This window comes from Solanum dulcamara, chromosome 9, assembly GCF_947179165.1.
Source record: "Solanum dulcamara chromosome 9, daSolDulc1.2, whole genome shotgun sequence".
NCBI classification, from domain to species: domain Eukaryota; kingdom Viridiplantae; phylum Streptophyta; class Magnoliopsida; order Solanales; family Solanaceae; genus Solanum; species Solanum dulcamara.
The window spans coordinates 8,313,931-8,375,518 of NC_077245.1; the positions used below are offsets into that span (position 1 = coordinate 8,313,931).

General features: G+C 32.9%; 5 protein-coding genes across 6 annotated transcripts; 3 read left to right on the forward strand and 2 right to left on the reverse strand.

Annotated features, from left to right (window-relative positions):
• Nucleotides 1–6,759: 6,759 nt before the first annotated feature.
• LOC129903492 (secreted RxLR effector protein 161-like) lies at nucleotides 6,760–7,392 on the reverse strand. Its single transcript, XM_055979060.1, has one exon. It carries the CDS (start codon nucleotides 7,390–7,392, stop codon nucleotides 6,760–6,762), a length of 633 nt encoding a protein of 210 aa, XP_055835035.1.
• An 11,101-nt stretch (nucleotides 7,393–18,493) lies between these two features.
• Nucleotides 18,494–23,898, forward strand: LOC129902109 (uncharacterized). Of its 2 annotated transcripts, none has more exons than XM_055977152.1 (6): nucleotides 18,494–18,594; nucleotides 21,647–21,693; nucleotides 21,968–22,057; nucleotides 22,178–22,317; nucleotides 22,401–22,586; nucleotides 23,014–23,898. In XM_055977152.1, the coding sequence occupies exons 2-6, from the start codon at nucleotides 21,657–21,659 to the stop codon at nucleotides 23,386–23,388; spliced, it is 828 nt and encodes a 275-aa protein (XP_055833127.1). In that variant the 5' UTR covers nucleotides 18,494–18,594; nucleotides 21,647–21,656; the 3' UTR covers nucleotides 23,389–23,898. The 2 variants fall into 2 exon arrangements, with proteins under 2 accessions (XP_055833127.1, XP_055833128.1); XM_055977153.1 differs by having other exon boundaries at nucleotides 18,514–18,594; nucleotides 21,647–21,713.
• Nucleotides 23,899–24,161: 263 nt separating this feature from the next.
• Nucleotides 24,162–26,881, reverse strand: LOC129902108 (E3 ubiquitin-protein ligase RING1-like). The gene has a single exon (XM_055977151.1). It carries the CDS (start codon nucleotides 25,458–25,460, stop codon nucleotides 24,429–24,431), a length of 1,032 nt encoding a protein of 343 aa, XP_055833126.1. The 5' UTR covers nucleotides 25,461–26,881; the 3' UTR covers nucleotides 24,162–24,428.
• Nucleotides 26,882–33,249: 6,368 nt separating this feature from the next.
• On the forward strand, nucleotides 33,250–36,945 carry LOC129902110 (uncharacterized). Its single transcript, XM_055977154.1, has 6 exons — nucleotides 33,250–33,547; nucleotides 33,774–33,830; nucleotides 33,986–34,068; nucleotides 34,384–34,583; nucleotides 35,955–36,077; nucleotides 36,743–36,945. Exons 1-6 carry the CDS (start codon nucleotides 33,363–33,365, stop codon nucleotides 36,827–36,829), a joined length of 735 nt encoding a protein of 244 aa, XP_055833129.1. The 5' UTR covers nucleotides 33,250–33,362; the 3' UTR covers nucleotides 36,830–36,945.
• Nucleotides 36,946–39,070: 2,125 nt separating this feature from the next.
• On the forward strand, nucleotides 39,071–41,119 carry LOC129902749 (uncharacterized). Its single transcript, XM_055978132.1, has 5 exons — nucleotides 39,071–39,388; nucleotides 39,868–39,951; nucleotides 40,029–40,096; nucleotides 40,206–40,405; nucleotides 40,840–41,119. Exons 1-5 carry the CDS (start codon nucleotides 39,183–39,185, stop codon nucleotides 40,933–40,935), a joined length of 654 nt encoding a protein of 217 aa, XP_055834107.1. The 5' UTR covers nucleotides 39,071–39,182; the 3' UTR covers nucleotides 40,936–41,119.
• Nucleotides 41,120–61,588: the final 20,469 nt, after the last annotated feature.

Consider the following 61,588-nt stretch of genomic DNA (forward strand, 5'->3'; position numbering starts at 1 on the left):
CCCTGGATGAATTCTCCAAACCCTTCAAGTATAAGCATATGTCATTGATGTAACTCAATCTAAAAAGTTAATTTTAATGGTGAGAATTATTGGATTCATATTAAAGGGCCGATATGAGACTCTTCAAATCCATTCACGTCCAAGGCTGCTCTAATATCATATAAATAAATATATCTTGACGCTAACTCAAAAATAAAGGATAATAATTACTAAAATCATATTAAGAATCCATAGAATCCATCCGTTATCTCCGACGTGAGATTATATTCATGACCACCCCATACATGCTTAGAAACGATCTGATATTAAATACGTAAACAATCTATTTGGGGTCCCAATTAACATTGGAATTATGACTTTGATACCGGACCTAACTCCCTCGCACACAAACAAAATTTTATTTGTCTATATTCTGCATTTCTGCTTCTATGTTTTATTCAATTATTTTATACTTAGCGTAACAAATTGACTTTCATGAGGATTTGATGTGAGAAAAGCTGCAATTTTAGTAGTAAGTTTTTTCTTTTTCCAAGAAGCAAAAGGCAAATTTAGATTTGAAACCTCAATGGTAGATTTGTTTTGTTGTTTCAGTTAAATTTCAAGTTCAAAGAATCCAAAGACCGAGTCTTTAATTTATATTCACACCTCTTCATTTTCTTTACATTTCATTAATTTACCTTCAATCCCTCCCCCCTTTTTCCATCTTAAAAATCATTATAAAATGGTTTAAATTAAATTTTAAGGTAAAATAAATAAGAGAAAAATTGCACGTCAGGAGGAGAAGACCATGCAGCCTATCAAAACAATTATAGGTAATTGATTGAACACTGCACAATGAGAGAAAGAGTAAGTGGGACCAGCTAGCTACAAGATTCTTTTCTCGTGTTTCCCACAAACACATACTTCTATAAACAATGCAAAAAAATGTCATTACCTTAAGGTCCATGAGTTCATGCAATTACTATATTCAAGAATTTGTTTTTTAAAAAAAGAAGTAATTCTCCTCAAGAAAATAATAGTCATCCTTATATTTCATTTTATACGATTTAGTTTGACTGAATACAAAAATTTAAGAAAGGAAATTATTTTCAAATCTTATAGTTTTAGATTAATTAAAGATGCATGTGTATAATTTGTCATATGACTTATTAGTTCTTTGAATCTTCGTTTCTTAAATATGTCATGTGAGATATTGAAATTAATGAATCAACAAGAAAAGGAAGAAGAAAATATCAGTATAATCCACAAGTAGGATCTAAGGAAGATAGGATGTACGAAGAACTCACCTCTACCTTTGCGGCGTAAAGAAGTAATTTCTGATAGACTTTTGACTCAAAAGAAATAAGTATAATAAACGAACATAGATTAATTAAAAAAAAATCTAAATTATAAAAGTGACATTTTAAAAAATAGAGTGAAAAGAGAAGTAATATAAATATATTGAAAGTAAAGGAATATGAGTTATTTAATTAAGATTATGAATTTGAAAATCTAATTGTTAAAATCAATAACCAGTAAAGGTTGCTTATAATTATGATAATAAGAAGGGTGGGTGGTTTGCATAGTTCCAAAAGACGTCATTTCCAGTTCCTGTGTTTTACGTTATGATATGCTAATGAAAAAGAAACACGGTAGGTCTGTTCTTTTATTAATTATTAGATTAGAAGGAAACAGAAAGAAATTATAAAGAGGGACATGAGAGTAAGCAATGATGTGACTTAAAGTTGTGATAATACCTAAAAGGCACTAAAAAGAGTTCATTTGATACGCAAAATAAGATGAAATGTCTCAAAATTATGTTAATGAAAATTTATATTATATTTGATTGACGATATAAATTTATTCTTCTACAATTATTTCTATCCTATCCAACTTGGGTTATTTGAAGAATATTACCAATTAACAAATTTCTAATTCCAATTAGAGTCAAAGATTCGTGACTATGGTGTGTGTTCAATTAATTTGAAACAACTTTATATAAACTTCTGGAGTACAAATAAGCTTATTGGCAATGGTTTGGGGGATAGTACTGAGTATCAAACAAGAAAATGAAATTGAAGGAATAATTAAGGATCGTAACCATTCGTTTATCTAATCCATAAAATATATACAAAATATATAAATAAGGAGTATGTATTTTATATACTAAATATACATATCTTATACAAATCTATAAATAACATATATACAATTTCTTTTTACATATATATATTCATATCGGTAAATTAGTTGTCCCAATGATATATATCTGTAACTTTCCTAACAATTAATTCATGCATTAGCATGGAATTCATTATCAATATATACCCAACCGACAGGAGAGATTCTCATACAAATGTGTCCATTAACTAATTGACAAAGATAAATATATCTTTATATAATCTTTGGATGAGATGAGAGTTAGGTTCATAATTATTCTCTGAAGTTTTTTAATTAATTCTTGATTTGAGTTATTTAAAAGGGAAACAACAAAAGTGTCATGTTGTGTACAACTTGCCAGATTCAGAATTAAGATCTCTTATTCTTTAATCTAATTTTAAATCCATATATTTCTTGATGTGTTTGTTTTTCCCCTTTTTAAGATTTCTGTTTGTATTTCTTGAGATTTTTGTGATGTTAACAAAGGCCATCACCTGCCAATTTCATGTATTTTGCACTTTATTTATCTATTACTTGGTCATTGCTTACAATTTTGACTTAAATTTCTAGCTTGTTTTGTCTGATGTTTACCTACACTAGTTAAAAATTAAATATTTTTTTAAAAAAAAACAACAAATTATTAGTCTATTTGTAGTTTGTGATATTAGCTCATTTGATCTTAGATAAAAAGATGTGGAAGATGCGAATTATGATAGAAGGTTAGTAGGTAAGAATGCTTCTATTCTAGTAGGTGGGGGTGCATTGTCTTAGTGCTTTTACTAGTAGTCATAGTGCTATGATTGTAGTTTTTTGTTCTTCGGTTTTATTGATATCTGTTTTTCTATGTAGTTCGATTATAATCTTGTTTGGTTGTAGGATTGCTCTGCTAATATCTATTGTTTGGTTACTATCTATTATTTCTTGTACTTTCATTACGTCTTTTTCTAATCTATCTTTGTCTTAAGTCGAGAGTCTATTGAAAACAGTCTCTCAACCTCACATCTGAGTTAGAGGTAAGATTTGTATACACTCTATCCTCTTCAGACCTCATGTTGTGAGAATACGTCGGGTATCATGTATGTTGTTATTTTTATTTATAAGAAATTAATGTTTCAATATTATTCCAATCCCATAAACTCTATCCTCTTCAGACCTCATGTTGTGAGAATACTTCCGATATCATGTATGTTGTTATTTTTATTTATAAGAAATTAATGTTTCAATATTATTCCAATCCCATAAACAATAGTACATTTATTCACTTTGTTGTGGGTATGAATTCACCACACAACAATACCAAGTGGACATGGCAAAAACAGAAGATCAAAGGGGTCAATACATAGGTTGCATTTATATTGTGGTCTAGCATGCTATTCAAGGAAACAGTATAGTGAAACTTATCGCGATTTACATTATTCGGGATTTAAAGTTAGACTTGATAATTCAAATTTCAGTTTCACAATAATTGTCGCGCCAAATTTCTGACAAAAATGTCTAGAATTTGGTTGTGCAAAGAATATGCTAAATTATCTAGACTTTTTTTTTTGGGGGGGGGGGGGGGTAAATTATGCGGTATGACAAACGTTACTACTATATTACGCATTTATGGTATATTTTAAAAATAATTATGGCTCGCGGCAAACATAGCTATCTATTTAAGTGGTATGACAAATCTCGCTTGCCCAGATATACAAATATATATATGTATATCAGTTATCATTATAAAATTTTTCTGACAAATATACATATACAATTAGACTAATATACATATACAATTCGTCTCTCTCCTCTCTCCTCCCTCTATCGATCTCGCTCGCCTCTCTCCTCCTCTCTCTCAATCTCACTTGCCAGATATACAAATACATATGTATACCTGTTACATATATACAATTTTTTGACAAAAACACATATACAATTCGACAGTTATACGTATACAATTCACCTCTCGCTCGCCTTTCTCCTCCCTCTCTCGATCTCGCTCTCCTCTCTCCTTCTCTTTCTCAATCTCGCTTGCCAGATATACAAATACATATGTATACCAGTGTTTGCATATTTCGACATACAAATAATTCGTCGGTATAGCGTTTGTATAATTTGCTATAGTGTTTGTATAATGGCAAATTTATGTTTGTCATTATAAGTAATTAGGGAAACTATACCCATATGGAGTAATTATGCTTAAAAGGTTAGCCATATCTGAAAATTTTCCTTTCTTTTTAGTTTTGACAAGCCCAACTATAATCCCGTATATCTAAAGTTAAACCTAGTTGAATCCCCGGGCCCTAAAAGGTTAGCCAAATCTGAAAATTTTCCTTTCTTTTTAGTTTTGACAAGTCCAACTATAATCCCGTATATCTAAAATTAAACCTAGTTGAATCCCCCGGGCCCTAATTACGTGGGCTTTGAATGTTATATTTCATTAAAAAAGACGGTTTAAAATTGATTTTAACTTTTAAAAAAAATAATTTAAAAAGAATCACCACTTAATTTTTAAGAAAATTTAAAAAACCTTAATTTTAAAAACTTTAACAGTTTTGAATCTCAAAAATTAGAGAGAAAAAATAGTAAGGGTTCAAATTTCCACTTTGAGAAGGTGTTAGTACTCAAAGTAGCCGCTAACGCATGGTTATCCAACGATTTAAATCATTTAGCTAACTTAGAAAATATTTTAAAGTAAAGGAAAAATATTTTGAATCAATTGAAAAAAATAAAAATAATTGAAGTATTTTCAAAATTTTCAAGACTACATAAAATGTGATTAAGCAAAGAAAAACATTTGAAGTGTTTTTAAAAGATATAACTTGAACAATTGAAATAATTTAAACATGAGTTAAATTTAAGGAAATAATTAATTAAGAGAAAAAGAGTTTGAGGTAAACCAACATAACTAAACATTAGTGTCAAATAAACAAGGACAATTTACATAAATGTACTGCATTAAGAAAATATTTACTATTTATAGTAATAATATTTTTTTTCACTGAATACTTATAATACAATTTTAATACATATTAGCGAGAATAATTTATAAAAATCATATAATACAAGTTTTATTTATGGATAATTTATTTATCACATACTTTAATACACTTATAATACATTGTGTCAATTTCTTACCAAACAAGTATAATATATTTTAAAACACTATAAATGATAATAAATAAAAAATATCGCTAAAATCAGTAATTATTTATTAAAAAATATTTTTCCTAGTAATTTTTCCAATAAACAACTAGGAGTTAGATGAGTTATTAAATATAATAAAAGGAAATAAATATTGGGCCCAAGTCTGGTTCTGTTCACCTGGGCCAGCAGCTCGGGCCAAATTGCTGCATTTGGGCTTTTCCAGCCCATTTTTGGTGTGTATCACTGATGTATATACTCTGTATATCAGTGTATAGAATCCTGTTTTCTTGTATATCAGACCGTATATCAAGTGTATACGGTCCATTTTCAGCCTCTGCTTCCTTTTCTGCTCCAAATTCGCGAGGTAGACTCAACACAACGAATATTGGATTTCATCCCAACGAAAGAAATGACAAAAGGAGGCAAGGGATGTAGTTGATGCGAAGAAAATGGTGATAAGGATTAGTAACTAATAATGCAAATTAAAGAAAAAAGAAAAAGCAGGTCACTGCACTTCATACAATTAACACCAAACACTTAGAATGAAATATGATTTAGCCCCATATTAATTAGACTAAGGATAAGCCAAGAAAACCACTGCCATAACACATGAGAAGTAATCACAGAGCAAACATAATTTAATATGAAACTCCAAGCATCCAAAATGAGATAAAACTCACCGATTTAAACATGGGTTACTGAATCGAAACCTCTTTTAAGAATCCAACTCAAACAAACACATTTTAATCAATTGAAAAACTCACATCATACTCATATTGAATCACCTAATTAACTGATTAACTAACTCCTACAAGATAGGAAAGCTTCAAACAGATTGCAAATACGGAATTTTAGACCAAAGCCAAGTCATTTCAAACACTTGTTGTCAATATTAGACAAATCAAACAATTGTCATGCCTACACACCAAAACTTTCAATGAAATTTGCAGCATGATGGATATGAGAGGAAAACTCGAACAAGCTATTAAAACGATCTAAACGAAAATGAGTATCGACCAACAATCTAATCATAAAATTTTATACGATCGAACCAAAATAAGAATCAGAATCCTAATCCCATATATACTCAAGCATACTGAAACAAAACTGATAACTTTGATGATGGAGTCTTGTTAGACGACTATATGAGTCAAGACGAGTTAGACGAGAAGAACTAATGGAAGTTGAAGAAGCGTGAAGCTGCAGGTGCAGCAGAAGAAAGAAAACAGAGAAAGTTGCAGAGAAGAAGAGGAGAAGTGAGAAGATTACATTGCTATCCAAAATGATCACATTATGCATATGCACTCCCTCTTCATGTGGTGTGAGTGAGTTGTATTTATAGAGTTAGATTAGTTAGTTACAAGTCACTATCAACCTACAACTAACCTCTAACAACCTTCAACTAACTTCAACTAACTTCTAACAAACTATTAACCATATCTAACAAACTATTAACCATGGTAGCTTGCATATGGTTAACACTCCCCCTCAAGCTCATGGTTTGAACAAGTTCATGACTCCAAGTTCCTTCACCAGCAGTTGATGTTGGCCCTTGCCAAGACTCTTGGTGAGCAAGTCGGCTAGTTGATCTTTGGTATGTGTGAATTCTGTTTTCAGCATACCTTGGTTGATCTTTTCTCTTACAAAATGGCAATCAATGTCTATGTGTTTGGTTCTTTCATGGAATATAGGATTGGCAGCAATTTGAATAGCTGCTTTGCTGTCACACACCATGGTTATAGGAAGCTCAATGTGTATGCCAAGTTCTTCAAACAGCCCTACAAGCCATGTAACTTCAGCAGCACAGTGAGCCATGCTTCTAAACTCAGCTTCAGCTGAGCTTCTGGCTACAGTCTCCTGTTTCTTAGATTTCCAAGATATCAGTGCTCCACCAAGCTTGACCAAATAGCCAGTTACAGATCTTCTTGTTTCCAGGCAGCTTCCCCAATCTGAGTCACAGTAGGCTAGAAGCTTGTTGGTGTCTTCTGCAGGCATTAGTAGTCCAAGACCAGGGGCTTCTTTTATGTACCTAACCACTCTCAATGCAGCTTTCATGTGAGACTCTTTGGGGCAGTGCATGAACTGACTCAGAACCTGAACTGAGAAGGCTAAATCAGGTCTAGTCATGGTCAGATATAGAAGTCTTCCTACCAGTCATTAGTACCTGCTGGGATCCTGAAGTTTGTGATCTTCATGTCCCTCATTACCTGTACCTCCAACATACTCATCATATTGTGCAGATGTAAGCTTCTGATTCTGTTCCAAGGGAGTTGCTGCAGGTTTATCTCCCCCTAGACCACACTCAGCTATTAATTCAAGAGCATATTTCCTTTGAGACATGTGGATCCATTTGCTTGATCTGGCACATTCAATCCCTAGGAAGAATTTGAGCTCTCCTAGATCCTTCATTTTGAACTCCTTCTGTAGGTCTTTTCTGGTGTCTCTGATGATGTCCTGGTTACTACCAGTGATCAAAAGATCATCTACATATACAAGCACAATAAGTATATCATGCTTATCATGTCTAGTGAAGAGTGAGTAATCATAGTGACTTTGATGGAATCCCAGCCGAAGTAAAGACTGTGTTAGCTTAAAGTTCCACTGCCTTGGTGCTTGTTTGAGGCCATATAGAGACTTGTGAAGTTTGCAGACTTTAGTGTTCTCCCCCTGTCTAGCAAACCCAGAAGGAATGGTCATGTAGACATCTTCTAACAAATCACCATTAAGGAAGGCATTGTGAACATCCATCTGATGGATGAGCCAACCCTTTGAAGCAGCAAGTGCAATAATGGATCTCACAGTAACCATTTTAGCCACAGGGCTGAAAGTTTCCCCATAATCAAGCCCCTCTTATTGGCTATACCCCTTAGCAACTAGCCTGGCCTTATACCTCTCCACTTCACCTGTAGATTTGTATTTTACTTTGTAGATCCATCTACAACCAATAGGCTTCTTACCAGGAGGGAGATCCACCAGACTCCAAGTGTTGTTGTCCATTAAGGCATCTATTTCCTGTTGCATGGCATGGATCCACTGAGGGTCAAGAGCAGCTTCATGATAAGAAGAGGGCTCTGAGATAGCTGAGAATGTCTTGATGCAGTAGCTGTAAGATGAAGACACATGTTTGTAGCTAACAAAGTCAGAAACTGGAAATAGACAAGAGTGGCTTTTGGACTTAGTAACAAAATCCTGAAGCCAGATAGGAGGTTTGGTTGATCTGGAGGACCTTCTGGGAGGAGCTGCTGTGGGAGATGGAAGTGGAGAATGGATTTCAGGAGTAATTGGTAGCTGAGGAGGATCATCAGGTGACTGGCTAGTAGGTGGAAGATCATTATCAGGTTGTACTAGAGTTAATACAGGAAAAATGGGATTGAATGAGGTTTGAAAGTCTTTAAAAGGGAACATGTCTTCTTTGAACACAACATGCCTGTTCACAAAGAAGGACTTAGTATGTAGATCATACAGAATATAGCCCTTTTGAGACAAGGAGTATCCCATAAGTACAGCAGGTATAGCTCTAGGAGAGAACTTATCAGTAATGGCTGGACAAGTAGCATAACATAGCAACCAAAAATTTTGATATGAGAGAGGGATGGAGGATGTTGATACAGTATCTCAAAGGGAGACTTATAAGATAACAGTTTAGATGGAAGTCTATTAAGGATATAGACAGCTGTGGTAACACATTCTCCCCAAAATTGCAAGGGTACTGATGCCTGGAACCTCAAGGCTCTTGCCATGTTTAAGATAGTTCTGTGCTTCCTTTCTACTACACCATTTTGCTGAGGAGTGTAAACACATGTGGTTTGATGACAGATTCCCAGAGTTGACAGCATGGACTGAAAGGCTGTGCTCATGAATTCAGTCCCATTATCAGTTCTAAGTACTTTAACACAAGTTGAAAACTGGTTATGGATTTGAGCAAAAAAATGTCTCATCACAACTATAGTATCAGATTTAGCTGTGAGAAGAAATAGCCAAGTGAATCTGGAGTAGTCATCTACTACAGTAACAAAGTATTTCATTCCATTATGAGTAGATACTCTATATGGTCCCCAAATATCACAATGCACCAAGTCAAAGAGTGCCTTTGAAGTGTGAATGCTTACAGGAAAAGGAATTTTTATTTGTTTTGCTAATGGACACACTGTACAAGGTGAGCCGTTAGAGATATCTACTCCTGAGAGACTAGGGGACCTTCTTATTACATCAATAGGAGCATGTCCTAACCTGCTATGCCACAGTGTACTTGACTCAGAACTACTACCATATACAGCACTAGTAGTAGAAGACACTTGAGCTGTAGAGGTACTGCATCTCCTCTGAGTAGAATCAGTATGGTGAAAGCCTTCCTTGAGGATGTAGAGTCCTTCATCTTCTCTACCAATCCCCTTGACCTGTCCACTGTAGAGATCCTGAAAGACACAAAAATCAGGAAAGAAGGCGGCCATGCATTGAAGCTCCTTAGTTAGTTGTGACACAGATAAGAGGTTGCATTTGAACTCAGGAACAAAGAGAACATTGTCAATAACTTGATCTCCAAAGACTTTTGTGCTGCCAACATGAGACACTAATGCAACATTTCCTGTTGGTAGTAGTACATGCCTTCTTTTAGGCTTAGACACTGAGGTATAATTTTCTAGTGATGACAGCTGAGATGTCATATGGTTAGTGGCTCCTGTGTCAACTATCCACTCCTTATTTACATATTTGGACACTAGAGTTGACAAAACTCTACCTGTTGTGGCTGCTTTGGCTGAATGCTCTCCACCAGTATCACTGCCTTTAGTTAGTAGCTGCATTATTTGCTGATATTGTTCTTTTGTGAAGAAAGCTGCAGGTGGCTTGTATGCTGCACTAGGCTCTTCATTGTGTGATAAGCCTGCACTTTGAGCAACTGTAACTTGATTAGCAAAGGAACTAGAGCTAGGTGTAGAACTACCAGTTTTCTTCTTGGATCTCCAGCCAACTGGATATCCTTTGACTTTGAAGCATTGCTCCTTAGTGTGACCTCTGTAGCCACACACCTCACAGGTAATAATAGGTTTTTGTAGTTTCTAAGAATTAAACTGAGCTTCATAGTGACTTCTAATTGGATTACCACCACCTCCACCAGATTGATGACCAGAGTTCCCATTACCAAAACTATGACCACTCCCTTTTTAGCTAAACATTGCAGTACTTTCCATCAGTTTAGGCAGGGGTGATTCATAGTTAGTGTGTGCTATGTTCCTTTGACTTTCATGATCCATGACAAGGGAGAAGGCTTTGTTAAGAGTTGGAGTTGGAGACTGCATCAAAATTTGTCCTCTAACTGCAGAGTAGGTTTCATTTAGTCCCATTAGGAACTCTAGTAACCTTTGATACTCATAGTGATCTTGAAACTTCTTAGACTCAGGGCACGAACAACCTGGACAAGGCATAATTGAATCATATTCATTCCACAAACTTTTGAGTTTTGTATAGTAATCTGAAATTGACATGGTTCCCTGACTTAGACCATGAATTTCTTTATGGAGTTGATACACATGAGCTCCATTTATCTTGTCAAATCTTTCCTTTAGATCACACCAGACTTTGTGTGCATCTCCTCCATACACCACAGTTCCCAGCAATCCTGGTCGAACTGCATTCATAATCCACGAGAGGATTACAGCATTACACTTCTCCCAAGCATCAGACAACTCAGGTCCAAACTTAGACTTAGGATATCTACCATCAATGAATCCAAGTTTACTCTTGCCTATTAATCCAATTCTCATTGATCTACTCCAGATCGCGTAGTTCTCTGAACCAACTAGTTGAAGAGAAATTAATGAGCTACCTGGAGTATCATTTTGATGCAAGAAGAGAGGATGATTGTGATCAATGTTTGGTATTACCAGCTCAGATGCTGCTGTGTTTGAGTTGAAATTCTCAGCACCTCGTCTTCCAGTTGCAGTTTCACCAGCTTCATCTAGATTCACCATTAAACTTTCTTCGAAAATTGAGAATGCTGAAATGCTGAAAATTTACTGCGACTCAAACTCCTTTCAAGACGAGCACTTGCACTTCTCGGTTTCCAGTTCTAGAAACTTACCAAACGCTCTGATACCATGATAACTTTGATGATGGAGTCTTGTTAGACGACTATATGAGTCAAGACGAGTTAGACGAGAAGAACTAATGGAAGTTGAAGAAGCGTGAAGCTGCAGGTGCAGCAGAAGAAAGAAAACAGAGAAAGTTGCAGAGAAGAAGAGGAGAAGTGAGAAGATTACATTGCTATCCAAAATGATCACATTATGCATATGCACTCCCTCTTCATGTGGTGTGAGTGAGTTGTATTTATAGAGTTAGATTAGTTAGTTACAAGTCACTATCAACCTACAACTAACCTCTAACAACCTTCAACTAACTTCAACTAACTTCTAACAAACTATTAACCATATCTAACAAACTATTAACCATGGTAGATTGCATATGGTTAACACTATGAGAAACTAATCTACAATGTTGAAACTAAACACAAGCAGAACATGGAGAAACTAAATGGAAAGAAATTACCTTTTTAGGAGTAGCGACTGGACAACAAGCTGAAGTGAGCTATTCCACAGCAGGAACGAAACTTCGCCGGGAAGGATCTTCGAATTTGAGAATCTAAGAATTCCAAGACTTTTATCCCTAAAATAAACTTTAGCTAAACTATTGGAGGGAGTGCTTTCGTATCTCAAAACAGTGTTTCTGTGGATGAAAGACGTATTTTCCACCATCCCCTTTTACAATGACTACGATGACGAAAATTTCTAGGAACAAGTTTTGGGAAAATTTTCCAACCATAAGGAATATCCCTAATTTTTCAACAAATTCCAACGAAACAAAAGCGAGGACCTTCCGATACTTGAGCAAAGGATATCAAAAGGACGAAGGGAGAGGGACGCAGTTGTACTGGATTTGGGGTCGTCTGGTTTGGATTCAGTTGTTGAGGAAGAAAGAAGCGAGTGCGAGTGTATTTATATGTGTATGCGAGTGTGTGTATATAGTGGGTTCCGGGGGAAAAGGGACGATTGTGCTGTTGTTGTAGTTGTAAGTATAAGTAGATGGATTTTGTGGGTCGGTGGAATTGGGCCTATGTTGGGGTTCAAAATTGAAAAAATTAACCGAGAGAATATTTTTAATAAATAATTACTGATTTTAGTAATATTTTTTATTTATTATTATTTATAGCAATATATAATAATATTATGATATATATGTCATGTATTAAAATTGAATTATGCATGCAATATAAATGTATTATAAGTGTTTTAAAATATATATACTTGTTTGATAAGAAATTGACACAATGTATTATAAGTGTATTAAAGTATGTGATAAATATATTATTCATGAATAAAACTTGTATTATATGAATTTTATAAATTATTTTCGCTAATATGTATAAAGTTGTATTGAATTGGAATTGAGTTTAAATGTGGGAAAAATTATCTAAATAAACAACTTGTTTTATCATATTATTTAAAAATTTCTACCATTTGAAAAAATTATAAAAAATTTCATCATTTTTCATTCTCTGTTGCATCACTGTACGTGATGTATCGGTTAGATACATCACTTTATGTGATATATAGAAAAGTTGGATATATTAATTTACGAGATGTATCGATCGGATACATCATGTAAGTGATATATCACGACGTCGGATACATCACATTCGATCGAATACATCACATAAGTGATATATCAAGACCTATGTGATGTATCCAAAAGTTTGAATAATTTGTAAAAGAATAAGAATAAAATGTAATTGAAAAGAATTACTATGAAATTTAGGTACAATTTACTTAAATGTACATGTTGGGAATAAGAGAATTGGGGTGTTTTTGGTCGGTAAAATTGATATAGGGAATGGGCTGAAATTTTGTCCTAAAATTTGGCTAACAATGGGTTCAAAATAGGCCAAATTACATAAATAATATATTATATTACATTAATTACAAATTATGACATAAGATATACTCTTATAAAAAATAGCATCAATTTTATTACTCAAAATAACAAAAGATAATATATAAATCTTTTCGTTTCTCTCTTCTTCTTCTTTTTTTCCAATCATTTTCTCTCTCCTTTCTCTTTCTTCCTCACTCTCTCTCTCTCTCCCTCTCTTTTTTCTTTCTTTCTCTTTCGCTTTCTTGTTCTTCCTCTTTTAAAATAATAATTAGTTATTTTAGTTTAAAACTTAATTTTGAATTGAATATTATATAAATAATGATTTTACTATTTTTTTAAAATTACATAATTTTTTAAATATAAATACATATATAATGCATTTTTAACACAATAAAAAAAATATAAACGATAATGGTAATATATTTTAAAAATTCAATAGATTATACTTATTATAGACATGTTTCAATGCACGTGGTGAATATATAACTAAAATATTTTTAATACAATAATATATTCTGTTAATAAAAGAAAAAAAAAATTATAAAAGATTTTGAATTCAATATATTATATTATAGACATGTTTCAATACACGTGGTGAAGATATAACTAAATATTTTTAATACAATAATATATTTTAGCACCGTTAATAAAAAACAAATTAAAAATAATTATAATATTTTTTAATTCAATATATTATACATAATATAGGGATATTTCAATGTTCGCGGTGAATATATAACTAAACAATTTTAATATAAATGTATTATAAGTATTATGCGTGAATTGCAAATATTACAATACTATTCAAATTAATTTATGTTGTTAGAAATGTATTACATTTGTTGAAATAACAACAATCAAATTCATAATAATGTATAATATTGAATTCGAATTGTAATACATTTTGAATTCAATATGTTATACATATTATAAATATATTTCAATGTACGTAGTAAATACAACAACAACAACAACAACAACAACAACAACCCAGTGAAATCCCACATCGTGGGGTCTGGGGAGGGTAGAGTGTACGCAGACCTGACTCCTACCAATGTAGGACGGCTGTTTCCGAAAGACCCTCGGCTCAATAAAAGACATAAAAAGGGGGTCAGATAAGATTAAAAAATTCAAAGCGCTATAGGAAAATAAATAACGAAGGCATCACAGATAAAATAGAGTAATCACAAGTACTGAAAGTAATAAATAGTAACAGAAATAGCAGAAATGAGAGCACAAGGAATTGTAATGTGCTAATGCGCCTACGAATAGGGAAGAATAACGAGACTATGTACTAGCCTTCTACCCTAATGTGTGCCCTCCACACCCTCCTATCCAGGGTCATGTCCTCGGTAAGTCGTAAATGCGTCATGTCCTATCTGATCACCTCTCCCCAATATTTCTTCAGCCTACCCCTACCTCTTCTGAAACCATCCATGGCCAGCCTCTCACATCTCCGCACTGGTGCATCTGGGACTCTCCTCTTCACATGTCCAAACCATCTCAGTCGCGTTTTCCGCATCTTGTCTTCCACCGAGGCCACTCCTACCTTTTCTCGAATAACCTCATTTCTAATCTTGTCACTCCTGGTATGCCCACACATCCATCTCAACATTCTCATCTCGGCAACCTTCATTTTTTGCACGTGGGAGACCTTAACTGGCCAACACTCCGCCCCATATAACATAGCTGGTCTAACGACCACTTTGAAGAACTTGCCCTTAAGTTGTGGTGGCACCTTCTTGTCACATAACACACCGGAGGCGAGCCTCCATTTCATCCATCCTACCCCAATACGGTGTGTGACATCCTCGTCGATCTCTCCGCTGTCTTGCATGATAGAACCAAGGTACTTAAAACTACTTCTCTTTTGGATGGCTTGGTCCCCGAGCCTAACTTCCGCGCCAACCTCTTGAGGTGTCTCACTGAACCTGCACTCTAGGTACTCTGTCTTGGTCCTACTCAGCTTAAACCCCTTAGACTCCAAGGTGCGTCTCCAATCTTCCAGCTTAGCGTTAACTCCGCTACGAGTCTCATCGATGAGGAATGTACGTAGTAAATATATAACTAAAATATTTTTAATACAATAATATATAAAAAATAATTATAATAAATTTTGAATTCAATATATTATAATTATAATGCAGTGAATATATAATTAAAATATTTTTAATAGAAATATATTACAAGTATTATATGTGAATTTCAAATAATTTAATACTGTTTAAATTAGATTTAAATTTAAATGATTAATTAATATTTTTAAAGAAGAGAAAAAGAGAAATAAAGGACAAAAATAGGAAGAGGAAGGGACGTACAAAGAGAGAGAGATAGAAAGAGAAAGAGAAAGAAGAGGAAAAAAGGATGGAAAAAAAGGGGGGAACCAAATGCACATAGATAAGTACAAATATCATTAATGCAAAAGCCTATTACAATTATTAAAGTTAAAATTATGGCATAAACGGCAATAATTCTAAAATAGCATTAATAAGCGAAATTAACTAAATAAATTATATTAATTAAGAAAAAATTATTTTAAAATAAGGATAAATTACACCACACAGCCATTCGCACAATTATTTACAAAACAAAAAGGTCATGACTTTTTATCTTAAGAGAAAAATGGCCAATGGTCACTCAGCTATTACAAATGGCAGCTGCAATATTTTTTTTGACCATTTGGCCATTTTCTTTCATACTTTTTAAAAAATTATTAGTATTATATTTTGCCGTGCTATTTAAAGAACAAAAAATTGTTGTTTTAATTTTTTTCTGTTATAATTGTTTCACTTTTTTTGTGGAAAAAATAAATATTTATATCTTTTTTATTTTTTTATTAAGACGAAATGCATGATAGTCAAATAAATATCGATATATTACATAATTATTTATATAATATCGATATTATACACATTTATACAATAACATTATATTACATATACATTTCATAATTATTTATACATCTTATATACATATTTATACATCATTTATACTATATATATATATATATATATATATATATATATATATATATATGCTTATACATCATTTATACAATATTGATACATGTATATATACTATTTATACTATATCGATACAGAAGGGGAGCCTTGGAGTAACTGGTTAAGTTGTTGTCATGTGACCAGGAGGTCACGAGTTCAAGCCTTGGAAACAGCCTCTGGCAGAAATGCAAGGTAAGGCTGCGTACAATAGACCCTTGTGGTCGGGCCCTTCCCCGGACCCTGCGCATAGCGGGAGCTTTAGTGCATCGGACTGTCCTTTTTATACTATATCGATATATTACATAGTTGTTTGTACTTTATATATACATGTTTATACGCCATTTATACAATATTGATAAATGAAATGAATTGAGTGGAAAAAAAATATAACTTTTTTTTAAAAAAAAGCACCAAAAAACAATAGCTGATTTTTTCTTTAAAAAAAATAACGCTGCAAAAGAAAAAAGAAAATGAAGCAAAAATGGTCTGCCTTGGACTGATTTGGGCTTTTTAGTCTAGAGCCCATGATATGCTTTGGGCCGATTTCAGCTTTGTAGTCATGAGCCCATTACCTATCTTGGGCCTAATTTGACTATTTTTTTGTAAATTGAAAATAACTATATTTATTGTAAAGTAATTATTTTATTATATATATTTGAAACTAATCCTTAAATTGGATTGCAAATTTGGTCAAGTGAATTAAGAATTTAACCAAAATTGGAATTACTTGGTAAAATTGGCTGGAATTTTAATAAGATGAATTAACATTAATTAATTAACGAGTTTCTTAATTTTAACCATATAGAGTAATTATCTTAATTATAAACTACTTAATTTTAAAATATAAACTACTAATTTACGAAGTAATTAATTAAAAATAAAATCTTTTTATTGAGATCATTTTTAAATATTCATAAAAGCTCATAATTATATAAATAATTATAATTACATGAATAATTATATAAAACTATATAAATCATTTGAAAATTACAAAATGAAAAAATTACTTTAAAATATTTTGAATTTTATAAAAACTAATTATTTAAAAATTATTTAAAATTGAAGAAGCTCGATTATTAATTTACGTTGTGGATAGTCAAAAGTGGTGTCAACATTGAAAACAACCCAAATTATAATGGCTTGGACTTTGCCTAAGATTTATGGAATGAGAAACTTACATAAATAGCTATAACAATTACTGGGCCGAGTGTCAATGCAGCTAAAATTTTAAAATTTAACCGATCTGGTCACTGGAAATCCCGGTTCAGTTCGACATAGTTTTCAAGCTTCATATAAATCAAAAGATCATCTGGAAGTTTATGAGTTAAAAGCTTTATCTTCGTTCTCCTTGCTACTATACGACTATTTCGAGGTCTCTTTTCGCTCTCAAAGACTTATCGCGTAAGATTTCTTGAATGAATTTGCACTTTTTCCCATTAATTTCGTTTATTTTCAGTTTTTTTCGCTTCAATCCCTTTTAAAATAGTTTGAAATAACTCTTAGGGATTCTAACTTTCTATTCCTATATTGACATGACTTTTAAATGTTGTGATATCAATAAGGCTATGATCTTTGTATTGGCGTTGATAAATAAGTGTTTATTGTGCTTTAGAAAATTGAATTTATGTTTTCTCTGTTGAATTTTTGCTGTATATTTTGTGGAATGTTGGTTTTTTAAATTTCTGGGTGGATGTTGTAAAGGGTTGTTCATGTGCTCTCTTCCGATGGCTTAATAGCATGGGCGACCTAAAGTTAAAATTTAGAAAAAAAGTTACTTTTATTGTGATTGATCATAATTTAATAGTTAATTTTTTCTTTTGTATAACAGTTCTTTGTAATATTTTATAAGATAAAAATAAATATATATAAACTATTGTACGTTACGTAACAACACAAATGTTTAAATCTATCTTATTGATTATAGCTAATTTTTTTTTTTAATATAATCAATTGTCACACGATTTATCAAAATTATTCTAAAAGTGTTTAAAAATAAAATTAAGACTTCACTTTATTGAATATGTCAATTAAAGGATTATTGTTTTTCTTATATAATATTTTGTTATAATTAAATTATAAAAATCAACATTATAGTGATTGTTATCTTTAGAAGACATTCAAAATTAAGATATTTAAATTTAATTATTTGATAATCTATTTAGTTTGAGCTTTAATTAAATATCTTAAAAAATTGAAGACAATCTTATAAAGTTAATATTAAAACATGATTGGTTTAAATTGAAGCGAACTAGAGAAATTAAGAAATAAAAAATAGCGACGGCCTTTTTATATTCTACTTAGGGTTTCTTCCTTTGTGCTATTGCGTGCTTTTCACAATTAATATTAACATTTTACATCGCCTTTCATCAGATCAGGTTGTCTCTCTCTTTTATGTATGTAGGTATGTATCTCCTTCATCTTTTCTCTGCTCAGTTCTTTAGGTTCTTCGTTTAGTCGGTCGAATTTATTTCCTTTTTGTGCATCTTCGGTATGTTTTCGTATTTGAGCGAACTGAATTTGGGGATTTTTGGTTCTTTGGAGGCCCTTATTTTTGGGGGCCTAAAGCCACTGCTTTAGTGGCTTTAGGGTTGAGCCGCCCTTGCTCTCTTCTGGAAAATAAGTTATTTAACTTTGTTGAAATGGATGTTCGCGTGATTAGTGTAATGTAAACTTGATATCTGGAATGCTGATTTTATGAATGCAAAAGGAAAGGTTTGTTTTTGGATCATGTTAAGTTTGGTGCCCTTGTTGAAGTCTTTGGACCTTTTGGTACATACCCACAATGTTTTAAATGCAAGGTTAGGAATCATATCAGGGTTCTCCCTGGTGTGAAGCAGGCTTTCAATGCTCCAGGATATCCATGGGGCTAAAGTCTTACGGAACCAATGCCCCAGTAATTCGTGGTTCTAATAAGCTGGTCTTTTTCCCATTAACAGAGTAGCACAACATCGTTTCTTGGTTATCTTATTCTTTCAGTGGTGATGGGCATATTGCCTTGAACTACATGATGTTCTTGTCTATCATTGTTAACTCGGCTTTAACAACCAATCCATATGAGTCATGATAGATAAAACGTTCCCTGCCTTTTAAACACCAAGTACTTGGTATCTCTAAGTTCATGTGCCCGCTGTTTCTTCCTTCCTTATTTTACTAAGGGCATCTATAGTAAGTGAAGTTAACCCATCTCACGAGGTCAAGCACAACATCAGTCACTATTAATGACATGACCCAAAACGATCATGAGTGGCACCCTCATTTAACCTTTTAGGTGGGCGAACCAACAAATGCAAACCCCAACTTATATTAGTTATTCAATATAATTAATTTCATCATTCTTTATAATCACTTTCCACTTCATTAACAATATTTTGTCAAATCTTCTTTATCCAAGGCATCACTTTAATAGAGCACGGAAAAAATAATAAATTTATAGTGCCTCTGAAGCATACACCCTATATTCTTGGACCATTATTCCTAGGAAATTGTTATCTACCATTTGCCTTAATCATCAAACAATCATTTTCTTGTCTAAGTTTTTCAATCAGAAAACCAACCCTCACACTAAAATAGAAATTGACAAATTCCTTCCACCAAAATATATTTAAATAAGCCCCCGGGGCCTAGCTCAAGTGGAAAAGGATGGAGGATTTGTGGCTTAGGTTACAGGTTCAAGTAGTGTTGTGAAAGGCGATCGCCTTGGCGCTAATGGCGAGAGGCGAGGCGACCCTTCATCGCCTTTTCGCTTTGTGGTGAGGCGATCTTCAAAAGACGACGTCATGGCGACAATGACGAGAAAGGCGAGAGGCGAGAAAGGTGTGAAAAGCGTCGCCTTTTGTATTTTCTTAAAAAAAGCCTATCAATTTAGGGTTTTAAAAGTTAAAAGTTAATTTTAGGGTTTTCATCCAAATTTGTACAGTTGCACTCTTAGACTTAGAGCAACTCCAACCAGTATATTCGACTAGATTTCTCCGGCGACCAACCAGACTATTCCGGCGACTCCAAAGTCTAACCAATATGTATTTCTTCTTTTCTTCTTCAGATTTCTTCTTCCTATGTTTCTTTTTCCTTCTTCTTCATACTTCAGAGTTACTTCTACATTTGTTTGTTTTTTTCCTCGTTGTTTTGACTTTTGTTCTGTTTTTTCTCATTCAAGTTCTAGACTTCTAGTAACTACTATCTATTTTCAGTTTTCGAAGTGAAATATTTGCTAATATGTTATTGATATTGAGATTTTGATTATTTATATATGCAATTAAATATTTTAATTTTTTGGTATTAATTGGTGCCATACTTCAAAAAGGCAAGGGGTGAGGTAGACCCTTGTGGCATATTGCCGTCGAAAACACTGGGTTCAAGCCCCACACCATGCAAAGCGAATCTTGGTATTTAAGTGGAGCAGGGTAGAGGGGCGGGCCCATTATCCACCGAGCTTAGAAGGCTATGGTTGGTCCAAAGGGCGAGCCATAGACGGATTTTTCGGTATAAAATAAAAATAAAAATATATATATATATATATAAATAATAAATTGTCAATTATCCCACAATCAAAATTCCTAAACTTAGAATGTTAAACTTCTGTATGGCTTACCTGGAGCGGCATCTCTATCCGTCGCCGTCGAAGAGCTTTCCTCCGGATTCTCTTTGCTCTCTTAAAAAAATAATTATAACTAAAAGTGACAAACCCCACTATTTTATTTTTAAAAATATGGGATAAATGGCATAGGGTATTAAATAAGTTATAAATTTAGCCCACCAATTAAATTAATTATCTAAAATTACTTGTAAACTAAATAACCGTAGTTACCGAATAGTCCAAAATACCCATTTAGAATCTACCGGAAGAGTCTTTATGGAATAATAACATCTAGTACTCAAAACGACCTAACGGGTCATTAAAATTAACTACTACCAAGGCAGCAACATTGTCATTCGTGTCCCTTTTCATGTTAAATCAACCTGCAGTTAATGACTATAACCAACGTTCACCTAGGTTATAATTATTTTGAAGTGGCTGAATTGTGATCTTTGTGTTACTGGAAATGTCTCTGTTTTTATCTAGTTATTCTTTGTCTTTTCTTTTTTCTCCCTCAACTCACTTTGATCTCATTCTATCTCTTTGCCATGTCAAGTTATTTGGTGTGTGAAATCCCTTAAAAAGTTTTGAAGGGATTTAACATTATGAAACAAAGTACAAGGTAGTAACCTTTACATAGTGCAGTTTAGGACTTTAGGTTGTTGAAGTTAATTATGTCTTAACGAATTGCATGAGACTGGAGGTTTTCTCGACTGGGAGTTTGGTTCTATTTTTTTCTCGATGAAGATATATTTTCTCTTTTATAGTTGAAAACGTGTTTTCTACTATTATTCTTCCTTTCCCCTTCCTCTTTCCTGTTCAATTTTACCCTAGAGGATAGTTTGATGCTGTTCTTATGGTTTATGAATTGATTGAACAGGTTAAGCAATATGGCTGAATTGACTGCAGAAGCGCAGCTTGTTCAAAGTTGAGTTCTTTTATTTAATGTACTTGTCCTCTCCCTCTTATCAATTCTATCAATTGTTTTCTAACAGGGGCGTGACCTTTGACATTTCATCTTTAGAATTTCTTCATTTTCTCGAGCTTCAGTTCATGTCTGTTTCCTCTGCTTGTATTCCATTTAACCTCTTGATGCTAAACTTGTTTTGAAGTGTTGAAGTCACATATTAGGCCTAAGTCTAGCTCTTTCATTCTGTACTGCTGACATCTGGAGAAAAATTCTTGCTTCTTCATGATTCAGATAATTTAGAGAATGTCGATGGGTTCCAAATGATGCCCAAACAAGATACTGCATGCCTTCCTAACATGCAGACGCAGCCCGAAGAAATTGGTAGGAGACATCAATGCCCATGTCATTCATGATATTGTCATCCAATTATCTTCATTATTGTTTTTACAAGAGACCAGGGTCACGAGAACAGTGTTTTCACCTGAATGCTTCTGTTTCCAGAAAGGAAAGCTCGGGTGGATGCTGTTTGGGAGCAAATGAACAAAGGAGTGTCTACGAGGACCCTGTACTCCATAATAAACAAGCCTACTTCAGCATCAAATAAAATATCCTCAAAAAATTCGTCAAAACCATCATCTTCTGTGAGTATAAGACCTCTACTTTACAAACTGTATGAGATATATCCACGTTGTTACTCAGATTTGTGGTGTAACAATCTTAACAGAGTTGGATGACAGTACTGGGTTTGTCTCAAAAGAAGACATCAGAGCCTGGAAGAAGCACACCAGAGAAGTGCCTTAGGACTACTCAAAAGGACACTAGTGAGGAGTCAAAGAAGCTTGCTGCTGCTGCTCTCTTTGCAGTAAAGGAAGCTGCCACAGCTGCTGCCTCTGCAGGCCGGGGTAAAGTGGTAAGTCTACTAGCTTTTCAATTTTTGTAGCTGAAGGATTATTTCCAGATTTGGTGATGATACTCATTAGAACTCTTTTGGCGTATATACCTTTTTTTAAATCTTTTTTCAATGAGTGAAAAATGCTTGACACTGTTATCTTTAAGTAACTAATCTCGAACAAAACACACACAAAAAAAAATAAAAAAATAGAAGGAAACAAAGTAGTTGCTGTCACTTTAGTGGTCTTGCTATTGTTTAACCTGTATGTTTGATAGTTATCATTACGAAAGAGGTTGAAAATTTTGCGGGAATGGTTACAAGCAATTGTCCGTCTGAACCACTTGATGGAAACTTCTAGATTCACTCAAGATGTGCATATGCTTCTCAGATTTGTTGTTGCCCCGTTTCCCTTTGCACATTCTTGACACCTATTCCAATTTGACAGATTACTGAAGTACGAGATTTTGCTGGTGAAGATGTTGAAATAAAGAAATATGTTGATGCCAACTCTGCAGAAGCATCTGATAAATGCAAAGGCCCAGCAGCACCTGCTTCTGCTGTTGATATTATCCTTGAACAGATAAAAAAGAAGCAGAAACTGAGTGTACTTGATAAGACAAAGAAAGACTGGGAGGGATTCAAGGGAGAAAATAGAGGGATGGAGGAAGAGCTGGATGCTTACAAGAAGAGTTCCAATCAGTATCTAGACAGGGTTGGTTTCTTAGAGCGTGCTGATTACCGAGAATTTGAGCGGGAGAGAGATGCTCGTCTTGCAATGCATGCAAAGAGGAAACCAGAAAGCATGAGAGAAGACTACTGAGAACATACTTCCAGGAGATACTGGCACTTGGTCCTATAAAAGAAGTTGTGGCATCAGTGGCTTTTGGAGGCCGATTCCTGTCTTAGATTATAAGTTTGTCCTATCACTAGCAAATATTGCAGGGGTTTAAAAGGAGGTGTGTGTGTGTGTGTGTGTGTGTTTATGGGCCTACATGTTCATGAAAGTGATACCCAGTGACTACCTGAGACTCATGCTTGGAAACCTGTTCTTGTAATTTAATCTATTCCCTTTTCCCAAAATTTCATTCCATAACATTCTTTTACCCAACCCATTCCACTAGTTCACTGGAAAAAATATTAGGGAGGTTAGACTAAAGATCTGTCTCCCGATGTCAGTTCCATTTTATTTTGACAGTAACGAATAAGTCTGCATTTCTTTGAGTCCAAGGACAGCTAAAGTGGATTAATCTTTGTAATCAAATCCATAAGCAACCGTTATCTGAAGAATTCATCTTCTAATCAAAGCATTCTCTGAAGAATTATCTCTAAATCCAATGTTTCCCTTTAAACTGTCAGAAGTACCAAGAAAACATCACCATGTTTCTGAGGATGATGCAGACACTATTTTGAGTTTTTAATTCATGTTTATAGATTAACTACAGAGATATGAACATATAGATTACTAAATTAGCACAAGGTTAATCAAATTTCATCATCTGAACCATTTTACGGGTTACTGAACACGACATATGATCTTGAGAGAAGAAGAATTGAAATAAAAATTCAACATTATTCGGATATAAGAAGGGAAGTGAATAAAATTTGTTTGTATAAATTTACAATGAATGCAAACCAATGAGAATCCAATCTTAAAACTAGCATACAACCTCCAATCTGGTTGCCAAATTCCTTAATCGTCCTCTTGTTTCATAATGGTCCTCTTTTGAACCTGACATTGATGTTATTCACAATTTATGATCCTAGCCTATGTTACTCGTATTATCCAAAATTTTTGTACCACAAGCACCTGCTGATGACAGTCCAAGGAGCTATGTTTTCTGAAAGAAACTTAGCGGTGTTTCACAATGGAAGCACTGAACTTCGACTACGATTATGTCTTGAGAAAAATGATTTACCACCATAAGAAAATGATCTCTTCATCAAAACAGGTTCTTCTTTATGCAGAGTTGAACTTGAATTTTCACCAACAGCTTCTTCTCCTCCACTCATTCTTGACAACACAAACATATTATCAAGCCCTCTATTTGAACTCATTGAAGAATCCACTGAAACTGATCTTCTCATTGATTGTACTTCCCCATCTCCACAGCCCCTCTCAACCTGCAAAAACTCTTCTTGATTAACCCCATTCTCGCCAATAATTACCTCATTGTTACTATTCACTTCTCTCTGTTCATCATTTTCCAGTATCCTCTCTTCATTGGTACTCAAATTAGCACCTAAGTCAAGCTCGACTGGAACCACTGTAGGTGCATTCAAACTGTTTGATAAAATGTCACAACGACACAAGGGACAATTTGTGTGTGATCTTAACCATGTATCTATACAATATATGTGAAAGGCATGTTTACAGTTTGGGAGTAATCTAAGAGACTCATCATCTTGAAATTCATTCAAGCAAACAGAGCAATTTGTTCCTTCAACCATACCATCTCCTGTTTTGTACTTGAAAATAGTAATCTTATCAATAACAGATGGCTGAAGACCTATAGTGTTGATGTACCAAATGGGATGATCAATATCAGGAGCTCGATTCTCGTCGAAAAAATCTTCATCAGAGCCTGCTTGTGTTGGTGGGGTTCTTCTCCTGTTCCAATTCAAGCAGTTCTTGACAATGATCAAATAGTAGCTGACAAGAAGGAACAAGCTAGCAAACAAGGCAACGGAGATGATAACATAAGGTGATATGTTCTGATGATGTTTGCTATTCAATTGAGGCTGCAGCGATGGCGGCGGCGGCGGTGGAGGTATGTAATAATCTAAGTCTACATATGGATAACAAGCATAAGGACATGTTGAATCACAAACATAGATACAATCTGCAGATTGGTTTGTTATTTGAAATAGCTTTCTTGTGTTCATCATGGCCATTTGAATATTTGATAGATAAAAATTGTGTCTTGATGGGGTTTCTTGACTTTAGAAAAACAATAATGGAGTTAAGGTGATTAGGTGATTAGTCATTGAGATTCTTGTCAATAAGGTGGAGGATAATAAGACTGTTATTTTCCAAAGTTTGAATAAAGACTTTTAGAGGGCTATCATTTTCAATTCAATTGAATATGTGAGGTTGATAGCTTCCTTGGAATATTTAAAATATTTCCATGAATAATTAAGAAACATTGATGTGAAGCAAAATTAGAGTGAATTAATTAATAAGCTTTAATTACTTGTCAAACAAAATGATTGATACAGTGATAAATTACACGAGATTATTTGACCTTGGACCTAATTAGTCTTAGTATAAAGAATTTAGTAATCACATACACCGCCATAGTGTACTCTGCTCAATTTATATCCTAGGTTGTGTGACGTTATTGCCAGTCATCATCAACAACCCCAACAAAGAGGATTGGTCCTCTCATACCAGTGAATTGGGTCGCATACATTGGAGAAAGAGAGTACTGGCTCGCCGCTGTGGATGTAGGTGTTCCCATGAAACGAACCGGTGCCACATTCCGCTAAGATACTGGCTGGAGTTGGTCTCACCGTAGTGACGAGAGTTCCAGCTCGATGAATCGCCAATTCCCTCTGTATGTCCAAGCGCCATCCACTTGTGAATACAACAATCTGCCCTCCGTAATCAAGTAAGAGTTTAAATATTCACTAAGCTTCCTTTCAATTATCCCTATAATAAAGAAGACATAGTGCTTGTTGATGGCCACGATTCCAATATGACCCTTCAGTGTAATCACATAAGTGGGGTCTAGAGACTCTTTCCGATCAACCCTCGACTGAACAAACAATGAAAAAGAGGCAGCAAAAACAACAAGAAAATAAGATATCGAGGCTAAAGAATGACAAATAGTAGTAGAAATCTAAAGATAAAGGAAAAACAAGAAGAAGAATGCATACTCTAAGGGGTTGTTTGGTATGGGGATGGGATAGACAAAGTTATCCCACCATATATATGGGATACCTTATCCCATCATTATAATACAAATGGTGGGATAAATAATTCCGGAACTAATTTATACCCCTAACTAAACTCAAATTAATCTAATCCTGCATTTTTTTGTTTCAAGATTATATATTATCCCTTATCTTTCGTTCCAAAGACACATAAGGATGGGAAAGAAATACGCCCGGCTTCCTACTAACTTTTTATCCTAATCTTCAACCTCCGCACCTTCCTATGGTATACATTACTTTTAACTTTAACAGCGTAAAATCTTTGGTGAGGTGAGATTTGTGAATCATCGTCAAATTTTGTACTTAAACGGGCTAAAATGAGACGAGTAAGTGTAATTTCCAGTAAATGAAGACAGCTCCACTGCTTTGGTTAAGGCATATAAGTATGTTTAAGTTAACCGACTAGTTAATTGTTTTTTTTTATTCAATTGGACTGGTATATTGATTAAGGAGTTATGCATGGTAGTATTTTTATTTTTCTTTCGTTAATATTTTTTTCATCAGATTAAACAATTATGCAGTGGTAAGTCAAGTTTTGAGTGTTACATATGAAACACAATTTTGGCGTCTAAGGTGATAAATCAACATCAAGATGGTACCATAATTAGAAAAGCAATTTTTGATTTTTTGCCAAACGAATAATAATTACATTTCATATTACATTTTGGGTAGTGGGTATCTGTCAACTTCCTAAGCGTGGAATAAATAATGGTTGTTGAATCTCAATCACTATAATCAATTTCTCTCTCTCTACTTTTCCTTCTTATTTTGTTTAATTTGAGCTTTTCTGTTTTTGTTAAAGCCAATATTCTTGAGACACAAAGGACGATATACTTATATTATTGGTAGTTTCTCGCTTAGATTTTTTTGAAAATGGGAACTGAAATTTGGATTACTTCAAAATTTACTAGCATTGAATAAGTAAATTATCAAATTTAGGCAAGTAAAAACTAATTTAAGTCGATGAGTTGGGTCAATTTGGGATAAGTAAAGATAGAGTTGGGGAGTGTGGGGTGAAATGAACAGTTAAGCCGATTTTGGAACCTCTCTTTCAGGCATAGCCGAAATTTATAAATTTTTGTAACAAGTTTAGATGCTTCGATCAAAATTACAAAAATATTTATATGAAGTTATAAATGTTATCTGAAGTTTGATATTTTACTTGTGCAAGTAGACTTTAGAGTTTTTTGTTTGAAACTTCAGACATACACGACTAAACTTAAGATATGAAGAAGGTGTTGTGACGGAAGGATGCAAATTCGAAAACAGAGAAAATAAATAACACCAAATTTAACGCGGGAAAAATCCTTCAAATCGAAGGTAACAACCACGGGATCTTCGAAATCCGAATTTCTCCACTATAACAATAAGAGAGTTACAAATATTCTCCTAAATGGCTATACAATAATTGCCAAGTAAGGAGAATCAATAGCTATACCAACAAAAGTAATAGGAAGAAAATCACCCAAAACAGAGCTACTGTTCGGGACCTAAACTGAGATGTTGATGACTTCTAAATTCGATCTCCACCGTTCAAATCAAACACTAAGATGTTAGGAACACTCAATAAAAATTTCAGGCCGATCCAACGGTTAATGAATCGGAAAACGCAATTTGAACGTTTCTGGTCTGAGAGACAAAACTGCTGCGGAAAACACCCTTTTCTTCTCTTTTCTATCTTGTTGAAAGCTCTCTCAAAAACCTCTCTTATGTGCCTAATGTCTCTCAAAGACATTACCAATGAGCAATTACATAATTCTCTTAAATAATCCTATTTATAGAGTGATACTTTTTCCTAAGCCAAAACCAACTCCAAATAGGATTATAATTCCAATTCTTTTCCAAATAGAATTGAGAACCAAATTAGGAGAATTATTCCAATTTTTTTACAAATAGGATTAGGCCTTTGGCTGGCTGGAACATGGGCCATATCCCAACAGAAGGCTTTTGGAAAATCAAGTCTACAATCAACTGGCTCGGTAAGGATGACCCTTAACACTGAATTATTTTACATTTCTACACGCAATAAAATGAGAAGGAATAGAATTTATCTCTGTAAGATGAAATGGGGAACTAGATGCATGACCAATTCTTGTAACTTTCTAAAACAAAATTCTTTCTTTCTTTTCTGAAACAATACACAAAATTCTTAACATATAAACATTCAAACCTTTACTCAAAGCAGTACGTGTGACTTTTTTAAAATATGTTTTTGTTTTCCTTTCTAGTGTAGGGAGTACCATTTGACTTGATCATATGATCATTATGATAGAGTCAAAATAATACTTGCAAATTTTCTAAAATATATGTTCCTTCTATAATTTCATGTCTGCTCATGTGCTTGCTTTTCATTATTTTGTTTGCTACAAAACTGCACCAGTAACTAGTGACTCAATTTATATACTTAATCAGTATATAATCTATATATCTCAGCTATGTATAAGCAGTAAATCTGACTGGCTATCTGTGTAAAGATCCCTTTTACATAGAGATTAATATAGTCAGTAGCTGAGTTGTAAAACTATGCTCCATCCTGCTATGTGTTTAACTTCAGTCTTTTTTTGCAATAAGTTGTGAACTTGTTAAGAGATTTTGTTGCTAGTGTTTGCAATGGGAGGAATATTTGGATAATCAGCATGGATACAACAATAACCCAGTGAAATCCCACAACGTGGGATCTAGAGAGGATAAAGTGTACGCAGACCTTACTCCTACCAAGGTAGGACGGCTGTTTCCGAGAGATCGTCGGCTCAAAAGAAGCATAAAAAGAGGTCAGATAAGGTTAAGAAGTTCAAAGCGATATAAGAAATCAAATAACGAATAATGCAAATAACGAAAGCAACACAAATAAAATAGATTAATTAAAGTACAGAAAAATTAGAGAGATAATAATCAACATGGATATGAACTATTTAATCGTGTAGCCTTTGTGTGTTGACCCATGTGACCCCAAGTCAACAATATACAGGAAATTACAGCTAATGAACATGAAAATGGGCGGCCTCAAATTTCTGACCTCGTTTATCTCATGGGCAAATTTGACCTCGTTTATCTAATGGGCAAATTTTCAAGATCAAAAATTAAAATTTATGGAACTTGTAATTTTGCCTTTCAGTCATTTACAATATGACAAGTTTTGTAAACAACCAACGATATATGGATTATATTGTTAAAAAATTACACCACCAGTGAAGCACAAGTAGACAGCTTGCTCGATTTCAAAGGTTTTCAAACCTCTGATTGTTACTAGCTATTGAATCCAAATTGTGTACTATTTTTTCTCTTATGTTGTTACTCTAAAATTATGGATAAGTTGTTTCATTTGTTTTGGATTGAACGAAATATATTATGCATTTTATAAAGAACGAAATATATCATATACACTTATTTTTAGCGAAAATGTTCCATAAACTATAGGGGAAATTTAAGAAATGACAAACATATTAAGCTTAATAACTCCCTATGGGTATAGTTTCTCTAATTACTCTCCATAACTATATTTATGTTTGCTATGGTCATTAACGTTTATATATCTTGCTGCGTTACACAAATTAGACTTTTAAAGAGATTTGTATATTCGTTATGTATTCACTTCCAGATTTGTATAATAGTAAATTTCATTAAGCTATATCCAATTCGTGTAATTAATTGAAACTATACTCTTATCGCATAATTATAGTAGTAATGTTTGTTAATCAGCGTAATTTTCCCCATATACGACCACATTCCAACAATTAAGAAAATGCAGCGTTTGGCCATTGACTTTTGGTAAGATAAAAGTTCATAAAGAGATTTTAAAAAGAGCATTAGCTAAAGTTTCAACTCTTAACACCCTTATTTACAAAGTGATTTTTTTCTTTAAGAAATAAAGGTTTTGAGCTAAATTATTTTATCAAACTTTCTAACAATATTTTGAAAACAATTTTGTGACTTTTACATAACTTTGTGAATTGTAAACAAAAAAAAAAGTGCGACTTTTGTATATTGTTTAAAAACTATATTATCAAGTAAGCTAAAAGGTCAATACATGTAATTGTCACGAACATTCAATATATATATATATCGAGGAAACAGCCGTCCTACCTTGGTAGGAGTCATGCGTACTCTCTACCCTCCCCAGACCCCACGTTGTGGAATTTCACTGGGTTGTTGTTGTTGTTATATATATATATATATATATATATATATATATATATATATATTCTAAAAGTTTTCTGCATAATCAATATATTATATATTTAAGTTAATTTAATCCAAAAAGATTGTGACGAACATTAATCAATACATTCTCCTTTGACCTTTATTACCTTGTTTTATGGGTTTAGAACTTTCTTAGTACCTTCTTCGTGAATTAATACGTGCATTGAATGAAGTTAAATCTACTAGTCCAATTTGCAGCAAACACCATGATGACCAGTCCAGATTTGGTTATAATATTCAAGTAGAAACAACTTGTAATATTGGATAATTTGCTTTTCGGTAACGACCCATTAGGTCGTTTTGAAAACTAGAGCTTTTTATTTTATAAAAGACTCATTCCGTAAATTTTTAATGGGTATTTTGGATTATTCAATAACTATGATTATTTAGTTGAGGGGTGAATTTGAATAACTAATTAAATTAATGGGTTAAAGTGTTAATTTAATTAATACTATATACCAATTATTAAAGGAAAAGGATAGGGTTTATAAATTTTTTATACATAATTAGTTTGAGAAAAAAAAAAAGAAGAAGAAAACAGCGACGAACAGAAGCAGAAGCTGGGAAAAAAAAATACGGAGTAAGAAAGAAAAGAAAGGGGAAAAGAAAAATAAAAGAGAAGAGAAAAATAGAAATTTTCATTTCAAAGCGTCAAGGTAATTATTCTCATTCTTTTTATTAATTTTTTATGTGATTATGAACATATTTTTAGGGTATATTGGTGGATAAAATAATGCTAAAATAAGGAAATATGACCCTAGGGTTCTTCACATAAAATCTTGATTTGGGGGTCGAATAACGATCCGTTTTACCTGAAATTTGACATGTGAATTTATTTTATCATGAGTGAACATAATCGGAAAGAAAATTTTAGATTTGACTTTAATGACTCGGGATGACTTTTTGACCCAATTTTTTTTATCCGAAAATAAATATAGCTATATGGGTGTCATTGGATTCGTATTCTTATAAAGATTATGTATTTGAAATATTTTGATCATTCGGAAGCGTTACGAGAGGCTCAAGTTTTAAAGTGATTATTTAATTTAATTGAGGTTTAACCCTAATTTTGAAATTCATAAAATATGGGAGTTGACATGTTAAGTGGCATCAAGATTAGGAACGTGTTTATATAATTGGGTGAGTTATTGGGTCTAGGTAAAACATATAAATAATATTGGTGTCTATGGAATAATTTACTTATAAATATTATATATTTGATAGATTGGAAACGGCCTGAGGCATTGAAGAAAGGAAGGACCTTGGTGGATTAGCTTGGTTTCTTCGGTTGAGGTAGGTTATGGTTTTTATTCTATATCATAGATTGACTCTTAATAGTGATTGATATTCATTGGGTAATGTGTGAAGTTTACTAAAAAATTTAATTGTTGTGGTTTGGATGGTTGATATGTTGTTGTGATTGGTCTGAAATTCCGAGGCCATGAAATCCATAATCTTGAACTTGCCCTATCAAAAAATGGTGCCTTGAATAAAGAAGGCTTGATGAAATATTGTTAATAAAGTGGAATGTAATCTTGAAGAATGATAAATTAATTATATTTGGATCGGATGTCACGTTCCGACAAGGTATATCTGGATCGGGTGTCACATTCCGACACAATATATTTGAATCGGGTGTCACATTTCGACACGGTATATTTGGATCGGGTGTCACGTTCCGGCACGGTAACATTAAAGGAAAACAAATTAAAATGACTTAATACTACCCAACCTCCAATAACTCATTTTTCAAAAGAGTGTGATGTGGAGGCTTGAGTCCTCATGTGTAATCTTAATATTGTTGATTGGTTATGAAATTGTTCATTGTGTTGTCACTTGATCTTGATCTTGTTGGTTGCTTCCTGTTAAGTGTTACGGTTGATTTCTCGCTATTACTTTGTGCATATTGATTTTTATTTTGAGTCGGCCGATGATACCTACTCAGTACATATTGTCCTGTACTGACCCCTACTTGTATCTTTTCTTGTTTTATTTTGTGGGGTGCAGCGAGTGCTCCACCGATTTCGACTCAACCTCAGCTCTAGTCAGTCTCCAGTTTATAAGATTTCAGGGTGAGCTATACTTCTAGCTGGCGATGGAATCTCTTGTCATGGCATGGTGTCCTTAGTTTTTGGACACGTTATGTTATTTATTTATTTGGTGTTTGATAATTCGAGACTTAGTTTTAGAATTTAGATGTCCTTCATGTGATGACTTTCAGGTTTAGGGAAAAACGTATTTATTTGAGCTTCCGCGTTATTGTTATATTTATTAGTTGAGATTTGTATCGTTGGTTCTCCCACCTAGGAGGTTAAGTGTGGGTGCCAATCACGACCCATTTTGGATCGTGACATTTTTCTAGCTCCGTCTAATTTTCTTTTCTTTTGCCTATACGTCTCTATTAGTTAATTCAGTTCTTTAATATCCTCGTGTGTTGATTTGTTCTTTCCTCCACATGAGTAGCTATATACTAATAGTCTATTAATTTCTAGATTAGTTCTAGTACTATAAAATAGGCAACTATATTTTGCCAAGACTAGCTTGAATATCTCTCTCTTTCTATATATATATATATATACCAAGTTTTCTTCTCTTTGTAAAACCCAAACGTAAAAACTCTTGATTAGCAACATATTATTAGATCTTCACAATTGCATATCGATGACAAAATCCATTAGTATTTTGCAAAGTTGTATAGGTATGAACAATACCTACAGGTCCCATTATAGCTCTAATAGTAGTTTTAGATTGAAAGAACTTAATCTCAAATGCTTTGGAGGTCAACAACATATCTTGTCTCTTCTCAGCTCCAGAAAAGGGCGTCTAAATGGTGATATAATTAAGAGGTACACATCTTGTGTTTTTTTCTTTTCTTTCTTTTTCTGCTTGGAGCAATCGTAAAATTGTCTATCTACGCACATATTGATCACGATTTTGAACCGTGAAAGCAAGTCACTATTGATTGTCTACAATTCTACATCACACCCCTGGAATACGACCCTTTTCTAGACTCTGCGAAAAGATGAATTTTATGTCCTCATTTAATTTTCTTCTTAATTTCTTTTCCTATAGGAAGTTTGTGGTATGCTGCAATGGTTCCTTGCCTTCTCCAGCCTCTTCAAATCCCTTGTAAGTTTTACATTTAAGATCTGATCTGATCTTCCACAAAAAGGAATAAATAAATAAATTACAGTAATATAAAAAGTAATATTCATCAATTGCTCAAATTAACCTATTAATGTCTTTAATAATCACTTTTTTTATAATTTTTTTTATTGCTGCAGTAATGGCTGGGTTATAGGAATCCTGATATCAATAGCTTTACCATTTTTCCGCTTCAAATGGGGCTCATTATTGCAACTCAAAAGTAAGATTTCTAGCCAAAAAAGCTTATTAGTACTAATATTGAATTCTTTTAAGTTATAAGAGAAAATACATTTTATATAACTACTTAATTATATTATTCCCACGCAATTCTTGATTTTCTTTCGTGGGCCAAAAATATGTGGAAATATGTACTTGGTATGATTCTATCTCGGATCGAGCTCTTGCATTTTCTAATATCATGTTGTATATTGTACATGGTATACAACTCATTGAAAAACTTAAACGATCATAACATATTTTTATTTACTTAATTATATTATGTATGGTCTCTCATTTCTTTAATATGAGTGGACAGATAAGGTGGAAAATGTAATAGAAACAGTAGAAGATGTAGTAGATGGGGTGGAAAAAGTGGCTGAGAAAATAGACGAAGTGGCTGAACACATTGGGAATGTTTTACCAGAAAGCCAACTCAAAAATGTCCTTAAGGCTGTTGAAAATTTCTCAGAAGATACAGCTGAGGTTGCTCATGCTGCTGGAGATTTCATTGATCAGGTTTTTTTAACTAATCCACTTTCTTTATTTAATTAATTAAACACCTCCCATCTTAGCTAGCAAGTACTTAGGACTTAATTAGTTATTGTATTGTTTTACTTTTGGGTTATAGTACGTTTGAAATTTTCTTCTAATTAAAAATTCAATTCTTTAGATCTGGCAATAATTGACCTATACATTTCAAAAAGATAACTACTCCGCGTAACTTTGGAATATTTTCTAGTTCCTCAATTATTAATAAATTTTGGATTTATTAATCTCTTTTGACTTAACGAAATTAAACCTTTAATTAATTAAATTATGCACTTTTGATAGTCATATACTAGTAGATATTTATAATTATTTTACGATAAATATTAACTCTTCCACCATTTATATATTCACGTGTTATGTTAAATTTGTATTGTTACTTGATATTTGATGCTGAACAGTAATTTAATTATATAAATAGTTAAATATAACATATTTTCTTCGTGAAGAGACAAAAATGCAAATTTTAATTAATTCAATGTTAAATGTGTCGAATCATATATTATAATGACTAAAATCAAAATTTACCAAGAATTTAAGGGTCAAAAATACTATCATCCCTATAATAAACTCAGTAATATATTTGATATATGGATGATCATCCTCTAATCTCTCTGAGTCTCTTCCAGCCAAGAGTCCTACTTAATTATACAACTATCACAGTCTGACCAAACAATTGCTTTAATATAAAGTTCATAATTTGATTAGCCTAATCTTTTCATATAAACAAATTAAATACTCTCCTATTGTTCATCGACTATGACTTGAACATAAGATTATTATACAAATTTGCTTTCTCCTTGAATTGTCCAAACTCCAAAGGAAATAGTCCAATAACGTAACCAAGAGAATTTGCTTTCTTTTTAAGATTTCCTTTTCTAATTAACCATATCTACCTCAATAAATTAATCCTCTATCAAAATAAAGTCAATTTCGTCCGTGCATGGGAAGGATAGCAAATTAACAAATATTTAAATTTTATACAGAGATATAATAATTTTTACACGATCAATACATTTTGACTGGTAATATCAAGCCATGATTACTTGACTTTTCACAATTTGTACGTACCTTATTAACTTTGAGTTTAAGTTTTGTGTATTAACAATATATATATTAGATCTTTACACCATCCAATAAAGTTTATCTGTAGCAGTAGATAACTCTTCATATCAAGTCTAATATCAAGTGATAAAGATTAATAACTTGCTATATAAGTTAAATTGCAATGATAAAATATTTCGATTATCAATGTGCAAAACTTAAATCTGTCAAATTTATTTGAAAAGTTTCTTTACTAATGGTGCAAAATAATAAAATTAAACTCGTATATATATATAGATACAGGGAGAGGACGTGGAGTTGTTGGTTGAAGAAAATGTTGATTTGCCAAAAGACCAACTCAAAGATTTATCAGAGAAAACAGCCAAGGTTGCTCATGCAGCTGAAGATTTGAAAGATAAGGTTTGATTAATTAATTTTTCTATTATTAATAATAATCTCTGTTAATTAAACAGCTTCCTAGCTATTAGCACACTTAATTATTAATTAATTCCACATTACTTCTAGAGTGCAACTTTGAAACGTGGAACAGTAGCAATTTGTATTTGGTCAAAGTCACGATTTAAAATTAATGTTTGTTAGACCTTTAAAAAGCAAAAGATAATCATCCTTGGGACTGATATTATTTTTAAATTCATAATATTGATAACCGTACCTTCTTCGATAAAAACAAATACAAATTGTTCATCAAGTTGGACTAATTCAACATTAGACTATTATGCTATAATCTAATTTTCCCAGTTCCTATAAGACTTGCATTATTTTTCTCCTTATCCACTAAGATATAGCAAATAACCTAGAAAGTATGTTTTCTTTTTTCAAAATTTTCTTTTCTAATCCTACCTACTTTAATAAAATCATTTATCAAATATAATTAATTTTATGCAAAAAGAACGAATACAAAACACTCTCTCTGTTTCAATTTATATAACGTAATTTAATAAAGTTTAGAATTAGTCTTAAACATACCATAAATTTTCTTTGACAATAAAAATGTCATTAAAATAATATTAAAAAAATTTAATAAACTAATACACATAAAAATAATTTTGTCTATTATATTGCAGGTACAAGAGGTGCAGCTTAAAGCCGAGGAGACCTCAGTGAAGTCGTTGGTTGAATCCGTTAAAGAGGAAGTCAATAAGAGTTTATAACACCTAAAATATAGGATTTATAACACTTTTAGTCCTGATTATTGATAAATATTAGTAGTTGTAATCCTTGTAATATTTGATTAATTATATTTAATTTTCAATTAGTTAAAATATGCATTTCTGATTTCGTTACATATGAATATTCAATTAATAGAAATAAAGTCAGAATTTTGATTTATGAATTCTGAACTTGTCATCAAATTAATAGTCGTCATAGTTACTAAAATTGCAACTAAATATTTATACATATTTAGTATATATTTCCTAAATATACTTTTAAATAGAGTAATTTTACTCATAATTTTGTATCTCCAGATAAAACTCAATCACTTTTATAAACAAACAATTTCCTCCATGGCTTAAGATACCTCTATTTGGTTTGCAATTATTTCATTGATGAGAAATAAAGTGGGAGACACTATCATGTATTTCCTCATGTGCAATTTGCATCATATGTCGACCTTAACTTGATTGCCAAATATTAATGACAAGATTTGAATTGTACCTACTTAATTCCTCTGTTTCATGTTATTTGGTTTATGTTGATCTAATATATTTATTAAGAAAATTTTAATTAGAATTATACTTTATAAAATAAAATTATTAAAAATATTTTAAAATTTTAAAATTTATTATTATTATTATTTTACATAGTTATTTAGATTCCAAAGTTTAATAAAAATAAATAAATTAATACGTGTTTTACCAGTTATTAAAATATATTTTGATTTGTGTATATATCATGCGATTCACGTGTTGAATAAGAAAAATGCTAGTGGAGGCTTATATATGATTTGACCACTTTTATTTGAAAACAAAGGATATGCCAATGACAATTTTTTAAGTAGAAATAATATAATGGTGTAAAAACTAAAGGAAATCCTATCTTTATTCTACTTCTATTATTTTTTATTTTTTTTACAGAAATGTGGTAGATAAAGAAAGGACCAAAAAAAAGAGGATAAACACGTGGGCAACTAGTAATATTTTAATGCTATTTTTGTGCTACAATTTTCTTTTGGGTGAAATGGAATCCCACCACTTCTTACTACTATATCATTTTGTGTCACTCCTAGTACGACGGTGTAGAGCAAATTATATTATTATCTTGAAATCAAAATTTTTGATAATATCACAATTTCGATAATATTGTATTTAATATGCATTTTAAAAATATATCCCAAAAAAATGAGATCAAAAGTAACTGATGAAAATGCTCTATTCGTATAAATTTTAAAAAATGTTCATAATATCGAGAGGAATTACTTAACAAAGTTGACGACAGTATTCAGAAAGTCAAAAAAAAAATCTACTATATGACCTCATTAAACGTCTTAAGAATTAAAAGAAAATGATTACTTAGATGAAAGGAGAAAAGTCTTCATTATTTTTTTTATTAGCGGAGATATTTAATTTGAAGTAAATTTTTCTGATCACTTAACTAATAATTATTATTTATAAAGTAACTTTTGAAGATAACAAAATTATTTAACTAATAGTTATTGCTTATAAAGTGACTTTTAAAAGATAACAAGAGTGATTATTCGAGAAATGTTTATGTTATATGTCATTTACACTTGTACATAGAACGCATGCACCTTAGCTTCATATAAATAGTAGGTCTAGCAAATATATTGTCCAAAAAAGAGAGGACATACATTCAAATGCATATTTTTATTTTTTTTCGTTTTATCTTTTTAACTTATATATTCGTAGGAAACGCAAGTTGGCGTGTTAGGTATTAAAAGTATAATAATAATAGGAGTTACTGGTCAAGATATAATGCTTTCAATTATTATTCTTTATTCAAACCCCATCTTTTCCCAGAAATGAGACCGTTTGAATTGATTTATAAGTTGTTTTTAGTTTTTTTTAGTATTTAACTGGTCAACTTAAAATCATTTTGTGCTTAAAATAAACCTCAATAAATAGTTGAGTTTATTTGGATGAACTTATTTTAAGCAGTTTATAAGTTGAAAACAGCTTATAAGTCCAAAAAAAAAAGGTTGACCTGCACCTATTTTTTTTTAACTTATAAACAGTTTCCAACTTATAAACTGTTTAGAAATAAGTCAATCCAAACAGGTTATATATATATATTATATATATATATATATATATATATTAATTAATTAATTAAGTAGAGTATATTAAAAAGGTATGTGAACAACTGCTACTAGCACATTACTTCAATGCGCCTAATAATTAATGTATATATCCATCTACCTTCATTAGTTGACTTCTCATTTGCCTACTATTCTACTACGTTTCTTTCTTTCTTTCTTTATTAGATCTATAAAGAATAGAGATCTTCCAAAAAAAATCAAGAAATTAAATAATTCTTAGTAGAGCTATGGCAATGTCACAAATTATTATGATCCCAGCAGCTTCTTACATGTCAACAAATTTAATTAAACCATGCAGCAGCAGCAGCAACAGATCTCTAACTCAGATCTTCAATCCTTTAGCCATTTCTAAAAACAACAATGGTGGTCGTGTTCTCACAACCACCTCCCACAGATCTGGTGTTCTACGAAAAACTAACAAAATTATCCCAAGGTAATTAATATTTCCTCTATATTAATTTATTTTATGATATCTGTGTGATTTATTATGTCTCAATAAAAGAATGATACGTTTGTATATTTGCAAAAAAAATTACTTTAAACTCTTGTAAACTTTTTTTTAGTTTTCCAGTTAAAATCACGAATCACAAAAAGTGGGAGGGAGAGTATAATTGTTGATTATTGTGTTCGATTATCACACTAGCTATTTTGTTGTTGTTACTGTTTCTTTCTGGTAGACTTTACACTACTTCCTTATTAGTAATTGCTATGCTTTCTTCATTGTGTTCTTCATTTTGTACTTGAGTTTGATGCAGTTGAGTCGAGTGTCTTTTGAAAACAACTTTGTTATCTCCACGAGATAGTGATAAATTCTGCCTATGGATTTGTTGTTGTAACAACTCTTTCTATGGGTGATTTTTCTTGTAGATTCTTAATTAAGTCCTTTTAATGTTTTTTGTGTGGCCAATTTAGGGATGTAGTTGTCCATGCAACTGCTGAAACAGGAGATCTTCTTTCTGGTGTTATTCCCTTTTTGCCAACAGGTGAAAATTCTTGGTAAGGAATTTAAAAACCATGTTAGTTAAATGCTAAAATTTGATTATTCTTACTTGACATTAAAATGTTATTGACAGGGTTAGCTGGGCTGTGGGATTAGGTGTAACAGTACCTTTGATAACAGCAAGATTATTAACAGTAACAAGTATGTATGTATGTATATGTATATATATGTATCTTCTGCTTAATTTTTTACTACTAATTATTTTTTTTCTCGTTTTTAATTTTTTTGTTTTGTGATCAACGTTCAATAGAGCAAGTTTCACTTGCGGCGGAGACGGTGGAGAAGGTGGCGGAAGCGGTGGAAAAAGTGGCGGAAGATGTGGACAAGGCGGCGGAGGAATTTGCTGCGAATCTTCCACAAGGAAAACTTAGAGGCATAGTGGAATCCATCGAACATTTGGCTGAAGAAACTGAAAAAGACGCTCAATCAGTTCAAGATCTCATGGACAAGGTTACTTTTGTCTTTTCCCCTCAATTTTAATTTTCATCTACTTGGCAAATGGCAATTCTTAAGAAAATATGCAATTTTTTTATTGAGTCAAAATATCTAATTAATTTAATTATGGTATCATTTATTTAGATCGCACTTCAAATATCGAAAGGATACCTACCAAAGTGATAAGCCATGTGCCCTAAAAAGTCTACCTACTCCATTTTGTTAAATATTTTGGGAGTACAAATTAGGTTGATTATGCTTAGAATTGATCTTGAATGGGTTAATGTCATTTTGATCGCTATGTTATCGATAAATTTATACTTTAGTCCTCATAGTCTATATAGGATTATGATATTTAATCTATTTGAAATGTGCATTTTTAATCTCTTGGTTAATGAATATTTACAAAATCTAATCATATTTGGAATGATTGATGATTATATATATAGGTTGAAGAAGTGGATGAAAAGTTGGAGGCATTTATCAGTAATCAATTGACTGTGAAGGTACCAAATTCATCAAATGATGGAAAAAAGAAACAATAGATTTGTCATTTCCTCAAAATTAATGGGGGTTATTGATGTTCTTCCACTTATGATATACTATGTATTATTTGTGTTTTCTTTTCCTTTAGATAAGTTTGTAAAATATTGTAATTCAAAAAATATTCTCTCTTTTTTACTATATTACTTTATGGAATCCACATGGTCCTGCAGATGCTTTTCAGAAGTATAGTTATTGATATTATTATCCTCAATAACTGTATGCTTCACGCGGGAATTATTTATTTTTTGAACAAATTAATTAAAATATTAAAGAAAAAAGTCTCAAATATGCCATCGAACTTTGAGAAAATATTTATTTATGTCATCTGTTAAAAGTTTAGTTCATCTATGCCATTGTCATTTGAGAAAAAGGCTCATTTATGTCATTATTTTTTAACTTCGGTTATGTAAAACCACCAAAGAACCTTTAACACTTTTTTATTGGAGTTTTGAATCAAATGTACTCTTTTTGCTTCTTCTTCTTCTTCAAGAACACCAAGAACTTCAAATTTCCAAGTTATTCAATTTTTTACGAAATCACCTCAAATTTCAATAGTAGTATCTTTCCGAGCTAGATATCAAAAATCCAGTATCTTTTAAGCTTGAATTCAACATAACTCAACAAGACATACTTAAAAAAATTTCAAAGTTTTAATCTCTTTTAGTGATAGAATTTTTTCCACAACTCCAAATCACTTGAAATTTTGAACATAGACATAATGAACTTTAACATATTATTTTTTTGAGTCTTTGTTCAAAATTTCAAGTAATTTGGAGTTGTGGTGAAAATTCCACTATTAAAGGAGGTTAAAGTTTTGAAACTTTGAAAAAAATTTAAGTGTCTTATTGGGTTAGGTTGAATTCGAGCTCAAACGATATTGGATTTTGATATCTAGCTTGGAGGGATGCTACTATTGAAATTTGAGGTGATTTCGTAAAAAATTGAAGAAGTTAAAAATTTGGAGTTCTTGAAGAAAAAGAAGCAAAAATAGTAGATTTGATTCAAAACTTCAATAGAAAAGTGTTAAAAATTATTTGAGTGGTTTTGCGAAATTAGAGTTAAACAATAATGGCATAGATGAGCATTTTCTCAATTGACAATGGCATAGATGAACTAAACTTTTAACGGATGACATAAATAAGTCTTTTCTCCGAGTTCGATGGCATATTTGAGCTTTTTCCCCATATTAAATTGTTGTTGTGTTACGAGCAACTTGCTATACTTGAGTTTTGTTAGACAAGACGAGGATGAGATGAATAAGAATATCTTATGAATTAAAATATTTTATCAAATCGTTTCATCTCAACACTAGATGCAAGAGGGGTGCTCCATTTTATGGGAAGGATTTGTGTTCCCTAGGTAGATGGACTAATTCAAAAGATCATGTTTGAATCACATGGTTCACGATACTCTATTCACCCTAGAGTGACTAAAGTGTATTAGGACTTGAAACAACTATATTGGTGGTCGGGTATAAAGAAAGACATAGTTGAATATGTAGCCAAGTGTCAGAACTGCCAAAATATGAAGTATGAGCACTAAAGATCTGCAGGTTTGTTTCAAAGAATGCCCGTTCCTAAATGGAAGTGGGAGAGAATAGCTATGGATTTCATGGTGGGACTTCCTAAGACTTTGGGAAAGCATGACTCTATTTGGGTGGTGGTTGATAGGTTAACGAAGTCAGTACACTTCATTTTGGTAAGAGTGGATTATAATGCACAAAGTTGGCCAGGATTTATGTGAATGAGATAGTAAGGCTGCACGAGGTACCCTTTTCTATCATTTCAAACCATGGTACGCAGTTCACTTTCAAATTTTGGGGTAAGCTGCATGAAGAGTTGGGTACATTGGGACAAGTTCTTGTCCTTTTGTGAGTTCTCCTATAACAATAGCTACCATGCTAGTATTGATATGACACCATTCGAAGCCTTGTATGGGAGGGGATACAGGTCTCCCATAGGGTGGTTTGAAGTTGGGAAAGTGGAGCCATTGGGGGTCGACTTAATGAGGGATGCTCAAGATAAGATAAGAAGCATCCAAGCTAAACTTCTAGCGGCTCACAGTCGTCAGAAGGAGTATGCTGATCGCAAGGTGAGGGACATGACATTTGATATTGGTGAGCAAGCACTTCTAAAAGTATCACCCATTAAAGGGTGATGAGATTTGGAAAGAACGACAAACTCAGCCCTCGCTATATTGGCCCCTTTGAAATTCTTGATTGTATAGGGCCAATGACGTGCAGGTTGGCCTTACCACCTAGCTTGTCTGGGGTACACCAGGTGTTCTATGTATCTATGTTGAAAAAGTACCATGGGGATGGGGACTACATCATTAAATGGGACTCGATATTGTTAGACAAGGAACTTTGATTTATGAAAGAGCAGTTGTAATTCTTGATTGTGACGTCCGAAAATTGAGAACTAAGGAGATCAATATGGTTAGAGTGCAATGGAAACATCGTTCGATAGAGAAAGCTACTTGGGAGACTGAAAAAGACATACGAGACAAGTATCTTCAACTGTTCGATGAAACAAGTACTACTCTATCTTTACTTTAGCCTTATTTTTCCTAGTTAGTTACTCGGGGACGAGTGATGGCTAAATTGATATCTATTATAATGAACTGCTCCCGTCGTTAGGGATAGGTCAATGGGGAAGGATTTCGGGTAAAAAAAACTTCGGGTAGTAATTTCAAAAAATTTGAGCCTTGGCCAGATTTGAATGAATTCTGAGTCAGGTGAAGTCTAGGGTGATCATGTGAATGATGGGAGGTCAAATTTATAATTTGATTTGACAGGATTATAGCCAAGGCGATACAGAGCATTTACGGCTTTGCGAACTCGCATTCGGGCGAGTAAAACTCTCGAAATTGAAGTTTGTGTAACGAGTATATTTTAATACGTCTTTGAAAGAGGGTGTGTTGTAAAAGAGAGGCTTGGAGCACAAACTCTGAGCTCATTGTTCCCACATATCCCGCCAGAGTGGAAAGTCGTGACTTAAATCGTGAAAAAGACCAGAAATGGTCTTTTCTGCAAGAATCAGTTTCTAAAACTCCAAGAGGCGATCTAGGGCTATTTTCGTGGATTTTCCATGGATTTTCACGCTTAAGATAATGTTTTTACTCCCTAGATTCATACTTTGATTCTTAGAAACTAGAAGGATGGGTGATAATCATTGAGGGAGGGTTTGAAGTGAAAATCTATGGTGGGAAATAACCCTAGGGTAAGATTAGGATCATGGGCTTGGACTAGGGAATGAAATTGTTATATATTTCTTGATAGTTAGGCCATTGTATTGATTCTTGATATGTATTTAATGTTTCTAGACCAAGAATGAGAAGAACGAACCCAGAAAGGGAAGGCTATTGCGTTGTAAGGTTCTGAAAGCTTGAATTTGAGGTAGATGATGGTCTAGTTTCACGTATGTGTTTCATATACTTGTTAAATTACTTCATGATATGCATATGTGTATATGAGTACGGAAACATGCTAGATTATGTGCGAAATAATCACTTGTTGGCCTATTATTATGATGAACCTGTTTTTGGTGGTATAAATATTGTAAGTATTGAATGTTCTTGTGATTGTGATATCTTAGGATCGGGTGTCACATTCTAACACATAAATTGGATTGGGTGTTATGTTCGGACACGTATTTGAATTGGATGTCATGTTTTGACACATATTTGGATCGAGTGTCACGTTCCGACACAAAGTGATTTTTTGTAAGTCCCTTGAGAAGACGCTTGTGTGAATTTGTAGCATGTGAAAAACATTGAGCTGTGATATTGAGATGTGGTTGACTTATTTTGTATATGTATATGCCTATTGTGTTAAAATTTACTTATTTATGATCCGCCTACTGGCTAACCGCGTGATCCTATCAGTACACCGTTGTTTTATGTACTGATACTACTCTTGATCTGCCTTTTTGTTGAGTACAGAGCATATTCAACCGGTTGTAGAGAGATCTCAATTGGAAGATTAAAAGGGTGTTCAAAGTATAAGGGTGAGCTATTCGGTCATGCTGCCGTGGACCTTTCTATTTATCTCGGTCCTTCTTTCGGGACTCATATGTTCAGGCAATGTTCCTGTTCATTTATTTGTTTCTATTTGGAGTTGTACTACTGTTCTAGACTTGTTAGTTAGAGTTTTGGTACGATGACTTTCAGTTCCTAGGATGTGTCTACTTCCGCATTTCGTTGATATTAACATGGTTGACTGAGTTTATGGGAACTCAACAATATTTCTAGTTTATTCTTGCTTCCGCAAGTCTTTAACTGTTATCTCCTAAAGTTTGATAAGCTGGGCTACAAAAATGATTCTCCCACTGGAATAAGTATTGTGGGTGTCAGTCATGGCGGATTGGGATCGTGACACCATAAGATATAATTAAGTTTCTAGGTTAATTCAAAATATTATTTCTAGATACATAACAAACACTTATCCAGATTCGTAGAATTGAAAAATGGGTATTGAAGAAAATAATTTAGAATTGAAAAATGCAGTCGATTTCATCATTTTTGAGCTAAAAGTTGAAAATCAAAACCTCAATCGGATTCAATAATATGGAAAAAGAAAAGGTATATTTTCATATTATCAAAAATTTGTAGATGAAAAGCTATAAAAAAAAATTTAAATTGATAACTGATGACTAAAAAGAAAAAAATGGATAAAGAAGAAGATGAACAAGAAAATTTGGTACGATTTGGGATAAATTGGGGAGAAGAACATTTAAAATTTGAATTGTTTGAAGTTCATAAAATTTTGAAAGAGATTGATATCAATTTGTTTTGCATGATTTTTGAAATTAACATTTAATTTTACCTTTAATTTTCTTTTTAAACATAACAACCAAGCTGTCTAATGTATCAGAATTAATGTATCAGGATGGCTCCTATGTATCCGGATGACACAAATTTGAAGGGCTTTTTGTAAATTGAAAAAAGGTAGGGATATAATATAATTTGTTCCTTACACTGTGAAATTTATATAAATTATACATAAAATAACATCAAAAATAGCTAATATCTCAAATTAAATATAAAGTAAAATTATTTTCAAATTTTATTTTAAAATTATGATTCTTATCCCGGGTAGCTAACTATCTTTTTTGGGGGTCCTATTTGTTATTGTTTCTAGCTTGGCTTTTCTCAAAAGAAAAGAAATAAATAACCACGTGGCAACAAATTACAAAATGTGTTATATTTCCTTTTCTTTTTCTTCCATGTAGTAGGTGTTAAACTATGCATTTTTAAGAAATTATTTATTAAAGGGTTAGTTATGAAGCTTAAAGTGAGATAAGTATTCAACACAATTCATGCCTCCCTAATAATTACTACTAATATTAAGAGAAAATATTACCATAAATTCGCCATGTCACGTTTTTTCTTTTCCAAGTTTCAAATGTTAAGTTAATTAAAAAAAATAATTATTCGATATCCGATATCTATATTAAAGCAAACTAACTTCAAATTCGCAAAAAGAAAACCTACATTAAGGTAAAGTGCTCTCCAAACAAAGACAATTCAATATCTTTAGAGAATTCGAATCTATATATATCTTCTGATTAAGGATGAGTCTGAAAAATCAACTAGACTACTTGGTTTTTCTTTCAAGTCAATTGAGAAAACGAAGATTAAAATAGTGAATATTAATAAAGAGTTTTTAGGAAATTCCTATGGCGCAAAATAATTTGGCAATTGACGAAACCTAATTAGTTGTTGATCATATGGGAAGGTCAAAGATACAAGCAAATTTTTGCTCTAGTTTAAATAAGTTTTGTATTAGGACGTAGTCTTGAAGTTTCTATTAACTTGAAATCGAAGAAAAAATATTGACATTCATGTGACAATTTTTCAACTACTTTGCCACTATTAAAACTTAATATGTCGTTGTCTATGTCAAGCCACTACTTTTTCACTTTTTCTTTTCATTTTTTTCTTCTCCTTTTTCTTCTATCAAAAGTTGTCCCTCCCCATTTGCTAAATTTTTTCATTCGCAATGACTATTTTATAGCCACCGCAATTATGCAATTTAGAACACGGAAATAATTCTCTTCTTTCTCTTACTGTTTTTTACTATTTTTCCTTCTTATCAATTTGCTAAATTAATTTATTTTATAACACGTTATCAACATAAGCCTCCATCACTTTGAGTTATTTTAAAAAGGTAACAAAAGGATAAGAATTTTATTTTCTTAAAATGTCTAATATCTCTAAACTTGAATTTGTTGCTCTTGATATATCTAGAAAAGGCTACTCAACATGGCACTAGATACCGAAATACACTTAGAATTGATGGGTCTGGCAGACACCATCAAAGATGACAATATGACATCTAGTCAAGACCGTGCCAAAGTCATGATATTTCTCCGCCACCATCTTGATGAGGGGTTAAAATTACAGTAGTTCACATTAAAAGACTTACTTAAACTGTGAAAGAATCTGAAAGAAAGATATGACCACCTGAAGTTGGTCATCCTTCCACAGACACGTCATGATTGGCTCAATCTGAAATTAATGAATTTTAAAAATATACCTAAATATAATTCTGCCTTGTTTAGAATTATAGCACAGTTAAATTTATGCGGAGAAGAAATTACTTAGCAAGACAAACTTGAAAAAACATACTTCATATTTCTACCCGCGAATATGCTCCTGCAGCAATATCGCGAAAAAGGTTTTAAGAAATATTCTGAATTACTTTCTCACCTTGTTATTGTTGAACAACATAACGAATTGTTAATGAAAAATCATGATAGTCGGCCCGTTGGTTCTTTGTCACTCCCTAAAGTGAATCAGACAAACTATAACCAACGAGAAAGAAGTAATGGCTCCAGTCGTGGTCATAATAGTGGTCGAAGAAGAAATTATAATCATGATGCTCGGCTGGCACCGAGAAATGATCAACAGTATAAAAAGAAGAGTGAAAGCAAGAACCTATACCAAAGAAAAATTCAGAAAGTATATGTTATAGATGTGGAGGTATGTGCCACTGGTCACGGACCTGCCGACCATCAAGACGTCTGGTTCAGCTATATCAGGCATCCTTAAAGAGGGTAGAAAATAATCTAGAGATAAACTTTATCTCTGAAGACAATATTGAGCTTATGCATCTAGATGAAGCTGATTTCTTTAATTTCCCAAAAAGAAAATATGAATATTGATAACCCTGATAATATTTAAATAATTTCTTTTTATTTGTTTGTACTAAATAATATGTTTGTATTTTTCTAATTTATGTAAATAAATAAAATTTATATAATGAGTCATGCTTTAATTATAATGTTTACTTTATTTCTTTTTGAAAAAAAATATGGATAAACCTCAAATTTTGTTTGGATCAATGATCAATCACGAATATATTTGTGTAATTGATAGTGGAACAACTCATGTCATTTTTAAAGACGAGAAATATTTTTCCTACTGGTAATTCAAAAATTATTGAAGGCTCCAGAATAGCTTTTATATTTCTGCCTAAAGGGACAAAAATTGTTATAGAAGATCCACTATTCTCTTCTGAATCCCTAAGAAACTCGTTAAGTTTTAAAGATATCCGTAGAAATGGATATCATGTTGAAACACTAAATGAAATGAATATTGAATACCTTGATATAACCAATAGTATCTCAGGCTAGAAATATATTTTGAAAAAATTACCAACTTTATCGTCTGGCATATATTATGCAAAAATTAGTGCAATTGAAGCACATTTGATCGTAAACCAGAAGTTTACTGATCTAAATACATTTTTCCTATGGCATGATCGAATAGGTCATCCTGGACCAATAATGATGAGACGAATTCTTCAAAATTCAACTGGACATACGTTAAAGAACCTGGAGATTTTTACGAATGATGAATTTTCATGTGTTGCTTGTTATCAAGGCATTCATTGCCACACCATCAATCTTGAAGGTTGATATCGAATCTCCTGGATTTTTAGAGCATATACATGGGGATATATGTGAATCTATTCATCCACTTAGTGGATTGTTTAGATATTTTATGGTCCTAATAGATGCATCATCAAGATGGTCTTATGTGTACCTTTTATCATCTTGCAACCTGACGTTTGTGAAGTTATTAGCACAAATAATAAAATTAGGAGCGCAATTCTAAGATTATCCAATTAAAGCTATTCGTCTAGATAATATTGAAGAATTTACATCCCAATCTTTTGATGATTATTGCTTATCAATTGGGATAAAAATTGAATATCCTGTTGCTCATGATCATACTCAAAATTGTCTTGCAGAGTCATTTATTAAGCGCCTACAATTGATAGCAAGACCTCTACTTATGAAAATAAAATTGTCAATTACTGTTTGGGGTCATGTTATCTTACATGCAGCAGCACTTGTACGTTTCAGACCGATAAATTATAATAAGTACTCTCCATCACAATTAGTATTTGGTCATGAGCCAAATATAGCCCATCTACAAATTTTTGATTGTGAGGTATATGTGTCTGTAGCATTACCACAACGTACAAAGATGGGCCCTCGACGAAGATTGGGCATATATGTTAAGTTTGACTCACCCTCCATAATTTGCTATCTTGAACCATTGACAAAAGACTTATTTACTGCTTAATTTGCAGATTGTTGGTTTGATGAAATAACTTTTCCGCAATTATGGGGGGAGAGAAAAAAAGACCCCAAAAGAGAAATTGCGTGGAAACTTTCATCACTATCTCATTTTGATCCACGTACCCGCACATGTGAGCATAAGGTCCAAAAAATCATCCACTTATAGAAAATAGCAAATCAAATGCCAGATGTATTTACTGATTTGAAATGGATAACTAAGTCACATATCCTTGTAGTAAATGTGTCTATCCGGATTGATGTCCCAAAATGACCATCTACTAGTATCATAGCTTCTGAATCCCAAAAATGCTTGAAGCGTGGTAGACCATTAGGTTCAAAGAATAAAAATCCTAGAAAGAGAAGCGTGAGAAATAATAAAGATGATACTACAAAAGAACCTCCTAAAGAAGGTCAAGATTTGAGTAATCCTGATATTCCTGAAGAAATCAGTGAACCCGAGACTCAAGTGAATAAAGAACTTTCAATAAGTTTTACAGATGATAAGATAAATTTAGATCAATTGAAAGTTACGATTGATAATGATTTTACATATAATGTTGCACTTAACCTCATGCAAGATAATGAAAGTCTAGAGCCTAAATCCGTCGAAGAATGCCGACGTAGATGTGATTGATTGGAATGACAAAAGGCAATTCAATCAGAATTAGAATCACTTGCTAAACGTGAGATTTTTGGACCTGTAATCTAAATCCCTGAAGGTGAAAAATCAGTTGTCTATAAATGAGTTTTTGTGTGAAAATGGAATGAGAGAAATAAAATTGTAAGATACAAGACACGCCTTGTTGCACAAGGATTCTCTCAAAGCCCCCGGGTCAATTATGAAGAAACATATTCACCTGTTATGGATGAAATCACTTTTTGATATCTCATCAATTTAGCTGTACATAAACATCTTGAAATACATCTAATGAATGTAGTTACAACTTACCTTTATTATTCACTTGATAATGAAATTTACATGAAAATTCTAGAAGGATTAAAATTGCTTGAAGCAAGTGTTAAGTCTCGGGAGATGTACCCAATCAAATTGCAAAGATCATTATATGGTCTGAAACAATCAGAGCGTATGTGGTATAATCGCCTTAGTAAGTACTTGATAAATGAAGGTTGTATAAATGATGTCATTTGTCCATGTGTTTTTATTAAGAAAACGAAATCAGAGTTTGTTATACTCATTGTTTATGTTGATGACATAAATCTCATTGGAACCTCTGAAGAAGTTCAAAAGGCGATTGAATATCTAAAGAAAGAATTTGAGATAAAAGACCTTAGAAAGACAAAACTTTATCTGGGTCTGCAAATTGAACATTTAGCAGATGGGGTCTTTGTCCACTAATCTGTCTACACTGAGAAAATCTCAAAACTATTTTACATGGACAAAGCAAATCCATTAAGTACTCCAATGATTGTTCAATCATTTGAAGTGGAAAAGATCCATTTTGACCTCCAAAAATGAATGAAGAACTTTTTGATCCTGAAGTACCATATCTCAGTGCTATTAGTGCACTTATGTATCTTGCTAACGCAACCAGGCCTGATATAACATTTTTTTGTTAATTTGCTGGCAAGGTGTAGTTCATCTCCAACGCGAAGACATTGGAACGACATCAAACATATTTTGCAATACCTGGGTACCATTGATATGAGTTTGTTTTATACTAACAAAGGTTGTGCAGACCTTATTGGTTATGCAGATGCAGGTTATTTATTAGACTCATATAAAGCTCGATCTCAAACAAACTATCTATTTACACACGGAGGAACTGCTATATCATGGAGATCTACAAAGCAGTTTATTGTTGCTACTTCTTCAAATCATGCTGAAATAATAGTAATTCATGAAGCAAGTAGAGAACGAAAGAACGAAACATATTTCACCAAAGACAAATGATAGCAAAGTACCTACAGTTATATTCAAAGACAATGTCGCGTGCATAGCTCAATTGAAATGTGATTTCATAAAAGGAGACAGAACGAAACATATTTCACCAAAATTATTTTTCACACATGATCTCTAGAAGAATGTTGATATTGATGTACAACAAGTTCGTTCGAGTGATAATCTTTCAGATTTATTCATAAAGGCATTACCAACATCAACTTTTGAGAAGCTAAGGTATAAGATTGTAATGCGTCGTCTCCAAAATATCAAATGAAGTTTTCACCAGGCAGAGTAAAATACACGCTGCACTCTTTTTTCCTTAACCAAGGTTTTGTCCCACTGAGCTTTCCTGGTAAGGTTTTTAATGAGGCGACGCTCAAGGTGTATTACCAGATGTGTGTACTCTTTTTCCTTCATTAGACTTTTTTTCACTGGGTTTTCCCTAGTAAGGTTTTACGAGACAATATCTATGGGTGTTCAGGATAACTATTTATATTATTCATTGTAAAACTTTTAATGAAACACATTATACATGGACATCCAAGAAGGAGTGTTATAACGTAATATATGGTTGTCCATGTCAAGCCACTACTTTTCCACTTTTTCTTCCCATTGTTTCCTTCTCCTTTTTCCTCTACCAAAAGTTGCCCCCTCCACTTGCTAAATTTCTTCATTCGCGGTGACTATAAATAGCTACCGCAGTTATGCAATTTAGAACACGAAAATAATTCTCTTCTTTCTCTCTTTCTCTTATTGTTTCTTACTATTTTTCCTTCTTATCAATTTGCTAAATTAGTTTATTTTATAACAACCACATATTTAAAATGTGACCATCTTTTAACTATTTTGTTGGCTATATTCTAATTAGCGATTATAGAAGTTCTTATTTTATCTCGATTCAAAGTCAATTAGTTTGGCTAATTCATGACTTACTTGTCGAATTACTTAGGGGCTACATCACGCGCTAAGTCTTTACAATTAATAGTTTGTTTGATTAAATTTTTAGGAGGTAAAAAATATTATTTTTTTTATAAAAAAGTGCTTCTATGAAGTAGCAAAAATAGTTTTTCTTCTACCAAAAAAAATGTTTTTCAAAAGCTAAAAAGGTAGTTTTTTCCTAAAGCATTGAGCACTATATTGAAAAGCACTTTTGAGAAAAATACATTTAGAAGTACTTTGAAAAAGTTTGGCGAATACTAATTGTTGTTCAAAAATATTTTTAAAATGTATTGATCACACAAATTCCTTATTGCAAAGAAATAAGTCGGTTTTAGAAGGTTAATCAAACAAGCTATAAGTAGGAGTGGGCATAATTTGAACAAAAAATAGTTGAATTTTATAGGAAAAATTACGTGAATTGGCAAATATTACATGTGTATTATTTAATATAACAATAGTTTCACATAATTATGGATGAAACTTGATATTATACAAATCTGGGGCTGATATACAAATTTGAAAGCGAGTTTAGGGATCATATACAAATCTTTAAAGCAAATTTATATTTTTTTTGTATTTGTATATTCGGGGCTCATATACAAATCTTTAAAGCAAATTTGTATTTTCTTTTTGTATTTATATATTTCAAGGCTCATATACAAATCTCTAAGGTTTGCATTTGTATACAAAGCGAATTTAAGGGCTTATATACGAATCTCTAAAGAAATTTGTATTTGTATGTACAATCTCTTCGAAAGCCCAATTTGTATAATACAGTGAGGTATTTAAACGGAAAAGCCCTATTTATATCATGCAGTCAGATATACAAACGAAAATAGGCATAACAACTAAAACTATAGCTATTGAATGTAATTAGAAAGACTATAACTAAAGAGCCTAATTATATTTCAAGTCTTTGCTATTTTTAAAGGAAAATTTTCGCATATAGCCAATCAAAAATACCTTAATTATGCTCCATAGCTATAGTTTGTTAATTACAATTCGTAGCTATAGCTATAGAAGCGTTTGTATAATTCACGAAACATTTGTATACGCTTGTATAATTCGCTATACAATTTGCAGTTTTTGTATATAATATTTGTATATTTCACTATACAATTCATGCACAACGTTTGTATAATTCGCTATACAATTTATAGTATTTGTATATTTCGTTATACAATTCGATTCACGCACATCATTTGTATAAATCGCGCAAACTATACAAAATTCAATTGTATAATTGCGCGAATTATGCAAAACTCAAACTGTAATTACAGCTAAATATTTACCGCGATCCAATCTAAGAATTTATAACTATTAGATGTTATTTTGTTAGGTTCCAATATATATGCATTTCTATTATATTAGAAAAGACTGAGGTTCAACATGGCATAATGATAATAAATTGCAAGTTGAGAGTATACTTGACTTTTCGAGCATTAACATTGCATTTCCAAATTTTACAAAAAGTAGTGTGAATAGTACTTTTAACTTGGTGTCTATTGTTTACACATGTATTACACTACCTCTTATCAAAATTTTTACTCTTTTCCACAAGCTTTATCCCCATTTCATTCTTCAGAAACGTCATCATAGAACAGTTGAGAGGAAAACATACCTCAAAATAGCAAAAAATTCTTCTGTTCTTTTCGAAAACAAATCAAGTCTAACTTAGTTGTGTAATTCAACAATGTCCGTCTAATCTGATAAACATCTATAAAAAATAAAGAGACCTGCAAAAATAGCTTACCAAAGCCACAATGAGTAAGAGGAAGATAATCAATATTTATCCAAGGTAATATTGCATCCGCTTTACTTCTATTTTTAGTTGTCCTTTGCTTTGTTCATCACTTTGGATTTTCATTTTATATCTCACTTTTGTTTTTGATTTTTTTTCAAAAATTTGTAATTGCAGTTCGGCCATTACTCTAGCAATACTATATTTATCACTAACAGGTAAGATTTTTTCTTTTATATTTTTCGTCGTCCTATTTCGATATCTTAGATCATATTTTTCAAGCATGAAATCTAAGAGGACTATAATAGAAGTATTGTTCTAGATATATTTTTTTCTGCCGGACCCAACAGAAAAAATTAAATTTAATGAAGGTTATTGCAAAATTTCGCCTTTATCTCTTTTGATCAAGCTTTCTGGAAGTTTTTTTAAAAGCCTGTTTGGCCTGACTTTTAAAATTATCTTATTTTGGAAAATATTTTCGATAAAAATATGTTTGATAAAAACTGTTTGTATTTGATCGATCAATTTCAAATATATTTTTGAGAAATTATTAATGTTTGGATAACTTTTAAAAAGTGTCCCCAAATATATTTTTCAAAAAAGTGAATTTTAGGAGAATTAATTTTTTTAGCTTCTGAAAACTGCTACTTTCTAGATGTATTTATTTTTTGACAAAAATTTAGTCAAATACTTTATTTTAAAAAAATAAATACTTTACATATCTCAAAAAGTTTGGCCAAATACGCTATGCACTATTTGAGATGCTAGCGCTAACTTCCAGAAAAAAAAATTTAAAATGGCCAATTTAATTTTTATTTAATTTATTAGAAGTCGGCTAGATTTTAATTTGTTAGCTTAATAATTAAGTGATGAGAATAATTGTACTCCAAACAAATGAAAAATATTTCATCTTTTAATCGTAACATTAGTAGACTTAGATAAGTCTATGATTTAGATTGAAATATTAGACAATTTTGCCTAAGCCAACTCTATCAATAAGCTACTACTTCATTTCTGACTAAAGAAACACATAATAAAAGTTTAAATCTATTTGTCCTTGTTTTGGAGTTTTAATTAAAGAATTAATTTAAACAATCATCCACTAAATTACTTAAGTAAAAGGAAATTTGATTGTTGAGTATTTAGGTAAAGACTCATTTTAATTATGTGTAATTTCTATAAATATCATAGTGTTAAAAGCTAATTACATTATTTTTTTTCAAATTACAAAAATTTCTTAAAATTTATGAATTTCGAATATATCACTGTACTTTTGGATACATCAGCAGACATTCGAATATATATGAGAGGGATGTATCCAAGAGGGGATAGAAATGTGTCATAGAGGGGATAAGACATCCGGAAACATAGGGGAGGGAGGTATTTGAGATGGGAGAGATGTATCAGAGAAGAGAAGGATGTATCCAAGAGGGGGGATAAGGATGTATAAGCGAGAGTAGAGTGATCTATTCAAGAGGGAATTTTTGAATTTTTTTTAAATGATAGAGAATTTTTGAAATTATGGTAAAATAAGATATATATTTAGATAATTTTTTCTGTAATTGTACAAATAAAAAGATCTTTGAGTATAAATAAAGAAACTAATTCATTTCATTGCAATTTTGAGGGTAACGAAAAATTATACTCCCTCAGTCTAATTTTTTATGTTTTACTTGGCACACTTCTTAACAAATAACTAAAATGATAATTTTATCATGTCACTCTATTAATTATAAGTGAAATGAATAGTATTTAATAAGTAAGATAAAACAGATATGAAGTGATAAATTGTCATTTGACACATAAGTGCAAGTGCAGACCATAAATCATTAGCTTTTTTGAAGATGTATCAATTCACTCATCTAAAATAGTGCAAACTCCATAATTATATATGTAGACATGATTCTTCACATGTATTATAATCAACCACAAAATATTATATCTATAATTATGAAGCTTCCTGTCATGATCCAAACTGGGCCGTGAGTGGCACCCACACTTAACCTCCTAGGTGGGAGAACCAACGATACAAACCCCAACTTACATTAACGATTCAACTTATAAATTACGATAACACTGCGGAAGCTCAATCCTATTAAAGTCAAAAATAACAAAATCCACTAAAATCTATTACTTGACGTTCCCCAAAATTTGAAAGTCATCACATGAAGGACATCTAAATTCTAAAACTAAGTCTGGAACATTAAGCACCAAAATGAACAGTTAATAAGATGTGTCTGAAAACTAAAGACACTATGCCATAACCGAGAAAATCCATCACGCAGCTAGAAGGATAGCTCACCCTGAAATCCGATGATCTTGAGACTGACTAGAGCTGAGGTCGAGTCGAAGTCTGTGGAACACTCGCTGCACTCCACATAATAAAACAAGAAAGATACAAGTAGGGGTCAGTACAGGACAACACGTACTGAGTAGGTATCATCGGTCGACTCAAAATAGAAATTAATATACATAAAATAATAGTGGAAAATAAACAACAACACTTAGCAGGTGGCAACCAACGAACAATTACATAACCGGTCAACAATATCAAGATCACACATGAGGACTCAAGCCTCCACACCACACTCTTTGAAATATGAGTTTTTTTGGAGATTGGGTAGCATTAAGTAATTTTAATTTATTTTTCTTTAATATTACCGTGCCGGAACGTGACACCCGATCCAAATATACTGTGTCGAAACGTGACACCCGATCCAAATATACCGTGTCGGAACGTGACACCCGATCCAAATGTAATTAATTTATCATTCCTTATGATTATATTCCCCTTCATTAACAATCTTTCATCACGCCTTCTTTATTCAAGGCACCATTTTTGATAAGGCAAGTTCAAGATTATGGATTTCATGGCCTCGGAATTTTAGACCAATCACAATAACATATCAACCATCCAAACCACAACAATTAAATGCGTAGTAAACTTTACACATATTACTCCATGAATATCAATCACTATTAAGAGTCTATCTCTGATGTAGAATAAAAACCATAACCTACCTCAATCGAAGATCCGAAGTAAAGCAAGCTAATCCACCAATGTCTTTCCTTTCTTCAATGCCTCAGACCGTTTCCAATCTATCAAATATATATATTATTTATAAGTAAACTAGTCCGTAGACACCAATATTATTTATATGTTTAACCTAGACCCAACAACTCATCCAAATTTATAATCAAATTCCTAAGTTTTGATACCAACTAATATCTCAAGTCTCATATTCCTAAATTCAAGTCTAGGGTTAAGTTTCAATTCCTCCAAATAACATAACTCTAATAACATTTTTTATAATATCATACCTTATTATTTATTTACTTATCTCAATATATCAAAACTTGAATCATAGTATGATAATTAAAGAAATAAAATATATCAAAAGTAAAGTAAATTAAAGTCCAAAAGTTTGAAATAGAGCAACTCATCTGTAGGAGTAGTTTTAGCTTTAATATTTGCAATTCAAAAGTTTTCGAAAATATTACCTACAGTTAATTATGTTAATAATAAATTTTTCTAATAGATAATTATTTCAACCATTAAATTCATGAAATAGACAATAACTAACACCGAATGTATTAAACCTTTGTTATTATATTCTAACAATTTCATCATATGTAACCCTCTCAATTCTTTTCTCAACATTATATAATTATTGACTAATCATTAGCCCTCAATCATGAGCTTTAATCTGCCACCCAACAATATAATATACAAATTATGTACTCTAGCATCAATTTACACATACTAAGACAATTCTGCCGTCGTCGTTGATCCTTCCGTCTTAGGGCACCAGTAATTTATGGTATGAAAAAAAAAGAAATACTAATCCCTATTAACTTATTTTAATAAATAAAGTGATATAGGGTATTTACTAAATTATCATTTTAGCCAACCAATTAAATCAATTATCTAAAGTTACCCCTCAACTAAATAATCATACTTATGAAAAAGTCCAAAATACCCAATTAAAAATTTATGGGATAAGTCTTTTATGAACTACAAATTTCTAATACTCAAAACGACCTAATGGGTCGTTGCAACAGATACCAATTTACCCACCGTTCGTCCCCGAACGGTCAAAAGAAGAGTGAGGATAAAAAATGGTACCTGACTCGATGAACAAATGTGGATATTTCCCACGCATATCAGCCTCAATCTCCCAGGTGGACTCCTCAACCGGACGATTCTTCCATTGAATCTTCACAGACGCAATCTCCCTGGACCTCAACTTACGGACCTCCCTATCAAGAATTGCTATAGGCTCCTCCTCATAAGACAAATTCTCATCAAGCAAGATCGAATCCCAGCGAATAATATAGATTCCATCACCATGATATTTCTTCAGCATAGACACATGAAACACTGGGTGCACTCCAGACAAACCTGGAGGTAAAGCCAATTCATAGGCCACCTCTCCAACACGCTTAAGAACTTCAAACGGCCCAATATACCTCGAACTGAGCTTACCTCGCTTACCGAAACTCACCACACCCTTCATGGGTGAAACCTTCAACAACACTTGCTCTCCCTCCATAAACTCCATGTCCCTGACTTTTCGGTCTGCATACTCCTTCTGCCTGCTCTGAGCTGCTAGAAGCTTCTCCTGAATGATTTTCACCTTCTCTAACGATTCCCTCAAAAGATCAGTTCCCCAAGGTCTCACCTCAAATGCATCAAACCAACCAATAGGAGACCTACATCTCCTTTCATACAACGCCTCAAACGGAGCCATATCAATACTCGAGTGATAGCTATTATTATACGAGAACTCTGCCAGGGGTAGGAGCTGATCCCAATGACCACCAAAATCTATCACGCACGCACGAAGCATATCCTCCAGCACTTGAATTGTCCTCTCAGACTGCCCATCAGTCTGAGGGTGAAATGCAGTACTAAGATCTAATCTAGTACCTAACTCAGCATGCAAGGTCCTCCAAAAGTTAGAAGTAAATTGTGTACCTCTATCTGATATGATAGAAACCGGAACTCCATGTAATCGAACAACCTCGCGGATATAGAGTTTGGCTAACTTCTCTGCATCATAAGTCACCTTGACTGGAATGAAGTGAGCAGACTTAGTTAACCTGTCAACAATCACCCATATAGAATCAAACTTACCCAATGTATTTGGAAGTCCAACCACAAAATCCATTGCAATCCTTTCCCACTTCCATTCAGGAATGGGCATTCTTTGAAGTGTCCCTCCAGGCCTTTGGTGTTCATATTTTACCTGCTGACAATTTGGACAATGGGCAACAAAATCAGCAATGTCACGCTTCATTCTGCTCCACCAATAATGTTGTCTCAGATCTCGATACATCTTGGTTGCACCAGGATGTATAGAGTACCTCGAACTATGAGCCTCTGCAAGAATAGTCTGAATTAAATTATCAATACGGGGCACATATACCCGCCCCTTAATCCTCAAGATGCCTTCCTCATCGATCACGGCTTCCTTGGCCTCTCCCTGCAAGACCATATCACGAATTCGACTCAGCTTCTCATCCTCAAATTGCTTTTCTTTAATCTTGTCAAGGAAAAAAGATCTTGCCTCCACACAGGCCAAAAATCCTCCCTTCTCAGTTACTTCCAGCCTCATAAAGTCATTAGCCAGAGTTTGAATCTCTCTAGCCAATGGGCGTTGGGAAACCTGCAAATGAGCTAAACTCCCCATGCTCCCTGCTTTTCTGCTCAAGGCATCAGCCACTACATTAGCTTTTCCTGGATGATAAAGAATAGTGATATCATAGTCCTTTAGCAATTCCATCCACCTCCTCTGCCTCAAGTTCAAGTTTTTCTGAGTGAATACATGTTGTAAACTGCGATGATCTGTATACACTTCACATTTTACCCCATATAGATAATGTCTCCACTGCTTCAATGCAAATACAACCGCAGCCAACTTTAAATCATGAGTGGGGTAATTACGCTCATGCACCTTCAATTGCCTTGAAGCATAGGCAATTACCTTCTTCTCCTGCATTAGCACTGCACCTAAACCAGAATATGATGCATCACAATAAATAATGAAATTCTTACCTTCTACTGGCAGGGAAAGAATCGGTGCAGTAGTCAATAAGGTTTTGAGTTTCAGAAAGCTCTTTTCACACTCATCCGACCATACAAATGGAACTTTCTGATTGGTCAGATTAGTCAGCTGGGAAGCAATAGAAGCAAATCCCTTGACGAACCGGCGGTAGTAGCTAGCCAAACCAATAAAACTCCTCACCTCTGAGACATTAGTGGGCCTTGCCCAACTTTTTACTACTTCAATCTTCTGGGGATCCACCATCACTCCATCTTTAGAAACCACGTGCCCTAAGAAAGACACTGAATCAAGCCAGAACTCACACTTGGAGAATTTGGCATATAACTTCTTCTCCCTTAACAATCCCAGAACGGTTCTCAGATGCTCTTCATGTTCTTTTTGGCTCTTTGAGTAGATCAATATATCATCAATAAAAACAATAACAAATAGATCCAAATATGGCTTAAAGATTCCATTCACCAGACTCATGAAAGCAGCAGGCGCATTTGTAAGCCCAAAAGACATTACTAAGAATTCATAGTGACCATATCTGGTTCGGAAAGCCGTCTTCGGTACATCTGTCGCCCGTATTTTCAGCTGATGGTAACCAGACCTCAAATCAATTTTTGAGAAAACACAAGCACCCTCCAACTGATCGAATAAGTCATCAATGCGAGGAAGGGGATACCTATTTTTAATAGTTACCTTGTTCAGCTGCTGTAGTCTATACACATACGAAGGCTACCATCCTTCTTCTTTACAAATAAGACTGGAGCACCCCAAGGAGAGGCACTCGGTCTAATAAAACCTTTACCCAACAACTCCTGAAGTTGGGCCTTCAACTCCCTCAACTCAGCTGGGGCCATTCTATAAGGTGGAATAGAAATAGGGCGAGTGTCGGGCTCTAAGTCGATACAAAAATCTATATCTCTATCAGGTGGCATACCAGGTAAGTCTGCGGGGAAAACATCCATAAACTCACGAACTATAGAGATAGATTCAATCGTCGGCACTTCAGAATTATCGTCCCTAAGATGTGCTAGGAAGGCTAAACAACCCTTACTCACCAACCTCTTAGCACGAAGAAAAGAGATAATCTGAACTGGGGTGGAAATATAGTCACCCTCCCACACCAACTGATCCATCCCAGGCTTGGCTAATGTCACAGTCTTAGCATTGCAGTCTAAGATAGCAAAATTTGGAGAGAGCCAAGTCATACCCAAGATTACATCAAAGTCAACCATTTCCAGAATAATTAAATCTACATAAGTTCTGCTCCCCACAAAAGTCACAAGACAAGACCTATACACTTTCTCAACTAGCACAGACTCACCAACAGGTGTAGAAACATGAATAGGCGTGTCAAGTAAGTCATAATGTAAATCAAGTCCATCAGCAAATGCGGAAGATACATAAGAAAATATGGATCCA

Excerpts from the sequence above, each read along its gene's own strand:
- LOC129903492 (XM_055979060.1), bottom strand. The coding sequence starts at position 7,392 with ATGACTAGACCTGATTTAGCCTTCTCAGTTCAGGTTCTGAGTCAGTTC.
- LOC129902109 (XM_055977152.1), top strand. The coding sequence starts at position 21,657 with ATGGCTGAATTGACTGCAGAAGCGCAGCTTGTTCAAA. Across the intron at positions 21,694-21,967 it reads AGAAGCGCAGCTTGTTCAAA|ATAATTTAGAGAATGTCGAT; the intron begins GTTGAGTTCTTT and ends TTCATGATTCAG. Across the intron at positions 22,318-22,400 it reads CGTCAAAACCATCATCTTCT|AGTTGGATGACAGTACTGGG; the intron begins GTGAGTATAAGA and ends CAATCTTAACAG.
- LOC129902108 (XM_055977151.1), bottom strand. The coding sequence starts at position 25,460 with ATGGCCATGATGAACACAAGAAAGCTATTTCAAATAACAAACCAATCT.
- LOC129902110 (XM_055977154.1), top strand. The coding sequence starts at position 33,363 with ATGACAAAATCCATTAGTATTTTGCAAAGTTGTATAGGTATGAACAAT. Across the intron at positions 33,548-33,773 it reads AATGGTGATATAATTAAGAG|GAAGTTTGTGGTATGCTGCA; the intron begins GTACACATCTTG and ends CTTTTCCTATAG. Across the intron at positions 34,584-35,954 it reads CTGGAGATTTCATTGATCAG|ATACAGGGAGAGGACGTGGA; the intron begins GTTTTTTTAACT and ends ATATATATATAG.
- LOC129902749 (XM_055978132.1), top strand. The coding sequence starts at position 39,183 with ATGGCAATGTCACAAATTATTATGATCCCAGCAGCTTCTTACATGTCA. Across the intron at positions 39,389-39,867 it reads ACTAACAAAATTATCCCAAG|GGATGTAGTTGTCCATGCAA; the intron begins GTAATTAATATT and ends TGGCCAATTTAG. Across the intron at positions 40,406-40,839 it reads TTCAAGATCTCATGGACAAG|GTTGAAGAAGTGGATGAAAA; the intron begins GTTACTTTTGTC and ends TTATATATATAG.